This window comes from Ahaetulla prasina, chromosome 7 (assembly GCF_028640845.1).
Source record: "Ahaetulla prasina isolate Xishuangbanna chromosome 7, ASM2864084v1, whole genome shotgun sequence".
Classification (NCBI taxonomy): domain Eukaryota; kingdom Metazoa; phylum Chordata; class Lepidosauria; order Squamata; family Colubridae; genus Ahaetulla; species Ahaetulla prasina.
In genome coordinates, this window is record NC_080545.1 from 92,924,891 (window position 1) to 92,991,946 (window position 67,056).

At 44.3% G+C, this 67,056-nt stretch overlaps 1 protein-coding gene across 2 annotated transcripts; it reads right to left on the bottom strand.

The window, feature by feature from the left end:
* Window positions 1–5,753: 5,753 nt before the first annotated feature.
* On the bottom strand, window positions 5,754–60,679 carry PROSER2 (proline and serine rich 2). Of its 2 annotated transcripts, none has more exons than XM_058191107.1 (4): window positions 60,448–60,679; window positions 23,536–23,783; window positions 11,192–11,420; window positions 5,754–10,297 (listed from the first exon to the last, which is right to left on the bottom strand). In XM_058191107.1, the coding sequence occupies exons 2-4, from the start codon at window positions 23,668–23,670 to the stop codon at window positions 9,291–9,293; spliced, it is 1,371 nt and encodes a 456-aa protein (XP_058047090.1). In that variant the 5' UTR covers window positions 23,671–23,783; window positions 60,448–60,679; the 3' UTR covers window positions 5,754–9,290. The 2 variants fall into 2 exon arrangements, with proteins under 2 accessions (XP_058047090.1, XP_058047089.1); XM_058191106.1 differs by lacking the exon at window positions 60,448–60,679 and adding an exon at window positions 51,617–51,831.
* Between the last annotated feature and the right edge of the window lie 6,377 nt (window positions 60,680–67,056).

Below are 67,056 nucleotides of genomic sequence, written 5' to 3' on the forward strand. Positions count from 1 at the left end.
CTCCTTTTCTCTAGACTAGCCAGACCCAAATCCCGCAACCATTCTTCATACGTTTTTGCCTCCAGGCCTTTAATTGCTCTTAACTGCTCTTCTTTGCATTTTTTTCCAAAGTCTCAACATCTTTTTTTGTAATGAGGTGACCAAAACTGGATGCAGGATTCCAGGTCGTTTGGGGAGTTGCATATGATCCATGTTTGTTACCTCCACCCATTGGTGAAATCCAATTTTTTTTACTACCGGTTCTGTGGGCATGGATTGGTGGGCATGGTGTGGCTTGATGGGCATAGCTTGGTGGGCATGGCAGAGGAAGGATACTGCAAAATCTTCACTCCCTCCCCACTCCTGGGGGAAGGCTATTGCAAAATCTCCATTCCCACCCCACTCCTGGGGGGAGGATATTGCAAAATCCCCATACCTTCCCCAGTCCTGGTGGAAGGATATTGCAAAATCTCCATTCCCACCCCACTCCTGGGGCCAGCCAGAGGTGGTATTTGCCGGTTCTCCAAACTACTCAAAATATCCACTACCGGTTCTCCAGAACCTGTCAGAACCTGCTGGATTTCACCCGTGCCTTCACCCGCACCTTTAAACCACTGGGTTTCCAACCCCTGCCAATCTTGGCCACTTTAAGACGTATGGACTTCAACTCCCAGAATTCCCCAGTTTCAAACAGTCACTAAACGAATGGGTTTAAGTCTAGGCAGGGGTGGGCTTCAAAAATTTTAGCAAGGGATTCTCTGCCTGGTTGCTGGCTGGGCATGGCCTAGTTGGCCTCCTGCCCCATGGTGTGGGGGGGGGCATTTTTGCCCTCCCCGGGCTCTGGAGGCTTTCCTTGAGCCTCTGGGAGGGCGAAAAGGTCCTCCCTGGGATCCGGAGGCTCTCCAGAGGCTGGGAACGGGACCTGTTTCCAAACTTCCGGTAGGCCAATTTTTCGCCCTCCCTGAGCCTCCGTACACGCCCTGCACTTACCTGCATCCAAAACGGGCCGTGTGGGGACTCCTGGGAGGGGAGGGGTGGGCAGGGTGAGGGCAGCCAGGAGTGGGATTTGGGGGTTTTCCGAATTGCGCAGAATCTTAGCTAGAGGTTCTCCCGAACCCCTGCGAACCCCTAGCAGCCCACCCCTGAGTCTAGGGCTACCTATAGCTCAGGACAAAACTGTCTTTGCCAAACAACACAAACAATGTCAGGAAAATGATTTAGTAACTTGCACGGCCACATTGTTGTCACTCGGGAGAAGGAACACGGCTCCTTTGTCTCTCGGCCTCAAATTGAGAAGAAGGAATGCTTTGATATGATTCAATCTATCAGCAACCATGAAGTGCCAGGAGAAGGATTCAAGGCCGGAAGGTAGGAGCAGTTCGCTCATGGGGGATAACTGTAGAATTGTTCTTTCTTTTCTAACATACATGATTGCCAAAACAGATTTCCCATTCATAACATCTTTGATTTCTTCAGTTTCTCTCTTGTGGGGGTAGGTTGGGGAATACAATGGCATTTTGCTATCTCACAGGGCAGTGCTTGGTTTCCAAAATGAAAAGCCAGCTCTTTTGCAGTACAGAGTGAACCGTTCCAAACTCATCTTTCGTAAATCTGCACCGTAACCTTAAATGACCTCATATTTTTAGGTTCCTTTTTTCTAAATCCCAGGATTATAAAGATGACCAGTCCCTGGGATATGGGATAAATGACTTCTAGTTAATTCCTCGGTAAGTTCTTACACAAACTTCCTCCCTTTGCATGGGACGTTCCATATGGTTGCAACGTGTGGGTACATGGATAATGTCATTCCATGGTTAAGTCACTAGATGGCACTGCATCTCAGTGCTGTCAGGCATTTCTTATGCAGTCTTATGCCCTTTTTCAAGACTATCAAAAATGTTTCCAATTTCTTTCTTGACCAGTGTGCCCCCTCAAAGCCAATTATGAGGTCTGTACAATTCAGGTTCATCGTGCTAAACACAACACTTTCATTTAGGTATGAAAGTCGGCTGGGTGATATTGGACCAATCACCAGGAGACTGTGAGTTCTAGTCATGATTTAGGCATGAAAGCTGGCTGGGTGTCATTGAACCAGTCACCAGGAGACTGTGAGTTCTAGTCGTGATTTAGACATGAAAGCTGGCTGGGTGTCATTGGACCAATCACCAGGAGTCTGTGAGTTCTAGTCCTGCCTTAGGCATGAAAGCCGGCTGGGTGTCATTGGACCAATGACCAGGAGACTGTGAGTTCTAGTCCTGCCTTAGGCCTGAAAGCCAGCTGAGTGACATTGGACCAATGACCAGGAGACTGTGAGTTCTAGTCGTGATTTAGGCATGAAAGCCGTCTGGGTGTCATTGGACCAATCACCAGGAGACTGTGAGTTCTAGTCCCGTCTTAGGCATGAAAGCCGTCTGGGTGTCATTGGACCAATCACCAGGAGTCTGCAAGTTCTACCCCTAACCCTAACCCTTGAGTTATTTATAAAAATAATATTGGAAGAAAAAAGAAAAGAGGAAGGAGGGAGAAAGGGAGGAAAGGAAGGAAGGAAATATTGAAAGAACGTAGATTTTCTTATTTTTTCATATTGCTGAATAAACTGGAATCTGAATTTCTAGTGGACTGGAGTGGGATAACCAGCCAAATGTGTTGCTAAGGACAATTTGGGGAGTTTGATTTACACCAGGATCCCCACCAAATTTCCCAAAGGCTGTGAGAAAACGCATGTCCCCTCCCAAGCTGTTACTGAATTCACAGCTGAAGCATTTAGGCCAGCAGAAAAACGGGAAGCCATCCGTGTCGGAGGGCCCCATCTTCTCCTAGCTCTCTGCCTTTCTGGACAAATGCAGTTCAGATGAAAGGAAAAATATGCTGCTCAGACAACGCCTTCTTAGGTGATAGGAAATGTTCTTGAATTTAAGGAGCTTAAGGAACAGTCAAGCGGAAGGATTATGTCGGTGGCTCAATTTTCAAGCTCCAAGCTAACATTTTCTGCCGGAAATTGGACCATGTTGTTGTTAAATGTTTCCTCGGGAAAGCTTTAAATATAATCTAATTTCCTTCGGGCTGAAATGGAAGCGTCTCGGTACCCAATCTTTCATCAAGTTAATTCTCCTTTGTTTAAAAGTGCCAATGTTAATATTGGTAGTTTGGAAAGTTCGCACCCACCCCTCTCCTAGAAGAACGAAATATTTTGAGAAATATTTTAAAAAGGCCTCTGCAAACTGGTCACCCAAGTACCAGCGTCACTCAAAATGATCCAATCTTTATTTTTTTTCCAGAGTTCTTCCATCTTTCCCACCCTAGTTTCCCCTACTTTTCATTTCAGTGCCATACTGTTGTGGTCCGCCAGCAGCCTGTGGAATTGGCAACAGAGTCAGATAGCGATGAGGCTGAGGTGAGGCCAGGGCCATCGGGAAGTGAAGTGTGGACTCCAGAGCCTCCAGAGACTGACAGTAGTGAGGCAGAGGAACAGGAGGAGCCTGTTCCTAATGCACGCATGAGAAGAGCTGCTAGAAGGCAAGAGCAGCTCAAGCAAAGAGGACAACTCGGGAGTAGGGCGAAGAGATGATTGGCCACTCCCAGAAGGCTTAAAAGACCAGCAACAGCCTTTGGGCTTTGCCAGAAAACAACGTTGGTAGCTTCGACTTCTTGCATTCATTTTTGTATCAGTGACGTCTGAATGTTTGCCAAGAAAGGCCTTTGGCAGTTTGCCTAATTGGACCAAGGTTTGTGATAGGACTGAGGAATTTGTGTTGGGAGGAATTTGCTTTAATTTTGTTTGTTTGTTTGCATTTATATCCCGCCCTTCTCTGAAGACTCAGGGTGGCTTACACTATGTCAAGCAATAGTCTTCATCCATTTGTATATTATATACAAAGTCAACTTATTGCCCCCAACAATCTGGGTCCTCATTTTACCTATCTTATAAAGGATGGAAGGCTGAGTCAACCTTGGGCCTGGTGGGGCTTGAACCTGCAGTAATTGCAAGCAGCTGCTGTTAATAACAGACTGTCTTACCAGTCTGAGCCATAGAGGCCCTTAATAATAATTTAGTTGAACTACGCTGGGAATGAAGTAATTCTCAGCTGTTCGAATAAAGTTTGTTTGTCTTTTCACGGACTGAGTTTCCTACTACCTACTTGGGCCTGGGTCACAACACATTCTTTGTAGCATGGATCTTAACTTTTAAAAGATATATTGGTGGCCACCCACTTGGGAGAACTTTGTGAGAAAGACCTTGATGAGGAAAAGGTCTATGGAGATTCTCAATCCATCCAGATCATGGTTGTCCCAAAAGTGCTTTGCCAAACAACGTTGGTAGCTTCGACTTCTTGCATTCATTTTTGTATCAGTGACGTCTGAATGTTTGCCAAGAAAGGCCTTTGGCAGTTTGCCTAATTGGACCAAGGTTTGTGATAGGACTGAGGAATTTGTGTTGGGAGGAATTTGCTTTAATTTTGTTTGTTTGTTTGCATTTATATCCCGCCCTTCTCTGAAGACTCAGGGTGGCTTACACTATGTCAAGCAATAGTCTTCATCCATTTGTATATTATATACAAAGTCAACTTATTGCCCCCAACAATCTGGGTCCTCATTTTACCTATCTTATAAAGGATGGAAGGCTGAGTCAACCTTGGGCCTGGTGGGGCTTGAACCTGCAGTAATTGCAAGCAGCTGCTGTTAATAACAGACTGTCTTACCAGTCTGAGCCATAGAGGCCCTTAATAATAATTTAGTTGAACTACGCTGGGAATGAAGTAATTCTCAGCTGTTCGAATAAAGTTTGTTTGTCTTTTCACGGACTGAGTTTCCTACTACCTACTTGGGCCTGGGTCACAACACATTCTTTGTAGCATGGATCTTAACTTTTAAAAGATATATTGGTGGCCACCCACTTGGGAGAACTTTGTGAGAAAGACCTTGATGAGGAAAAGGTCTATGGAGATTCTCAATCCATCCAGATCATGGTTGTCCCAAAAGTGCTTTGCCAAAAGGCCACCGGACTGTCTTTGAAACATTTCACTTTTTATTCTTCTTGGATGAGAAGCGAAACGTTTTCAAGGAAAAAAAAAACCAAGAAACTCTAGCGGCTTTTTGGAAAGGCACCTTTGGGAATTGGTCAGACAAGCGGTAGTTGGGTCCACAAAAGGAATGGAGACATGGCCAACATCTTAAATACTGTACAGGTAGATCTCAGCTTGCAACTTCATAATTTTTCTAAAATAAATAAATAAAATTTTTAGTGACTTGTCCAAGTTACAATGGCCCTGAAAAAAGTGCCTTTTTTTTCCACACAAAATGGTTGTGTGATCATTTTTCACATAACCCTTTCAGCTTCCCTGTGGTCACGTGATCAAAATTCAGACGCTGGGCAAGTGACTCATATTTACGACGGTGGCGGTGTCCCAGGGTCATGTCTTCTGACAAGCGAAGTCTATGGAAGAAGCCAGAGTCGGTTAACAACCGTGTTATTCCCATTTAACACCTGCAGTCAATCGCTTTAACAAGAAAGGTCATACAAATGGGGTAACCCTCTCTTATCAAATGTCTTACTTAACGGTCGTAAGACGAGGACTACCGGTACAGGCAAAGGAGGAGGGAAGAGACATACTTTCGGACTTGCAACCAACGTAACCTTACAGTACAGTTGAGTCCTTCTGGATGTGCTTCTTGTTCTGAATTATCTCGCGAGGCTGAGGAAACCCTAGGAGAAATTTCATAAAGGCAATTTTCCAAGCATCCGGACAAAATGATCACAAGACGGTTCTGGCAACAGAAAGATATTTATTCTATTGAAATCACAGGCAATGCTATTGCTTCAGTATGAGGTCAACATGACTAGCTTACTCTGGATCCGCAAGCCGTCGTCAAACCGCGTCGACTAGAGGGCTTGAGATGAAATGAGAATTCACAGCATTGTCGCTACAATACGCCTTAGCTGAAAGGATCCGACAGGTAAGGAGGGCATTGGGTCCCAGAAAGGGCTCTGTTTCCTATCACTCCAGGGCAATTTCTTACCTTCCAGGGCTACTCACTGGAGTAAGAGAGCTGTGGCCGCATCCCCAAGATCCATAATGTCAGAGCTGTCACTTCACATCTTCCATTCGGTACTAGGCTGCCATGAACCCGTGTGTGCAAGGGTGATTCAGCCGGTTCGGATCGGTTCGGGCGAACCGGATGTTAATTTTAATTTGGTTTGCCAAACCGGTTGTTCCGAGGACTGGATCACCCCGCTCACTCCTCCCAGGAGTCTCCACGTGGCCCGTTTTGGATGCCAGATAAGTGCAGGGCATGCACGGAGACTCGGGGAGGATGAAAAACGGACCTACCAGAAGAATCGGAAGTTTCGGAAACGGGCTCATTTCCAGCCTCCGGAGGGCCTCTGGTGCCCCTGGGGAGGCTGTTTTCACCCTGCTGGAGGCTCCAGGAAAGCCTTCAGAGCCTGGGGAGGGCAAAAACGCCCCCCCGCCATGGTGCAGGAGGCTGAGTAGGCCATGCCCCCATGGCCACACCCACTCAGCAACTGGGCAGCGAACCAGTTGCTGAAATTTTTTAATCCTACCCCTGCAAGTGTGTATGTGTGTGTGAGAGAGAGAGAGGAAGTGCTTCGGGGTGGGGGGGAAGTTAAAGTTACATAGTGAAGGCACTACTCCAAGACACCGTTTCAAGGTCGCCTCGGGATGAGAAGAACGCAACTGTGAGCCAGCCTCAGAGTGGCTATTAAATATATTGTTCTGTCCTCCTTCGCCTCCGTCTGAGTGATGGCTTAATTAGCCGGCACTATCAGCTCTGGCAGCAAAATAGCGAGCGCCTGCCAAGTGTCTCTGTTATCTCCCTCGACGCCAATGAGTCACCCAGGAACAAACTTCAGCTCTTAGTTAATCAGTTGATTTGCCTGCTACGAAGAGGCACAGCAGCTCTGGCTGCCGTTATATCCTGTGGGGTGTGGCTCCATGACTCAGCACTTCCTAGGCCTGCCCCACCCCTGTTTCTGTTGTTCCCTCCTCTCCTGTCTATGAAACCTAGGGTCCAACCAAGCCTGATTGCCATCAGCTGAGTCTGAAGGCGTGGCCTGGGCGTGGGAAAGTCAGGAGATGGAGGCCTCCTTATCTCTTCCACCTGGCCTGCCTCTGGCTCCTGGAGCTGAGCCAGGGAAGCCGGTGCTCCTGACGTAAGTCCTGATGGCCCTTTCCCCTCACTTTCCAAGTCACTTTCTGGCAGGAGGCCCGGCTCAGTTCATTGGGTGAACATTCGAAGTTATGCATCATCCCCATGATCATGTGATTAAGAGGCTTTAGGACAGTTGCAGTGTTCCGTGGTCCTTTGCGATCTTTTGACGAAAGTCAATGGGAAATCAAGATGCACTTAACAACCGGGTTACTATCTTATCAACTGCGGTGACTCACTTAACAGCTGCGGCCGGGAAGGTCGTAAAATGGAGCAAAACTCACTTAACAAACCTCACACTTAACAACAGAAATTTTTGGGCTTTAGTGAACTTCAGTCACTAAACGAACCGTCGTAAGTGGAAGGCTACCTATATCAGTTATTTGTTTCACTGGTTCCTTCGCTCTTTGGTAGGCTCCATGGACAGCTGGGTACCTAGTTCTAAGAGCTTATGTGAGCCTATATCTGGGCAATCTCCAGATGTGTGGACTTCAACACCAGGCACATCTGGAAAGTGTTCAGGTTGGGCTGTGTTACCTTAATACAGGTAGCTTATCCTGTATTAGACATGGGAGAGGAAACAGCAGGTCAGGAAACTGGGGTGTTCAAGATTGCAACCCAGAATTGTGACATATTGGGTTGCGGGGGGTCCCCCCCATCATTTTTACACAATTGATTTTCAGCAGCACAGAGACCGGGAAGCTACAGGAAACAATACTGGGTGCAATGGGGCCTTTTGTCAAATCCAGCAGGCCCGATATTTTTCAAGCGATCAACCAAACTGAATAAGTTGGCTAGTCTCGCCAGCTATTCTGCCAGAAGCAATGATCTGCAGTCGGTGTGCGGCGTTAAATAGTTGCGACGATCGGAGATAGCAGGTTTATTACAAATTTGAACTGTCCGATATGTGGGGGGGGGATATATACATTTATCCTGATAGAATTCCTTAATAGTCTTCTTGGGGTCTTCTAGGTTTTATCCAAGGGATTTTGACGTACGTGGCCAGTGATGCACACATGGCTTACACACAGACTGCCCACTGGCCTTCGTTTAGCTTGACACTCTCATTTTTACACGGGCTTTCAGGAACTGCCTTTGAGAGCACAGTGAGTTCACATCAAGGACATCCATCCTAAATGCCAGCAGAGAACAGTGGCGCTCCAAACACTTAATATTTCCTTTGCCTGCATGATAAACAGAATGGATTTCATTGGAATCTGTCTTCAGCAGGGGTGAAATGCTCCCGGTTCGGACTGGCTCACGCGATCTGGTAGCGATGGTGGCTGCTGGTTCGGAGGACTGGTAGCAAAAATCCCTGGCCTCACCCCTCCTGCCTCTGCTGAGCCGCACCATCAGCAGAGGTTTTTTTTTTTACTTTTAAAAGCCGGTTTTTCTTCAGCCGAAACATGCCTTTAAAAGTAAAAAAAAGCCTTTGAGGAACCCGCCCCTCAGCTGAGATCGGCAGAGCCTTTAAACTTAAAAAAAAATTTAAAGTCTCCTCTGGCGATCTCACCTGAGTTCCTCATCAGAGAACCTTACTTGTACTCTTACTTGTAGAAAACATGTTTTCTACAAGTAAGAGTAGAGATTCTAAGGCACTTACCTGATTACTGATGAACGCATGGCTTTTTTTCCAGCCCGAAAGCCCCAGTTTCACTTTCAGCCAGACAGAATCAATTGCTTAGCTAATCTATTTCTTCAGTGATCAACTAATGCTGGCTGGCTTTGCTGGCTGAGGAACTCTGGGAATTGAAGTCCACAATAAAATAAAATAAAATAATAAAATAAAATATTTGTGCAGCTTTCTGAGATTTGATGTGTTTCTGTAGTGTTTCCCTCTAACTACACAAACACACAAAATCTCAGAAAGCTGTATGTGGCATTTTGTGTGTGTGTGTGTGTGTGTGTCAGTTGTGTTGTGTGTGTGTAAAGTGTGAAAGTTGGTTTTTGGTACCTCTTATTGTTTTTTATACTTTGTTTATTATTTTTATTATTTATTGTTATTGGCCACGCCCACCCAGTCATCTGACCACCAAGCCACGCTCACCAATTAAGCCACGCCCACAGAACCGGTAGGGAAAATTTTTAGATTTCACCCCTGGTCTTCGGGCACCTAATGTTCTTTAGATGTTCTTCTCACGCCACTATTCTTTCAGAAGTCCCAGTTTTTGTAGAGCCTCCCTCCGGGCTTTTTCTGTTGATCCACGGCCGGAAAATTGTACCGTGATACCTTTGGATTGGAGTCCTCCAGATTTGGGTAATGAGCTCAACTTTCTCTGCATGTCAAGGATGAGGTCTTGTTGGGGTTGTCCAGAAATACTTGGCCAGGCAGACTTGCCATCCACAAAGTCAGCATCTGGCTTGAGAGTCATTGTTTTGTTCAGGTTGGGTAACAAATTTGGATCCCTTTTCATGATTTCGTGGATGTTTTGATAGCCATTTGGTGCGCCGCATCCTTGTTCGGACCTCTCGTCCTTTACGGAAAGGACGTGGAGAGGGTGGACGAGGTGGGCCCGAGCAAGAGTTTTCTCAACCAGGCTTAAACTACTCAAGGGTTCGTGGCCCATGGACTCCGAAGGTAAATCTCGTAAAGGCAAGCTTTGGCTGGGACCCAGAAGTCCACGCTTCTGCAATCTCTCTTCCAACTCATTCATCAGCAAGGCTGAAGCGTTGACGTTGGCCAACACTTGAGCCTTGCGCTCTTGAACGTTGACGGCTGCCTTGGAGATGGTTTTGTTGAATTCCCGCTCGCTGGCATTAGTGAAGCTGATGTTACTCGGGAATCTCTGGGGTTTGGGAGCAGTTGGAGGTGGGGCACAAGGCTTGACCTGCTCCCAACTGCACAGGGTGGAGGAAGTGGAGAGGGCCCTCCTCGTGTTGGGGCTCCTTTCCTTTGGAGCGGGAAGCAAGGAAGAACTGCCTTCTGCCTTCCGCTCAGACAATTTCTCGGCAATCAAAAGTGGCGTGGGGATGGAGTGAAGGAGCTTTGGATGCAGTACAGTAGGCTGAAAAGGATACACCTCACAGACCGGCAATGGAGGTGGTGGAGGCGGTGTTGGCTGAAGAGACACTGGATTAACATGGACATCTTCCTCTGATGGTTCAACGTCTTCCAGTTTTGGCTCATCCGGCTTCCAAGTTTCCTCCGATGCTAGGAAGAAAAAGGAAAGGACCTATTAGTGTTGTGACCTAGGCCCAAGTAGTTATTACCAGACACAATCAGTCCTAAACAAACGTATTTTATTAGAACAGCTGAGAATTACTTCATTCTCAGCTTAGTCCAAATTAAGTCCAAAACAAAGTCCTTCAGAAAAAGTCCTTCGGCCTTATCACAAACCTTTATTTTCTTTGGCACCCTGCCAAAGGCTTTTCTTGGCAAAGCCCCATGAAGTTCAGGAACAAGAGACGCCAGCAAGGAACAAATGTAGCAATGTTGCTTTCCTACAAAGAGCCCAAGAGCCGTTGCTGCCCTTTTAAGCCTTCTGGGAGGGGCCAAACATCTCCTGGCCTTACTCCTGAGTCGTCCTTTTTGCTTTAGCTGCTCTTGCCTTCTGGCAGCTCTTCGCATGCGTGCACTAGGAACAGGCTCTCTACTATCTGCCTCTGGCCCCATCTCTGCCTCCGATGCAAAGCCCTCGTCCGGGCCTTCCCCAGACTCCAGGACTGGCCCATTGTCCTCCCCAGACTCCTCACTGTCTGACCAGCAACGGCTCTTGGGCTCTTTGTAGGAAAGCAACATTGCTACATTTGCTTCTTGTCAGTGTCTCTTGCTTCTGAACTTTTGCCAAGAAAAGCCTTCGGCAGGGTGCCAAAGCAGACAAAGGTTGGTGATAAGACCGAAGGACTGTTTATGAAGAAATTGCTTTGGACTTAATTTGGACTAAACTGAGAGTGAAGTAATTTTCATCTGTTCTAATAAAATATGTTTGTTTAGGACTGATTGTGTCTGGTAATAACTACTTGGGCCTAGGTCACAACACTTGGAAGACAACCTCTTTAGTTCACAGGACACAAATTCACACCTGTGCAAATAATATCACTTTACCTGGTTCTGTGCTGTTCTCGGGTGCTGACGGGACCAATTCTATGAGCTCTTCAGACTCTGGATGGTCAGGTGTGTTTTCTTCTACCAACTTTGGAGAACTGCAGAAGACCCCGCTGTCATGCAAGCCTTCTTCCTCCATATCATCATCCAAAGAGTCAATCGTTTCTTCGAAAAACAGTAGGACATCCTTTTCTTCGTGAGTTAGCTCTTTCAACCGTTCATCTTCATCCTAAGATTTAACCACAAAGGCAAACTCAGGTTTTTGTACATGAGAAGGTACAGGGAGTCCTTGACTTACAACAGTTCATTTAGTGACCTTTCAAAGTTACAACAGCACCGGGCAGTAGGTTTCACATTACGTTAGTACTGGTTCGCCGTGCGCGTGTCTGCCCGGTTCGCACGCACACCTACCTTCTGTGCACGCACCTGGCCTTCTGTACACGTGCTTTGCTTGCATGCGTGACTTCTGCGCGTATGCCTGGCCTCAAAAATGTGGCATAGAGCCGGGGCAAGTGGGCGGGCCCACCTGCAATTTCCGCTACCGGTTCGGGTGAACCAGCTGAAAATCACCTCTGAACAGTACTGAAAAAAATGTAATTTATGCCTGTTTTTCACAATTCAGATGCCTGCCAATTGGTTCGTATTTACGACAGCTGCAGTGTCTCTGGGTCATGTGATCCCCTTTGGCAAACCTTCTGCCCAGCAAAGTCACTGGGGAAGCCAGATTCATTTAACCACCGTGCTACTGACTTAAGAACTGCAGTGATTCACTTTAAACAAACCGCGGCAAGGAAGGTGGAAAAGCGGGGCGACATTCACTTAACGCATGTTTCACTTCGCAACAGAAATTTTGGGCTCAGTTGTGGTCGTAAGACAAGGACCCCCTGTATACTTTTCCAATGAACTTTATAGATGACAAGGTATACGTTTCCAATGATTTTTAAATCATCATTAAAGAAAGCAACAGTTTTTAACCAAAAAGGCAGAAGTCAAAGGTGACCAGAATAATAAAATAAAGTAAACTACACTGGTAAGGATAAGAACAGAAATACATGCTAATGTTAAGCACCCATAGCAGTGGTGGTATTCAGCCAGTTCTATCCAGTTCAAGCGAACCTGTAGCGGCGGCTGCAGGAGGCTCCGCCGGTGGTGGGTTTCAAATTTTTTTACTACTGGTTCTGTGGGCATGGCTTGGTGGGCGTGGCATTGGAAGGATACTGTAAAATCTCCATTCCCTCCCCACCCCAGGAGAAGGTTATTGCAAAATCCCCATTTCTTCCCGATCAGCTGGGATTTGGGAGGCAGAGAATAGATGGGGGCAGGGCCAGTCAGATTTTTTTCTACCGGTTCTCTGAACTACTCAAAATTTCGGCTACCGGTTCTCCAGAACTGGTCAGAACCTGCTGAAATCGGTAGTAAAAATTTTTGAAACCCACCACTTTATCAAACCATTAACTGGGTTTTGTTCTTGAGTGTTGTGTCTTATGCAAAGTCAAGTCAAGTGAAATGGCATGAAAGGGATGAGGGAATGTTAGTGATGCATATTTCTGTTAGGGTCAGGCTCCATAAACCAAGGAAGACATTGTTGTGATTCTTCCAAACTTTCGTTGTTCCTCACCCACAGACAGAATCTTGTCAAACTAAAGCATGCGAACACCCCTCCGAAAAGCATATCCTCTGGGAACTGTTCGAGAGGGGCTCTCTTCTTCACCCTCATTCTCTCACACAAACTGCCTGAATTGAGTTGTCTCTTCCTCCTTTGTGTTCTGACCTAGGCTCCCCAAGAGCATGAAGCAGACTTCTTGTCCTGACAAAAACCCCTTTTTATTAAGTTACTGTGAATTTTTCTCATTCACATCCAGCAAAGTCTTTCAAGGGTGAATTTACAGTCACGGACCTTATCTGGCTTGGGGAGCTGCCAGGCCGATATCATCAAAACTTATCAAGGAGTCATGGAGAGTCAAGAACCAATTAAGCGAACTAATTGTCTCCTGCAAACTCCCCTCCTCTCTCGCTCCTCTTTTATTCCCTCTGGGAGAGGCCATTCATCGTCCATCTGTGGTCTTACTCCCAAGTCGACCCTTCTTCTTTAGCTGTTCCCTTCGTCTGGTAACTGCACATTTGTACACTGGGAACAGGCTCCAGCTGTTCTTCTGTCCCACTGAGATCAGACTCCGAAGGCAGCTGACAACTGTCAGACGGCCCTGGCCCCCTCTCTGCCTCCGATGCAGAGCCCTCATCAGAGCCTTCCCCAGACTCCAGGACTGGCCCCTGTTCCTCCCCAACCTCCTCACTGTCTGAATCTGCTGCCGTCTCCGCTGGCAGCTGGCAGGCCACAACACTCTGGCATGCAGCCCCTCCCCCTTGGGAATCCAGACTACATTCCATCACAGCTTCTGGGCTTCTCAGAAGGATTTGCTTAGTGATCGTGAGAGTAGAAAGATCGATTAAGGAAGCCTCTGATTTGATTTTACAGAACTTTTCTTAACGTAACTTAAATAATGATCTCCTGCTAGCTTTCCCTTGTATGCTGCAAGTTTTTCCCCATAAGTCCATTAGATCATTCTAATTTTTCCCAAAGTAGCTATTCTCCAAAAACTTCAATTTCCAGCAATTCTCCCCCTTCATGGCCATTCCAAACATCTTGAAATCAGAAGATTGATGTATTGGGAAGGTATTGAGGGAGCTCCACGTTGCTCCCGGGTAACACCACTCCTGCGCAGTCTGCACTGGCTACCTGTGGTCTTTCGGGTGCGCTTCAAGGTTCTGGTTACCACCTTTAAAGCGCTCCATGGCTTAGGGCCCGGGTACTTACGGGACCGCCTGCTGTTACCTTATGCCTCCCACCGACCCGTACGCTCTCACAGAGAGGGTCTTCTCAGGGTGCCGTCCGCCAAGCAATGCCGGCTGGCGGCCCCCAGGGGAAGGGCCTTCTCTGTTGGAGCACCTACCCTCTGGAACGAACTTCCCCCCGGTTTGCGCCAATTATCTGACCTTCGGACCTTTCGCCGGGAATTAAAAACTTATTTATTTATCCAAGCGGGACTGGCTTGATTTTTAAATTTCCAAATTTTAATTTTTTTAATTTTATATGGGGTATTTTAGGTTGGGTCAATTGACGGTTTTAATTTGGCCATTATTGAATATGTATTTTAAATTGATATTTTAGTTGTGTATATTTAAATTGTTTTAACTTTGGCTGTACACCGCCCTGAGTCCTTCGGGAGAAGGGCGGTATAAAAATTTAAATAAATAAATAAATAAATAATCCAAACTGGGAAAGATTGATTTGACCTCATAGTAGAGATATTCCATTGGCTGCTACTGAAAGGAAACTGCAGTACATTTGAATTTGTACTGTAATGTTATTTTATTTTTATTTTTTTTGAGATGGGACGGGAGACTGCAACTTCTCTCACCTGTCTCAGTCAAATTACTGGGACAATTTATCACCAGAAATCGCTTAATTGCTGCTGAAACAGTATACCGCAGCAACTTGCTAAGTGCTGCTCACAATTATATTATTTCCACCCTCCCTTAAAACTCATACAAATAAAGCCCTTCATGCAATTTATCCAAGCACGACATCCAAAAGAGCAACTTAATTATAGAATTACAAGACTGGATAAACCAGCTTTTTCGTCTTGGCAGGAGACAGCTTTTTTTTTTTTGGGCAGTAGCGATTTGAGCCAAAGCACCCAGAAATAACCAACGCGTCCCAAGCCAAAGGCTTAAAAGCAATTTTAAAGAAGACTGCAAGAAGAAGGAGGGACCGATGAAGGCAGCTTAGAACCACCTCCTGTTTTGCAGAAGAATAAGGATGTTGAAAATCTAGAACCACCCAATTTCGAGAGTGGCAGCCCCGAACCACTCCTATTTTGGACGAAGGGGTAGATCTATACCCATGATATAGAGGTAAGGCAAAACAATAGATGCAATCTACATAAACTTCTGCAAAGCTTTTGACTCAGTAGTACATGATAAACTTCTCCTAAAACTAAAATCCTATGGCATTTCAGGACCCCTTCACAAATGGATATCTGCTTTTCTGTCTAACAGACAACAAGTGGTCAAAATTGGCAACGCTCTATCAAATCCTTTTCCTGTCAAGAGTGGCGTTCCACAAGGCAGCGTCCATGGACCAACACTCTTCATACTATACATAAATGATCTTTGTGACCATATCTCAAGTAATTGTGTTCTCTTTGCTGACGATGTCAAACTATTAAACACCACAGACAATACATGTACCATTCAAAAAGACCTTGATCAACTAACCGCTTGGTCTAAAACTTGGCAACTCCAAATCTCAACCAGCAAATGCTCAGTCTTACATATTGGAAAAAAGAACCCAAACACTAAGTACATACTTGATGGACATTACCTTACAGACGACCCCCATCCTGTTAAAGACCTTGGAGTTTTCATGTCAAATGATCTAAGTGCCAAAGCCCACTGCAACTACATAGCAAAAAAGGCTCTAAGAGTTGTAAACCTAATCTTGCGTAGCTTCTTTTCCAAAAACACTACACTACTAACCAGAGCATATAAAACACTTGCTAGACCAATTCTAGAATACAGCTCATCTGTCTGGAACCCTCACCACATTTCTGACATCAATACAATTGAACATGTCCAGAAATATTTTACAAGAAGAGTTCTTCACTCCTCTGAAAACAACAAAATACCTTACCCCACCAGACTTGAAATCCTAGGCTTAGAAAACTTGGAACTCCGTCGCCTTCGACAAGACCTAAGTTTAACTCATAGAATCATATATTGTAATGTCCTTCCTGTTAAAGACTACTTCAGTTTTAATTGCAATAATACAAGAGCAACCAATAGATTTAAACTTAATGTTAACCGCTTCACTCTTGATTGCAGAAAATATGATTTTTGTAACAGAGTTGTTAACGCTTGGAACACACTACCTGACTCTGTGGTATCTTTCTATAATCCCAAAAGCTTTAACTAAAAACTTTCTACTATTGACCTCACCCCATTCCTAAGAGGACCATAAGGGGCGTGCATAAGAGCACAAACGTGCCTACCGTTCCTGTCCTATTGTTTTTCTTTTTTTCTTCATATATATATATATATATATATATATATATATATATATATATATATATATATATATATATATATATATATATGTCAGGGTTTTCTCGCGAAAAAGTGTCTTGGCGGCGTTGACAAAGTCTCATTCGTCATCTTCAGGCTTCAGCTTCGTGCTTCAGCACGAAGCTGAAGTCTGAAGATGACGAATGAGACTTCGTCGAAATGTCGCCAAGACATTTCCAATTTTACACGGGAGAAAACCCGAATAACCAAAGACCTACATACAAACACCCGCGAAAACCTCAGAAAACAAATATATATATATGCTTATACCTCCTCATATTTCTTCATATATACGTTTATATACTATATAATCTTTCTTGTGTGATGCTTATGTATATTGTTATGACAAAATAAATAAATAAATAAATAAATAAATAAATAAATAAATAAAATGATGGCGAACCTATGGCATGCATGCTACAGGTGGCACGCGGAGCCATATCTGTGGGCACGCGAGTGTTGCCCTATCTCAGCTCCAGCGCGCATGATTTTCAGGCCTTCTGAGCCCACCGGAAGTCGGGAAACGGGCCCTTTCCGGCCTCCAGAGGGTCTTGGTGGGTGGGAGAGGCCATTTTTGCCCTCCCCAGGCTCCAAGAAAGTCTCTGGAACCTGGGGAGAGTGAAAAACGGACCTACTGGGCCTACCGGTAATCTTTTTGCCATCGCATACCAAAAGCGGGAGGAGCACGGGTGTGTGTGTGTTGCACGCACATGCATGGGGGGGGGGCGGGACACAGGGGGCATTGAATTATGGGTGTGGGCGTGCACATGCGCAACCCCCCCGCACTCGCCCCACTTTTGGCACACAACGGCAAAAAGGCTAGCCACCACAGATCTATACAATCTAAATGATATTTGTTTATTTGAAGAATGCAGATAATGCCCACAGCCCAGAACCACCAATTTTATAGAGAAATGGGCCCATCTTTAACCTAGAATCACCCCTATTTTGGATGAGAGGGCAGGAAGGGACTGCCCAGAACCACACCTGCTTATAAGATGGAAGGAGCAGATCCAGAACATCTAAATGACACTTGTTTTACAGAAGAATGCAAATGATGCTCACAGCCTAGAACCACTGGTTTTATAGAGGAACGGTGACCTCATCCTCAGCCTAGAACCATCCTTATTTTGGATGAGGAGGCAGGAACGGACTGTCTAGAGCCACACCTGTTTATGAGATGCAAGGGGCAGATCCAAAAAGTCTAAAGGACACTTGTTTTAGAGAAGGAAGCCTCTGGTGGTGCAACAGGCTAATGCAGCCTATTATTAACAGCAACTGCTTGCAATATTGCAGGTTCAAGTCCCACCAGGCCCAAGGTTGACTCAGCCTTCCATCCTTTATAAGGTAGGTAAAATGAGGACCCAGATTGTTGGGGGGCAATAAGTTGACTTTGTATATAGTATACAAATGGATGAAGACTATTGCTTGACATAGTGTAAGCCGCCCTGAGTCTTCGGAGAAGGGCGGGATATAAATGCAAAAAAATAAATAAATAAATAAAAAATAATAATAATGCTCACAGCCCTAGAACCACCTGTTTTATGGAGGAATGGGGACAATACCCTTATTTTATTTTATTTATTTATTTGTCAAGCATGTATAAGATAACAGATATAAATGTAAACATGATTATGAATACAGGAAATGGATACAAATAAATGGGGACAGTAGGACAGGGACGGTAGGCACGTTGGTGCACTCATGGAGACCCCTTACAGACCAGTTAGGAATGGGGTGAGGTCAACAGTAGACAGTCTAAGGTTAAAGTTTTTGGAGTTTGGGGATGAAATCACAGAGTCAGGGAGTGCATTCCAGGCATTGACCACTCTGTTGCTGAAGTCATATTTTCTGCAATCAAGTTTGGAGTGGTTGACCTTGAGTTTGTATCTATTATTTGCTTGTGTATTGTTGTGGTTGAAGCTGAAGTAGTCATTGACAGGTAAGGACATTGTAGCAGATAATTTTATGTACTACGCTTAGGTCAGACCGAAAGCGGCGTAGTTCTAAGTTGTCTAGGCCCAAAATTTCAAGCCTGGCGGCATAAGGGATTCTGTTGCGAGCAGAGGAGTGGAGGACTCTTCTCGTGAAATACCTCTGGACTCGCTCGATTGTATTAATGTCTGATACCCAGTGCAGGTTCCAGACAGATGAGCTGTATTTGAGAATTGGTCTAGCAAAGGTTCTAGAGTCTAGACCCTTAGTCTAGAACCACCCATTTCCCAGATGAACAGGCAAGCAACTGCACTCTATTTACTCTCTCCAGACAAAAGGTTGAAGAAAAATAATCTAGAGAAAATAACTAGGGGCCAAGAGCAGAGGGCGGGGGGATGGGGACACTGGACAGTGACATATCAGACTGTTCCAACTTTGAAATCTAGTTTGTAGCACGGCAGAGGAAACGACGTGCTTGCTTTTGGTCGCCGCGTCTGTCCAGAGCCTCAAGCAACCCCATTCAGCTTGGATGCTCAGTGCTCACATGCTTATTAGGCAGGTTGAAGCATCACCCAGCCCTCCTTATGTCAATTAATGAAGTCATCCGAAAACACCAAAAGCCAAAGAGTAAATTAGGTACCACGGAGTAAGGAAGGAAGCCAGATGATATAAGAGTGGTGCAATTTGTGTAGCTCCAAGCAACATCCTCACCCTTCTGGGCGTACGCTTGAAGATGAAACCGACACGACGATGCGGCCAAGATGATAATTAAATGCACAGAGCGAGAATCAACTCCGCTTTGACGTCAAACGTTTTTTGCTCAAACGCTCCAGGACTTATCGGCCCCCCAACCAAGAATGACATATAGAGATTCTTCCAAGCTGTAGCCTTTAGTGTTTCATACCTACAGACAGACTCTTGCCAAACTGAAGCAGCCTATTATCTACACTGAGCATATACAGGTAGGCCTCGACTTACAACCGTTCCTTTGGGTCTTTTTGAAATTACAACAGCGCCGAAAAAAGTGACTGATGACCGTTTTCCACTCTTACAACTGCTGCAGCATCCCCACGATTAAAATTCAGACATCTGGTAACTGACTCATATTTATGACGGGCGCGGTGTCCTGGAGACACGCGGGATCCCCTTTTGCACAAAGTTCTGACAAGTAAAGTCAATGGGGAAGCCGGATTTCACTTACCAACCGTGTTAATAACTTAACGACGGCAAGGATTTGCTAACAACGGTGGCAATAGAAGTCGTAAAATGGGGTGGGGAAAACTCACTGAACAACTGTCCCGCTTAGCAACAGAAATTTTGGACTCAGTTGTAGTTATAATAAGCCGAGGATCACCTATGCTTTGGGAACTATTAGGGAGGAGTTGTCTTTACCTTCTTTCTCTCACATATGATATCTAGGCTTAGTTCAAGGGTAAAATGCTCCTGGTTCAGACCGGATCGCCCAATGCGGTAGCGATGGCGGCGAGTGGTTTGGAGAACCGGTAGCAAAAATCCCTGCCTCCACCATGCCCAGCTGAGCCGTGCTCATCAGAGAGTTTTTAAAAAACTTTTAAAAGCATTTTTTCTTTGGCCGAAAAAATGCTTTTAAAAGTAGGAAAAAAAAGCCTGTGATGATCGCGCGGCTCAGCTGGGATCATCAGAGCCTTTTAAAAGCATTTTTTCTACAACCTCTTCAGCTGAGGTTTTAAAATGCTTTTAAAAGGCTCTCACGATCCCAGCTGAGTTACTTGATTGTCAGAGGCTTTTTTTTTCTTTTAAAGGCAAAAAAAATGCTTTTAAAAGAAAACAAAAGCCTCCTGACGATCAGGTAACTCAGCTGGGATCGTCAGAGCCTTTTAAAAGCATTTTTTACAACCTCTTCGGCCGAAGAGGTTGCAGAAAAAATGCTTTTAAAAGTAAAACAAAAAAAACTTGGCCACGCCCACTCAGTCACATAAACCCCCACCAAGCCACGCCCACAGAAGCCACACCCTCTTACTCCTCTGGAATGCAGCCCCTCCCTCCTGGGAATCCACCTCCTCCCCTACGTTGCATCACAAGGATGGCTTGTCTGCATCCAGAATTCCTCTCTGGTAGAGGCCCCTTTTCACCTCTCTGGTAGAGGCCCCTTTTCACCTTATGAAATCTCACATTACGTCAAAAGATACTCCAGCCAGGTCACCTTTTACTAGAGACAGGTTGTGCTATTTTGTCATTATTCCTCATGTTGCAACGGTTTGATCATGAAGTAACCCATGAGTAAACTGAAGTTCCAGTGCCAACAGTTGGAAGGGCTTTGAGAATCCATCCAAAGCTTTTTGGGGAGGGGGGAAGGGAGGGCAGAAGGAGGAGAGAAAATATGGTTCTGGGGCTGTTGCACACCCTTTCTGTAGTTCAAGAAGTTGAGTGTTCTTGTTGTGTCTGCCCCCCCCCCCCGAGCCAGCCCCCTGCCAGAAAGTGACTTGGAAAGTGAGGGGGAAGGACCATCAGGACTTACCTCGGGAGCACCGGCTTCCCTGGCTCAGCTCCAGGAGCCAGAGGCAGGCCAGGTGGAGGAGATAATGAGGCCTCCATCCCCTGACTCTTCCACCCCCAGGCCACGCCTCCAGACCCGGCTGATGGCAATCAGGCCTGGCTGGACCCTAGGTTTCGTAGACAGGAGAGGCGGGAACAACAGAAGCAGGGGTGGGGCAGGCCTAGGAAGTGCTGAGTAATGAGCCACACCCCACAGGATATAAAGGCAGCAAGAGCTGCTGTGCCTCTTCGTAGCAGGCAAATTAACTGCTTAATTAAGAGCTGAAGTACTGTTTGACTCATCGACGTCGAGGGAGAAAACAGGGACACTTGGAGATGCTCGCTATTTTGCTGCCAGAGCTGATAGTGCTGGCTAATTAAGCCATCGATCGGACGGAGGCGAAGGGGGACAGAACAGCTCTCTTCTTTTGAGCTATCCTGTTGCTCCTAAGAAGCAGCATTTTCCCCATCGTCTTGAAAACTTGACCAGGTGACTATTAGATTGGGAGAAGATTCGTTCATTCATTCATTCATTCATTCATATCCCATCTTTATTGTTTTTATAAATAACTCAAGGCAGAAAACGTACAGAATACCGCTTCCTCCTCCTATTTTTCCTACAACAACAACCCTATGAGGTGGGTTGGGCTGAGGGAGAGGGACTGGCCCAAAGTCACCCAGCTGGCTCTCATGCCTTAAGGTGGCACTAGAACTCCCAGTGTCCTGGTGACTGGCTCAAGATCTCCCAGCCAGCATCCGCGGTTAAGGTGGGAACAGAATTCATTGTCTCCTGGCAATTGGTCCAAGTCACCAAGCCTTCTCTGGGCCAATCACGATGGGACTGTGAGTTCTTAGTCCCACCTTAACCGCGAAAGTTGGCTGGGAGATCTTGACTTTGGATCAGTCACTCTCTCTCAGCCAACTCATCTCCCAGGATTGCTATTGTGGGAAAACAGGGGAAGGAAGGAGTATTAGGTATGTGTGCTGCCTTGAGCTACTTAAAAAGCATTAAAGGTGGATAGAAAACTAATAAATCATAAAAAAAAATTCAAAACAAGCCAAGCAACCATCGTTCCTTTGTCCAAAAACTTCAACCCAAACCTACACATTCTATGCTAGGGGTCTCCAACTTTGGCAACTTTAAAACTTGTGGACTTCAACTCCCAGAGTTCCTGGGAGCTGGCTGAAGAATTCTGGGAGTTGAAGTCCACAAGTCTTAAAGTTGCCAAGGTTGGAGACCCCTGTTCTAAGCCATACAACAGGGATCCTCAAACTATGGATACGGCCCGCTGAAGCCATTAATCTGGCCCACACAGGACCATGTGGCTGCCTCGCTCACATCGCCTCACCTAGCTGTCAGCCCCCATCTGCCTTCTGGAGGTCGAGGGAGCCCCGGGAGGCCAAAAACGGGCCCATTTTTGGCCTCCCCAGCTGAGAGAGAGATGGGGGGGATACACACATAAACAGAAGATCCTCACCCCCTGCAAAGCAGCTTCATTAACCTGCTTTCCATCCCCGGGAGCATAACAAATTGAAATTTAAGTGTATGTTTTTTTTAATCTTCTCTTTTCCCCTCCGTTTTTCATTTTGTTTTATTATTATTATTATTATTATTATTATTATTATTATTATTATTATTATTATTATTATTATTATTATTATTATTATTATTATTATTATGTTTTTGGTTTTAAAATGTAAACCATTCAATAAAAACTATTTTAAAAAAAACAAATTAAAGTTTAATTTGTGCGTATTGTTTAATAGACTGCTAAATTGGCCACGCCCGCCCCGTCACATGACCACCTAGCCCCACCCACCCCATCACATGACCACCTAGCCATGCCCACCCAGCAGGTTCCGGGGCCCCCGACAGTCTGAGGGACTGTGAATTGCCCCCCCCCGTTTAAAAAGTCCTGCCGTACAATATGTAACAATAACAATAACAACAACAGAGTTGGAAGGGACCTTGGAGGCCTTCTAGTCCAACCCCCTGCCCAGGCAGGAAACCCTACACAATTTCAGACAAATGGTTATCTAACATTTTCTTAAATTTTTCCAGTGTTGGAGCATTTACAACTTCTGCAGGCAAGTTGTTCCACTTATTAATTGTTCTAACTGTCAGGAAATTTCTCCTTAGTTCTAAGTTGCTTATTTCCTTGATCAGTTTCCACTCATTGCTTCTTGTTCTACCCTCAGGTGCTTTGGAGAACAGCCCGACTCCCACTTCTCTGTGGCAGCCCCTGAGATATTGGAACGCTGCTATCATGTCTCCCCTAGTCCTTCTTTTCATTAAACTAGACATACCCAGTTCCTGCAATCGTTCTTCATATGTTTTATCCTCCAGTCCCCTAATCATCTTTGTTGCTCTTCTCTGTACTCTTTCTAGAGTTTCAGCATCTTTTTTACATCGTGGCGACCAAAACTGGATGCAATATTCCAAGTGTGGCCTTACCAAGGCATTATAAAGTGGTACTAACACTTCACGTGATCTTGATTCTATCCCTCTGTTTATGCAGCCCAGAACTGTGTTGGCTTTTTTAGCAGCTGCTGCACACTGCTGGCTCATATCTAAATGGTTATCCACTAGGACTCCAAGATCCCTCTCACAGGTACTACTATTGAGCAAGGTACCACATATACGGTACCTGTGCATTTTGGTTTTTTTGCCTAAATGTAGAACCTTACTTTTTTCGCTGTTGAATTTCATTTTGTTATATATAAAAGTTACATATAAAAGTTAAAAGATTCTTCTCTCTCCAGACACTTACCAAAATCGAGTGTTTTCGATCGGGGCAACTTTTCCCACTCTCCAGATGATGCGTTTTTTCCAAGTTCCCAAACTGGACCTCCGAAGGAATTTCGTATCCCATTCCCGAGTAGTCTGACACCATGTTCCTTGGCATCCCTCCCTAGAAATTGTGTCCGTTTTTGTAAGGTCGCCTCTTTCTCATACGATGTGAAACACTCACGAATCTCGAGCAGAGGTGTTCAAGCGTTTATCCCCTCCCCAGCCGTTCTGCAAAAAAAAAAAAAAAAGAGAGAGAGAGAGAGAGAGAGAGAAGGAAGAGGAGAGAAAGTTCATCAAATTGAAAACAAAACTCCCGACATGTATTATTCTGAAATGAAATTATGAATGACTTTAATAGAGTACTGTGAGTCACCCAGATCAACAAACTGTATTTCCTTCCTCTCTGGATGTTTCTCCATCTGATTTAACTCACATTAACATATACATCAAACAACAGACGGCGATATCTCTGAAGGGTTTTTTTTTTTTTTTGGGTAAAATAATTGTGCTCTGCAGGCATTCCGAGTCAATCAGCAATCCTGTTTTTATTAGCGATGCTCTATTTACCTCAATAGACGCGCCGAAGCATTCAACGAATATTATAAACTTATCAATTTAATCCCTTGCTCGGAAGGCAGGGATGGAGTAAAATATAGAATGGGAGATATTGGTTTAAACTTCCCAACGGCAGAGCAGAATGATGGAAACGAATGACCAAGTTTCGATCATTTGTAAAGATTGGAGAACGATGGCATGTTACAACCAAGATATAGGTGGAAGGCGTTAAACCCCAAAGTGTCTTTTCCAGGGATGGGATTAAAACTGTTCTGTCCTCCCTCGCCTCCGTCCGAATGATGGCTTAATTAGCTGTCACTATCAGCTCTGGCCAGTGATGGGATTCAAGTAATTTAACAACCTGTTCTCTGCCCTAATGATTTCTTCCAACAACCAGTTCACCAAACTGTTCAGAAAGTTAACAACCGGTTCTCTCGAAGTGGTGCGAACTGGCTGAATCCCACCACTGGCTCTGGCAGCAGAATAGCCAGCGTCTGCCAAGAGCCTCCGTTATCTTCCACGATGCTGGTGAGTCACCTAGAAACAAACTTCAGCTCTTAATCAGTGGATTTGCCTGTTACAAAGAGACACAGCAGCTCTGGCTGCCTTTTATATCCTGTGGGGTGTGGCTCCATGACTCAGCACTTCCTAGGCCTGCCCCACCCTTGCTTCTGTTGTTCCCTCCTCTCCTGCCTACGAAACCTAGGGTCCAGCCAGGCCTGATTGCCATCAGCCGGGTCTGGAGGCGTGGCCTGGGGGTGAAAGAGTCAGGGGACGGAGGCCTCATTATCTCCTCCACCTGGCCTGCCTCTGGCTCCTGGAGCTGAGCCAGGGAAGCCGGTGCTCCCAAGGTAAGTCCTGACAGCCCTTCCCCCTCACTTTCCAAGTCACTTTCTGGCAGCGGGCCCAGCTCAGGGGGACGCAGACACAACAAAAACAGCCAAAATGTTGACAACAATCACAATGATCATCTTCAATTGTGTGACCCTCTTCTTGACTTTAGGAACTGTTCTTCTGTGGACGGTGTTGGTTAGCCCACATTTGTGGGTTTGTAACGTAAGAATTGACTAACACCGTGATGGTGAATCTATGGCACGCATGCCACAGGTAGTATGCAGTGCCCTCTCTGTGAGCACAGGAGCCATTGTGCCAGTTCAGCTTTGCTGCGCATACATGCACCCCTCCTGCTGCCTAGCTGATCATCGGGTCTCTGACGTTCATGTACGAGGGCGGAGCATGTGGGTGTGTGTGCACACATACGCGGAGCCATGGGGTGATGCAGGGGACATGCATGAATGCATGGGGGGGGTGAGGTGCATCTGGGGGGACACACATGGGTGGAGGGTGGGGCACATGTGCGGGGAGCACATGCACATTGCATTTTTGGGGTTCGGGCAAGCACACGTGCATTCGTGCACGCACACACGCGCTTTGGGCACTCGGTCCGGTTAGCCAACCCTGGTCTAGGTAATAAAGCAATTAAAAGCATCAGAAGATCTTTCATTCTTTTTACAAGGAAGTGCCTCTCAAGCCAGCTTATTCTTGTGAAACTGGTTCCTCCCTCTGACCTGGGTTTGGCCATTCCCACATTATGAAACCCAGCCCACTTCCTAGATAGTCTATTTTGCCCTGAAAGCACAAAAGCCGGGATACATCAAAGGGGGAAAGGGCATCTTTCTACGGAGATTCTCAGTCATCCAGGTCATGGTTGTCCCAAAGGTGTTTTTTTTCAAAAGGCAACTGGACTTTTGTTTTTCCTTGAAGACATTTCGCTTCTCGTCCAAGAAGCTTCTTCAGTTCCGGAAGAACAGAACTGAAGAAGCTTCTTGGATGAGAAGCTAAACATCTTCAAGGAAAAGACTTGCTTTTCTTTCCTGATCAACTTGCACATGAACAGCTTGTTATGGTCCACATGCAAAGAACGTCACTCCATCACTGAGACAGGCTGTCGGAAGTTCTCCTCTTGACATTTAATCATATCAATAATTAAACATATTGACACAGGGCTTACACAGTTGGTACCCAGAAAGCGGTTATGGAAGGAGGAGAAACGTCTGCAGGATTCCTCACTGCTCAGGTTAAACGGGGAGAGCTAATCCATGTCACTGGATCCAATTTAGAACTGGACACCAGCCAACATCTCACTTGGAGGGTGGGGTTGACCTCATGTCAACGATTGCTTTTTCCATAATAAAAAGAAGACATTTGTCAAATGTTTCAGCAGTCCCACGCTTAACCTGTCTAGCTGTGTTAGGACTCGGAGAGGAGACTGTCAGGTGATTCCATGGTTGGAAGCTAGCTTGGAAAGTTGAAAGTCACCCCAGGAGATGACCACGGCAAGCCGCTTCTATATCACTGCCAAAAAAAAAAACCCTACATGGATGTGTCCACCAAGTTTTCTCCTTAAAGGAGAAGCTGCCATTCTTGGAACTATAAGAGGCAACAAAAGAAGAGAATATTTGTAGCTCAGGTTAGACGGGGGACTGTCGTGTCCCACTCCTCCGCTGACGGCCGGGTCAGGGAAATCCGAATCAGGTGTGCCTCTGCAGCTCTGCCAAAGTCCTAGCAAAGTCCTCAAGGCAGGCAGGAGACCAGAAAGTGACTTCAGCAAGATATGTTTAGACTTTGCCTGACTCAGAGAATGCCAGAAAGCAGATCCTTTATATAGGCCATGGGGTGTGGCTCCATGACTCAGCACTTATCCAGGCCTGCCCCTCCCTTCCTTCTGACGCCGCCGCCTATCAATTCTTCTGAAGCGAGGGTCACTCCAGTCGGCAGCTGTTGGTAATTGACCTCCCTCAGGCTCACATGCTGTGGGGGAGGGGGAGGGGTCTAGTTGCTCCGTTTGCCTGGGCATGGAGCCAGGGCTGGGGCCGGGAGGTGCTTCCTCCTCCTCAGCCTGTCTGGGCATGGAGCCAGGGCTGGGGCCGGGAGGCATACTAGGACATTCCTCAGCATTCGGAAGCAGATAAGAAGGCCCCGGCTGCGGTGAGAGCGGGAAATACACAACAGGGACCTCTTGATACTCTCTCAGCTTCAGAGGTGGTATTCAGCTATTCGAGCGAACCAGTAGCGGCGACTGTGGGAGGACCCACCCGGACGTAATACCGTTCTATTTAGCCACGTTTTCGAGGCCGGGGCAGGGGTGAAATCCAGCAGGTTCTGACAGGTTCTGGAGAACCGGTAGCGGAGATTTTGAGTAGTTTGGAGAACCGGCAAATTACACCTCTAGCTGGCCCCAGAGTGGGGTGGGAATGGAGATTTTGCAATATCCTTCCCCTGCCATGCCTGCCAAGCCATGCCCACAGAACCGGTAGGGAAAAATTTTAGATTTCACCCCTGGGCTGGGGGGGGGGGATGGATGCGTGGGAGGTATGTGCGCATGCAGTAAATATGAAGAAGGCCGGGCGCATGAGCAAAAGGTACCCGCGCAAAGCAAGCGTGCGCGCGCGGGCCGAACCGGTGGTAGGAATATGTGAAACCCACCGTCGCTTAGCTTGTACGATGAAATAGAGTAAGGAGATGGATTCCTAAGATGGAGAGGCTGAATTGAAGAAAGAGAAGAGACAATTCAGTCCGGACATTACGTATGAGAGAAATAGGGTGAAGACCATCTCTCCCCAATAGTTCACAAAGTATATTGTAGATGCAGAGTCTGGTTAGATTTGTCTAATTTGGGTGTGAAACAATAAAGAACTCAGTGTTGTGACCCAGACCCAAGTAGGTAGCAACAAACTCAGTCCGTGATAAAATAAATTTTATTCGAACAGCTGGGAATTACTTCATTCCCAGCATCGTTCAACTCAAAGTAAAACAAAGGCCTCCCAAACATTCATTCTTCAGTTATCACAAACCTGAGTCCAATTAGGCAAACTGCCAAAGGCCCTTCCTGGTTAATGTCCAGAAGTCACAAAAAACACGAAGCTACAACGTTGTTTTCCGGCAAAGCCCAAACGCCGTTGCTGGTCTGTTTTAAGCCTTATGGGAGGGGCCAATCATCTCTTGGCCTTACTCCTGAGTCGTCCTCGTTGCTTTAGCTGCTCTTGCATTCTGGCAGCTCTTCACATGCGTGCATTAGGAACAGGCTCCTCCTGTTCCTCTGCCTCACTACTATCAGTCTCTGGAGGCTCTTGAGCCCGCATCTCACTTCCTGATGGCCCTGGCCTCACCTCAGCCTCATCGCTGTCCGACTCCGTTGCCAGCTCCGTAGGCTGCTGGTGGACCACAACACTCAGCTTGGAAGAATCACCATGTGTCGTTCTTGGCTTTGGGCCTGACTACTTGGTTTTTTTCTTGTGATGTTTCATAACTTAACTAGGTAACGTGATAATCATCTGAAGAAGATGAAGATGATCTTCAGTGATAGCAAACCCAAAGAAGAGAATATTTGTAGCTTTGAACTTGGAGTTCTTGGCACTCTCCGAGCTTGGTTGTTTTCTTGTAGACATTTCATCACCCAGCTAGATACCTTCAGGTGTTCCAAAGATGCTTCTTCCAAAGGCAACTGGATTTTCTTTGTTTTTCCGTGATTTCGCTTCTCATCCAAGAAGTCCATCCAAAACGAACTTCAGTTCTTCAGAAGCTTCTTGGATGAGAAGCAAAACGTCTTCAAGGAAAAACGAAGGAAGTCCAGTTGCCTTTTGAAAAAACACCTTTGGGACAACCATGACCTGGATGACTGAGAATCGCCGTAGACAGATTTCAGATGTTATCTGGTTGGGTAATGAAACATCTGCAAGAAAACCACGAAGTTCAGAGAGCACCAAGGGCTCCATAGATTACAGGGATATCCCAGAGCTGTAGGCTGGATGAGAAATTGAAGAACTTTCTAGAACCAGGCCACAGTAACCTACTATTGGCTTTCATGCCTAAGGCGGGACTAGAAATTACCATCTCCTAGTGATTGGCCCAAAGTCATTGAGGCAGGTTTGATATCTAACATGGAATTAGAACTCCTGTTCCCCTGGTATCTAACCTGGTGCCTTAACCACTAGACCAAACTGGCTGTCTTTTCTTGAGCAAGATGATGGCTTGTCAAAATCCTACCTTGAAAGGTCAAACCCCAGTTTGAAACAAGTTTAATACACTCACTGGCATGGGAAGGCCCTCCCCCCCGAAAAATGAAATGTTTTGGGTAATGTTGGACCCAGATTGTTGGGGGGGCAATAAGTTGACTTTGTAAAGATATACAAATAGAATGAGACTATTGCCTTATACACTGTAAGCCGCCCTGAGTCTTCGGAGAAGGGCGGGGTATAAATGTAAACAAAACAAAAAAAATGTTAAAAAGGATAAAGTTTTATAAACGTGTTTTTAGAGGCAGAAAGCAGCCTCTAGTCTTTTTAAAAAGCCCACAGCAGATGCCAGCACATAAGGAGATAAAGAGCCTATTGAAAGAAGAGGCCAACTATCTAGATGGCTCCATTCATAAGCAAAAGCAAATACTGCAGGCAGAAGTCCATTCAAGACAGGATATTTCGAAACTCCTTACAGCAAAGTTTGACAGCTAATAAAGCAGAATTAGAACAGGGTTAGAGTAGGGTTAGAACAAACAGTCCCTCAACCAATATCCAACACAGGACAAAAACCATTAGCCACAATAGGAATTGCCCAACAAAAACTTTTAGAAACACAAAGGCCATATTGCACAAATCACAAACTTCAAAGTTACAGAAACTATAAAGTTCCATCTAGGGGTGGGATTCAGCCGGTTCGGACCAGCAAGGACGAACCGGATGTTAATTTTAATCTGGTTCGCCGAAGTGGTTAGTTGCACGGACTGGCTGACCTTGCCTCTCCCACCCCGCCTGTCCCAGGAGTCTCCATGAAGCCCATTTTGGATGCCAGGTAACTGCAGGGCCCACATGGAGCCTCTGGGAGGGCAAAAACGGGCCTACCGGAGGTTCTGGAGGTCTGGAAATGGGGGATTTTTGCCTTCCCAAAGGCTCGAGAAAAGCCTCCAGAGCCTGGGGAAGGCAAAAACGCCCCACCGCCCCCGTGGTGCAGAAGGCTGAGTAGGCCACGCCCACCATGGCCACGCCCACCCGGCAACCGGGTAAAGAACCGGTTGCTAAAATTTCTGAATCTCACCCTGGATCCATCCATCCATTTATTCAGCCAGTTGTTCAGCTGACCCAGAACTGCACGCTGTCTTTCTGTGGTTGGTTCTGTTCATCCTAGTGGAGTCCTAGTGGACAACCATTTAGATATGAGCCAGCCGTGTGCAGCAGCTGCCAAAAAAGCCAACACAGTTCTGGGCTGCATAAACAGAGGGATAGAATCAAGATCACGTGAAGTGTTAGTACCACTTTATAATGCCTTGGTAAGGCCACACTTGGAATATTGCATCCAGTTTTGGTCGCCACGATGTAAAAAAGATGTTGAGACTCTAGAAAGAGTGCAGAGAAGAGCAACAAAGATGATTGGGGGAATGGAGGCTAAAACATACGAAGAACGGTTGCAGGAACTGGGTATGTCTAGTTTAATGAAAAGAAAGACTAGGGGAGACATGATAGCAGTGTTCCAATATCTCAGGGGTTGGCACAAAGAAGAGGGAGTCGGGCCATTCTCCAAAGCACCTGAGGGTAGAACAAGAAGCAATGGGTGGAAACTGATCAAGGAGAGAAGCAACTTAGAACTAAGGAGAAATTTCCTGACAGTTAGAACAATCAATAAGTGGAACAACTTGCCTGCAGAAGTTGTGAATGCTCCAACACTGGAAATTTTTAAGAAAATGTTGGATAACCATCTGACTGAGATGGTGTAGGGTTTCCTGCCTGGCCAGGGGGTTGGACTAGAAGGCCTTCAAGGTCCCTTCCAACTCTGTTGTTGTTGTTGTTGTTGTTGTTGTTGTTGTTGTTGTTATTATTATTATTATTATTATTATTATTATTATTATTATTATTATTATTATTATTATTATTATTATTACACTTTTTTGTCCAATCAGCCCCCATGTTGTTTCCAGCATCTTTCTCCCAGCTTGGAACCAAACCAGATGGATTTTCCTTCAAACACTGGGATGATGGGAAATAGTACACTTAAAGCTTCAAGAATAAAAGCTATCAGACTGAAACACCATCCAAAGCCAGAACAATTTGTACTAAGCACTTTTTGCAATAAAGAGCAATTGGGCAAAGCCAAAACTCTAACCGGCCACATCATAGCATTGCACAACGAGGAAACTCAACCTATATGGAAGTGGATAATCAAAACAAAAATCTGCTTTATCTGTAGTTTAATTAATGGCTTCCAACCAGAGACATTACAATAGATGAAATATATGCCCAAGAGATAAGACGAGTTGATCGTTAAGGGGTTGATTTCCGTATGTTTATTTTCCCCCCCCGCTGTTTGATTGCAACAGTTTGGTTATGACTTGCAGGTTTGAAATAGGCCCTCGCAAATCTTAAGTCACCAATAAAACCTGCATTTCTAGGGCAGTCAGCTAAAATTAAACATTTCTCAAGGTTTTTAGGTGCTGTTAAAACCGGGGGAATATAAATCAAGTACAGGAGAAGGAGCTCATTAAAAAAAAAAGATAAATGTGTACACCTGAACCAGAAGTAGGTAAGGAAAAGACATTTTCTACCAAAGGATTCATTTATTAAAAAATAGATTTCTAGGGCAAGATGCTTTCGATGTTTTGGGGGTTTTCGGCTGCCATTTAGATATTTTATTATGTTCCAATTGCTTATGATGATTTTAACTCTTGTTAACTGCCCGGAGTCAAGATTTGGAGATGAGCAGTCATAGAAACTGAAAGAAATTGAGAAAAATAAAGCCTGTGTCCAGGGGTGAAATCCAAATTTTTTTTACTACCGGTTCTATGGGTGTGGTTTGGTGGGTGTGGCAGGGGAAGGATACTGCAAAATCTCCATTCCCTCCCCATTCCTGGGGGAAGGATACTACAAAATCTCCATTCCCACCCCACTCCAGGGGAAGGATACTGCGAAATCCTCATTCCCTCCCCACTCCAGGGGAAGGATACTGCAAAATCCCCATTCCCTCCCCACTCCTGGGGGAATGATACTGCAAAATCCCCATTCCCACCCCACTCCTGGGGGAAGGATACTGCAAAATCCCCATTCCCACCCCACTCCTGGGGAAGGATACTGCAAAATCCCTATTCCCACCCCACTCCTGGGGGAAGGATAATGCAAAATCCCCATTCCCACCCCACTCCTGGGGAAGGATACTACAAAATCCCCATTCCCACCCCTCTCTGGGGCCAGCCAGAGGTGGTATTTGCCGGTTCTCCGAACTACTCAAAATTTCCGCTACCGGTTCTCCAGAACCTGTCAGAACCTGCGGGATTTCACCCCTGACTGTGTCCTTTTAAAATAGTTAGACAGTATTCTGAGCAATAGAAACATATACCTTAAGCCAAAAACAGAAGATATATTTGCTGTCTGGTAAACCCAGGGCAGAATAGGGCTGGGGTGCAAATCACACATTGGACCCCAGAAAAGCAAGAGAGAGAAAAAAAACATAAGCAAAGAGAATTTTATCTTTCCAATGTTCCTTCTGCCACCTGCTTCCCCAACCTGGGCTAGGTGCTCCCTGTTTGGAAGGAAAAGGTGTAATCGGGCATTCTTTTTCCCCTGACTTCAGCTGTCTGTCCCATCCCTGCTGTCTTGCTAAAAGAGTTATCAAGAGTAAACAAGCGACTTGCAAGAGACCTTGGTGTACCAGAGTTCAGAAATAACATGATTGATCGCCCTGATAGTTTTTGCATGAAACGTAAGGGGGGAAGGGGAGAGAGGAAGGATTCTAGTCTATTCCACCTAACCAAAATTTCAATTATTACAGGGAAGAGGAAGGAAGGAAGGAAGGAAGGAAGGAAAGAGGATTGAAGAAAAAAGGAGGGAGGGAGGGAGGGAGGGAAGGAAGGAAGGAAGGAAGGAAGGAAGGAAGGAAGGAAGGAAGGAAGGAAGGAAGGAAAGACCAGAGAAAAAGGAAGGGAGAAAGGGAGGGAAGGAAAGGAAGGAAGGAAGGAGAGACCAGAGAAAAGGAAGGAGGACTGGAGAAAAGGAAGGAAGAAGGAAGGAAGGAAGGAAGGAAGGAAGGAAGAAAGAACAGGAGAGGAGAAAGAAGGAAAGGAGGGGGGGGGGGGAGGGAGGGAGGAAGGAAGGAAGGAAGGAAGAAAAAGGGAGGGAGGGAGGGAAGGAAGGAAGGAAAGAAGGAAGAACAGGAGACAGGAAAGAAGGAAGGAAAGAAGGAAGGAAGGTTGAGAAAAAGGGAGGGAGGGAGGGAGGGAAGAAAGAAAGAAAGAAAGGAAGGAAGGAAGGAAGGAAGGAAGGAAGGAAGGAAGGAAGGAAGGAAGGAAGGAAGGAAGGAAGGAAGGAAGGAAGGAGAATTTCCAAACACCCATGTTTAGCTCATATAGTAAGTGAATTCTCATAAGGCACATAGCAAATTCCTGACTTCAATCTGGAATAATCAGCATGATACTCAAGGGCGTGTATAGGCCTTGGGAAACATTCCCTGGGGGTGGGGAGGGGCTGCGCGTGGCTGATCCGGCCCTCAAAGAAATCCAGTTTGAGACCCCTGATCTAGATGACCAACCTCTCTTTCTACTTTGAGTTTGGAAGTTTGCCTGGTCAAGGCCCATCTCTTCATCACTAGGAATGACAGCTACCACTATTCTTCTACTCATTTAACATGGATCTGCTGACTGGGATGGCCATTAGTGTACTGCTATTTAGTTTTGAGTTCCAAACTTACTTTGTCTGGTTTTCAAACCATGTTCTCTGCGGACCTAACTGAGAAGACCACGACAAAGCCACGAAACGACGGTCTTTGCGGTTTGAGAGATGACTCCAAAATTACATTTTAAAGCCACAAGGTAGCCCCCACCTCAAGGCTTAACGACTGTCATGCCCGAGGCATTGAACAGTTTATGTTAATTAAAAAGCGAACCACAACATTTTTGGAAGCCGGTAATTGTAATTTTAACTGGCCGTCATATGTTGAGTTGAGACCAAGCAGTGTGACAGGAAACCAGGAGTAACCTGCAATTTTAGCACTTCCTGGTGGCTTTGAAATGAGCTGGAATGACATTCTGCAGAATTCCCAGGGAGTTTTTGGAATTCTGGGAGTTGTTCTTTCAGAATTCTTTGGCGTTCCGGGAGTTGTGAGTACCCAACACATCTGAAGAAGTAGTTGTTTGGGAAAGGCTGAACCGCCTTATGAGTTGCATGGTATCTTCCACCTGCTCTCCATAGTTAAAATAGGTTTCTTTCTCCATGGAAATACATTTCAAGAATGTCTTTGCAGCCAGATATGCAAATATATATCTATGCAAAGGAATTTCTAAAATGCATTCCTGCGAAGGATAGGCACGTAGATAACAAAACACCCTTAGCAAAAAAAAAAGGTCTATCAAGTCTCTTCAAATGATGCTGACTTTTAATTCCTAGCATTCTTTCCCTGCTTAACTTACTGGTTGAAGGTTCCACCTTGCTATCATCTCCTAGATGCAGGTCAATACCTGAAACCGCCTTCCTACCGAGGCTCCAGAAATACAGAATTAAAGACCTTCTTGGTTGGATCGTTGGTCAGAAGAACTGATTCCAGGAGAGGACGGCTGTCCAAAATTCCCCTGTATTTTGAAGTTGAATAGCAGATGGTTCAAAGCAGGGGTGGGATTCAAAAATTTTAGCAACCAGTTCTCTGCCCGGTTGCTGGGTGGATGTGGCCATGGTGGGCATGGCCCACTCGACCTCCTGTACCAAAGCCGGGGGGGGGGCATTTTCGCCCTCCCCAAGCTCCAGAGGCTTTCCTCGAGTCTCCGGGAGGGCAAAAATGGTTTCCCCTAGGCTCTGGAGGCTCTCCAGAGGATGGAGGCTCTCAAGAGGATGGAAACGTGCCTGTTTCCAGATTTCTGGAACTTCTGGAAGGCCCATTTTTCATCCTCCCAGGCTTTCTTCGAACCTCTGGAAGGGCAAAAACGGCTTCCCCTGGGCTCCAGAGGCCCTCTGGAGGTCGGAAACGGGCTCATTTCCAGATTTCCGGAATTTCCAGGTCTGTTTTTCGCCCTCCTAGAGCCTCCACGCGGGTGCTGCACTTACCTGGCATCCAAAACAGGCTGTGTGGAGACTCCTGGGAGGGGTGGGGTGGGATGGACGGGGCCAGCCAGTCCTTGCAACTATCGGTTCGGCGAACCAGATGTAAAATTAGCATCTGGTTCACCCGAACCACTCCGAACCGGCTAAATCCCACCCCTGGTTCAAAGGACTCTTGAAATTCTTTGATACACAATGCAGATGACAATGGACAGCTCTCTGCCTCAGAGCCTATTGTTTTTTTAAGGGATTATATTCTGAGCCTATCTCAGCTGGACTAGCCAAGCTGAGTTTGGAAGTTAAGCAAGGTCGGCCTTGGCTAATAAACGGATGGGAGACCACCACGAACTGCAGGCTTGGCAAGGTAACCGAGAAAAGCATCGTCGAAGAAAGACTTGGCAAACAATTACTAATTTGCGGCCAAGAAAACCGCAGGGATGTGCCTACCGAATGACCAGGAGTCAAAATAAAGCTTACTGTTTCACTATTACCAGGAAATCTGCAAAATTGGCAACTTTGTGACTTGTGGACTTCAACTCCCAGAATTCCTCAGCCAGCTTTTCCCACGACATGACATGGCTGGCTGAAGAATTCCAGGAGTTGAAACGCACAAGGCTTAAAGTTGGCAACTTTGAAGACTCCGGAACTATACAATGCCAAATTTATCGTTTATCAATCGATAAATAGGGCTGAAGGGGAAAGTTTGGCTCAAGGTCACCCACCTGTGCCTTAAACAGGATGAAAAACTAGGTCTCCTTGCACCTAGTTTAGCACCTTACTCCCTATACCATCCTGGTTTATGGGCTGAGACAGAAGCAATGCCTAAAATCTCTCCAGGGAACTTCTAGTCCCATGTTTTTCAAATTTTGCAACTTGAATACGTGTGGTGTTCAACTCCCAGGATTCTGGGAGTTTTATTTTACTTAATTCACTTGACAACTGTCTCACTAAGCAACAGAAATTTTGGGGTCAATTGTGCTCGTAAGTCGAGCCACTGAACAAATTGCATAAATCCAACATACCGGTATTTTAATCAATGCAAGACCCAAGAGGAAGCTCCTAGGAATCCCATTGTCAGGGTTCCAATTATGGATGGATCCCATCCACAATAAACTGATTTTCATCGGACAGAAGCTCAGGAAAGTGTTCCCAATGGAATGAAATTTTAGTGTTTGAATCCTGAACAAAAACACACCCTAAAGAAAATTCTTTCCCCCCAAGATGTTGCACAACAGGCAGCAATCCAAAACACCATTATTCAGTCTTGCTTTCCAGAACATAGAAAACATATTTGATTGCCTCCTTTAACTATTAGAGAGGAAAAATAAAACTGTTCAAAGAAAGAAAATAGGGGAGAATTACAAATGGAAGGGATTGCTATCAGGGGACAATCCTCCCCTCCCATTTTGCAAACAGAAGGTTATCTCTGAGTAGGATACTTGCACGATAAAAGCATCTGGAAGCACCTAACTTCTGGATGATGGTGTACCTACCCGACACACAATTCTGCAGCTCAAGTTCAAACTTCAAGTGCCCTTTCCCATATTTTTAGGGTAGGGTTAAAATGGATTGCACACAATTTAAATACTGCCTTGTAATGTGTTTCACCACGAAGAGGTTCATGAATGAAAGACACCGTACCTAGATTGATTCAGAGTGAGATAACATCTGATGGTCCCTCCTTAAGTCAAATATTATTGTCTGGAATGGTGCAGAAACTGGGCAGGAGAAGAGACAGCTTCCTTCAGGAGTTGCTGATGGAGGAAATGCAACCTCCCTGCTTGATTCTGAATCTTATCGTACATTACAAAAGGATTTTGCAGTCAGCAATTCCGAGACAAATATATATATATATATAAAAAATGGGCTGACACATTTTAAGTAACCTACTTTTTAAAAACGACTTGCTGAATAAGTCACAATGGACTGAGTTCATGCATTGGGCTAAATTATAAGCAATGTGACTAGACTTATATAAAATTTTAGGATTAATTTGAACAAGTTAAAGGGAAGGTTCAACTCGCGACCGTAATGGAGCCTGGCCACGATGGTCATAAGTCATGAAAGTCATAAAGCAAGTCACTCATGTGACTGACCTGATTTTATAACCTTTTTTGGGGGGAAGCAGTTGTTAAATGAATGCTGCAGTTAAGCCAGGGGTCAGCAACCTGCAGCTCTGGAGCCGCATGTGGCTCTTTCATCCCTCTGCTGCGGCTCCCTGTCACCAATCAGCTCCACAATTTATAGGCCTTTCCGTTAGAATAGGTAGATGAAAAAGGATGTCGCGCTAGAAGGAGACACTATGGTGGGGGGAAGCAGACTTCCAGTTGGCTCCAGAATTCAACAGGGGGGCTTCTGGTTAGGGCCTTTGTGGTTCTGTGAGTGTTTAAGGTTGCTGACCCCTGAGTTAAGGAAATCCATTGTTTACTATGGGGCATTTTTGCTGAAAACTAGAAATAAACTCTGGTTTTCATCAAAAACATACATCGCAGGCACAACATTGCTGTGGGCCACTCACGAAGCATCCAAAATATGGTCAGGTGGTCAGAGGATGACCAAGGTCCAGAGGTGGTATTCAGCTGGTTCAGACCGGTTCAGGCGAACCGGTAGCGCGACAATCAATAGGCCCCGCCCTCCCGTCCTCCCACCCTCCTGCCCTTGCTCTATCCTGGCCTTTATTTCCTGTTTTGTAGCTCATCTCAATTGTGCGGCACAGCTGATTCCCCCTCCCCTCACTGTTCTACTTACCGTTGCTGACTTGGAAGGTAAGCAGCTGAGCTTCTAAATGCTCCATTTTCACCACTGCGCGCAAGCACCTTAAGCGCACTCACCGAACCGGTTGTTAAACCGGCAGCATTCAACCACTTCCAAGGTCATAGGTACATTTTGGGGAGGTCGGTCCTAACTTCAAACGGTCACTAAACAGCCAGTTGTATATCGTGGGGTACCTTATGTTACAAGGTTAAGCGTGTGATGGGCATAGTTAAGAAAGCTTTTCCCATAGGGTCATGGCAACTTTTAAGTTTTCTGGACTTCAACTCCCAGAATTCCTCAGCCAGTAAAATAAAATAAAATAAATAAAATAAAATAAAATAAAATATCTGAATTTGAATTGACAATCATTTATTTATGACAGGAGCATTGGAGTTCTCTTCACAGATGGGGGCCAGCATGGTTTGGGATTAAGAGAAGCAAGCGCCCACTGTAAATGGCGTCTAGAGAATCAAAATTGGATATTTTCATTTTACCCCTTAATTTGGAGAAGGCGTTCAGAGATTTCTGCCACAGAGATCAAAAAATTGGTATAATGCAAAGGGAGGAAAATTTAATAAAGCAAATTAGAAATCAGACCCAGGAGCATATAAAGAGATTGTATAATGTGTTGCTTGAAATAGATTCGGAAAAGGATTTGGTAAAGGACTGTATGATAAAATGGGCACAGAATATTCAGGAACCAATAATGTTGGAAACATGGGAGAAAATCTGGGTTAGAAATGTTAAGTTTACACAAGCACAGAATTTAAGGGAAAATTTTTATAAGATGTTTTATAGATGGCACTTAGATCCCAAAAAATTATCATGTATGTATCCTAATATCCAAGCGAAATGTTGGAGGTGTGATTGTGATGATGCTACATATTTTCATATTTGGTGGACTTGCAAGAAAATTAAGGCCTTTTGGATAAGAATTTGGTGGATTATTCAAAATGTACTGAAGAAGAAGATAAAGTTCCTGCCACAATTTTTCCTTTTGGGAATTATAACGGATTGTACAGGGATTGAGACTAAATTGATTCTGAATTTAATAACAGCAGCAAGACTGTTGATTGGACAATACTGGAAGAAAGAAGAGGTACCTACAATAGAAGAATGGATATTGAAAGTCATTAATTTGGCTGAGATGGCTAAAATCTCAGCTTTTTTAAAAGACAATACGCAGGAAAGATATTTAATTGAATGGAAAAAATGGATTGATTATCTACAAAACACATATCAGATTAAGAAATATCAGATTGCCTTTGAATAATTAGGAAGTATTATTTTATGTAATGCGGAGGGGGTTGGGAGATGAAAAGATTTGGATGAGGTTAATTGGATTAGAAGGGAAAATTTTACTCTATGTTTGGTTTATGTATAACAATACCTTGTGATTGACCCGGGGAAGCCGGGGGGGGGGGGGAAGGGGGAAATGTTTTTGTTTTTTAAAACTTTTTCAATTAAAAAAAAAAAAGATTTCTGCCACAGCTATCTGCCATGGCTTAGGACCGGGTTATTTACGGGACCGCCTACTGCCATCTTGTACCCGTGTGCTCTCACATCAACCCGTACGCTCTCACAGAGAGGGACTCCTTAGGGTGCCATCAGCCAAGCAATGTCGGCTGGCGGCCCCCAGGGGAAGGGCCTTCCCTGTGGGGGCTCCCATCCTGTAGAACGAACTTCCCCCTGGACTTCGACAGCTACCTGACCTTCGGACCTTTCGCCGCGAATTTAAGACATATCTATTCTCTCACTCAGGACTGGCTTGAATTTTAATTTTTTAGATGATTTTATGGGTTTTAAATTTTAATTAGTTTTATAGGGTTTGAAAGTATTTTAAAATTTGGGCCAAATTTAATAAGTTCTTTAATTATTGTTTTTAGTAATATTGTATGTGTCTTGACTGTTATTTTATTTGGCTGTTAACCGCCCTGAGTCCTTCGGGAGAAGGGCGGTATACAAATTAAATTATTATTATTATTATTATTATTATTATTATTATTATTATTATTATTATTATTATTATTATTATTATTATTATTATTATTATTATCTCATCTCTGAATTCAACAACAATTTTTTAAAAAGCTTGAGAAAGGTTTCAACCTTATCTCAGCACAAGCCTTGCCTATTTATTTATTTGTTTGTATTTTTGTTTGCTTAATATTCCATCCATCTCACTGATAAGGCAATTCTGCCTGAATGTACCAGGCCTTGAAGCACTCCATCGTACAATTCAGGAACAAAAATTAATCAGCCAATGACAGGTTTTCTTCTACATGTAGTCCTTGACTTATGAACATAATTGAAGTTGCAATTATAGTCCTAAATCATGGCAGTCTTTAAGCAGGTTACCTCTTTGACCATGCTCAGTTTTATGATCTTTTCTGTGGCCGTCGTTAAGCAAACACCGTGGGGGTTAAGAGAATCTATTATCCCCAATTTGGGGCATGCTTTTGCTAAAAACTGGAAGTAAACACCAGAAACCAACAAAAAAGGCCAAAAATTGTGGTCATATGAGTGCAGGACACCGCAAACGGCCGTAAATGCAAGCCAGTTGCCAAATGCCCAAAATGCAATCACATGACCATGGAGAAAATTCATTGTAAGACCCGTGGTGGCGCAGTGGTTAGAATGCAGTACTGCAGGTTATTTCTGCTGACTGCTGGCTGCCTGCAATTTGGCAGTTCGAATCTCACCAGGCTCAAGGTTGGACTCAGCCTTTCATCCTTCCAAGGTGGGTAAAAATGAGGACCCAGATTGTTGGGGGCAAGTTGCTGACTCTGTAAACTGCTTAGAGAGGGGCTGTAAAGCACTGTGAAGCGGTATATCTCTAAGGGCTATTGCTTATCAGAACTTCAAAAATGGGTCATAAATAACTCTAGAGAGATCCACTGTAACTCTGAATTGTTGCTAAGTAACTGGTTATTAAGAGGGGACTACTCGTATATCTGACTGTAATCACTCAGTGTATTTTTCTAAAAAAATAATAGTTCCAAATTGTTTGAATGCCAAATATTACGGGCCGTAATAGCTCAGGCTGGTAAGAAGCCTGTTATTAGAACACAGCGGCCTGCAATTACTGCAGGTTCAAGCCCGGCCCAAGGTTGACTCAGCCTTCCATCCTTTATAAGGTAGGTAAAATGAGGACCCAGATTGTTGGGGGGGCAATAAGTTGACTTTGTAAATATACAAATAGAATGAGACTATTGCCTTATACACTGTAAGCGGCCTTGAGTCTTCGGAGAAGGGCGGGATATAAATGTAAATAAAAAAAAAATAGGAATCCAAAAGGAATCAAAGAAAATGCCAACAGATTTGGAAGAGGCCTTGAAGGTCTTCTAGTCCTACACCCTAAACAGGCAGGAGACCCTATAGTATACCATTTCGGACAAATGGCGGTCCTGTCTCTTCTTAAAAAACCTCCAGTGATTGAGGAGCAGGGGTGAAATCTATCTACCTTCCCTATCGGTTCGGAAGTATGGGCACCATCGTCACATCAGGTTATTGACCCTCTGCGCATGCGCAGAGAGTCAAAAATGGGTTACTTCCTGGTTAAAACCAGGAAGTAACAATGTCCAGGCAGGTGGGCGGAACCTTGTATTGCCGCCGCTACTAGTTTGCCAAACCACGCACCACCGCTGCTACCGGTTCGCATGGGCCGTACAGAACTGGCAGGAGCACCCACAAGTTCTGGAGTCAAACTGTTCTCACTGACAGGAAATTTCTCCTTAATTCCAAGTTGCTTCTCTCTTTGATTAGTTTCTATCCATTGCTTCTTGTCCTGCCCTCTGGTGCTTTGGAGAATAGTTTGACTCCCTCTTCTTTGTGGCAATCCCTGAAATATTGGAACACTGCTATCATGTCCCCCCTAGTCCTTCTTTTCATAAAAATAGACATGCCCAATTTCTGCAACTGTTCTTTGTATGTTTGAGCTACCAGTCCCCTAATCATCTTTGCTGCTCTTCTCTGGACTCTACTTTTAGAATAGAATAGAATAGAATGTTTATTGGCCAAGTGTGATTGGACACACAAGGAATTTGTCTTGGTGCTTATGCTCTCAGTGTACATAAAAGAAAAGATACGTTCATCAAGGTACATTTACAACACAATTGATGGTCAATATATCAATATAAATCATAAGGATTGCCAGCAACAAAGTTACAGTCATACAGTCATAAGTGGAAGGAAATGGGTGATGGGAATGATGAGAAGATTAATAGTAGTGCAGATTTAGTAAATAGTTTGACAGTGTTGAGGGAATTATTTGTTTAGCAGAATGATGGCCTTCGGGAAAAAACTGTTCTTGTGTCTAGTTGTTTTGTTGTGCAGTGCTCTATAGCGTCGTTTTGAGGGTAGGAGTTGAAACAGTTTATGTCCTGGATGTGAGGGATCTGTAAATATTTTCAAGGCCCTCTTCTTGATTCGTGCAGTATACACGAGTATACTTAAGAGTCTCGACATCTTTTTTATATCGTATCAACCAAAACTGGATGCAATAATCCAGGTGTAGTCTTACCAAGGCATTATAAAGTGCTACTAACACTTCACGTAATCTTGATTCTATCCCTCTATTAATGCAGCCTAGGACAATGTTGGCTTTTTTTTTTTTTTTTGACCGTTGCAGCACATCACTGGCTCATATTTAAGTGATTGTTCACTGCTGTTTTTTGTAAAAAAATAAAATAAAAAAAATAACGCATGGGTTTGTTTGTTTATTTATCCACCAGGTGTCAATCTGAGGTTGTATTTAGTTTTTTTAAGGCCACCTCTTCCGTTTTGCAGAAAGTGTTGGTGGCTCTTTTCAATCAGGTTAGAATTGGCAAGGCTGGGAAAAAAATAATTCCTGGATATTTAACCTCCCTTTTAGGAGGGGGAAAAAGCAAAGGAAAAAAAAAAAGGGTTTAAATTCTTGGCTTCTCAATTTTTCCTAGCCCTACCTTACAACTCTTTCCTGAATCAGCACAGTGGCTTACTGTTACATCCTCTCTTATAAAGCTAGCACTGTAAAAGCAAAACTGAAAATTATATATCAGATTGGGAGTTGCCAGAAATTTTTTTTATATATATAATGTCTGCCAACTTACACCAACCCAGTAGCAAAGGCCAGAAAGCAAACATATTTCTGGAAACAGACAAGAAAGAAGGGTTGTACCCTGGCTTTGAATTCATGCAACTCCCTTCATACATAGTTAGAAAATAATAGGTGTGGTAATCCGACATACTTCGAAAACCAAAAAGAACTCTCTATCAAATGATAATGAAGAAATGAAGAATGGGCCCCAAAACCTGAAACGGAATTGCTGAGGAATGAAATGAGCATTTTTTTTTAAAAAAAAAAGAAGGAGCAGAGAAAGTGAATGAGAGGAAAAAAAACAGAAGATAAGAAAGGAGGAACAGGAAAAAAAAAACCCCAGAGAAAATAGTTTCCTGCAAGCAGCTGATAAAATAATGTATGGCTCACACGAAGCTCAGAGGATAATAAATCGATTAACATCCTAATGGATAAATGTGTTAGTATTTACATATAATTTTTTTCAATACCTGTACAGTATAAGTATAAAAAAATAAGAAAAAAGTAAAAAAAAAAGGAAAGTAAAAGATTGAATTTTGATTTCTGACCTTTTTATCAAGTAACTTCCATCTTACTTTTTGTGTTCCTTCTTACACCCTTTTAATCCTCAAATTCATTCATTCATTCATTCATTCATTCATTCATTCATTCATTCATTCTCTGTCTTATAGCTCAAGGTGGCCAACTTCTCTAAGAGGCCTTCCTACTCTCATAATTCTAAAATAATCAATTCAGCCTTTTTTTTTCTTTCAGCAAAAAATCCATATAACTATCCAGTCTTTTTAAAACTTCTTTTATCTTTTTTTCCCTGACCAAACCAATAATCTTCACCATCTCCATGAGTTCCATCAATGCTATAATCCATTCTTTCTGACTGTTTCTTCATTCTTCTATCTTTATGAATGCAACAATTTTTACTATCATTCCCATAATAATAATTCTGTCATTATCTCAATGACTGTTGCTAGTATTTCCAATAATTTCCATGGCCTTTACCAGAATTAAGTTTCAAAAACACCAGCCCAGAAAACCCCCCAAAAACCAGACGTTTATGGACAGAAAAGAAATTGGCTCTATTTTGGCAAAGCCAAAAGTATTTTAAGGATAGAAATTGGATTTGATTTCCAATGGAAAAAGAAAACTGCACTCTTACTCGCTGGGGTTAGAACATCTTTACACCCAGTTGAGTTAGTAAGAGAGGTAACCAGCCAGGAAAAAATTGTAACCCTTCTCTTTACTAAGTGCCCCACAGTGGGTTAAATTCGATAGCCATGGTTTTAAGGGTGGTAGCTTTTTCTCTAAATACGGTTACAGATAATCCTTGAGTTACAACGATAAGATAAAGGTAAAGATTCCCCTCGCACATATGTGCTAGTCGTTCCCAACTCTAGAGGGCGGTGCTCATCTCCGTTTCAAAGCCGAAGAGCCAGCGCTGTCCGAAGACGTCTCCGTGGTCATGTGGCTGGCATGACTCAACACCAAAGGCGCACGGAACGCCGTTACCTTCCCACCACAGGTGGTCCCTATTTTTTCTACTTGCATTTTTTTAAAAAACAAGTTGTTTTTTTTTTTTTAAAAAAGAACAAACCACATACAAATCTTTGTTGAACAAGATATCCGTCGGGTACATAATTAAACATATTTCAAATTTCACCCCCTCATTGTATCATTTATCCAATGTTTTCCCCTCTTTGAATTTTATAATAGCCCATTTCTTTCAAAAGTTTTATTCCATCCCTTTATCCTGAAAAGTATTTAATCAAATCTAGTTCCCACATTTTTTATCCCCTTTCTTACCCCAACCTTAAAAAGAAAAAAGTACAACTCAAGACTGAGATGGTGTAGGGTTTCCTGCCTGGGCAGGGGGTTGGACTAGAAGGCCTCCAAGGTCCCTTCCAACTCTGATGTTATGTTATGTTATGTTAATTATCTCAAATACTTATCACAGACCAGTAACCAAGAAATAAAATAAAAGCAAGGTCAAACTCTCTCCTATCTTAAATCTCATCTTAATTAAAAAATCGCCCATCACTTATTTGTTGCAAAATCCCATTCCAAGTAAAAGACAAAATAATACGAACAAAGTAAAAATCTCTCCTATCTTATATCTCATCTTAATTAAAAGGTCTCCCATCACTTATTTATTTCAAAAACCCATTCCAAGTAAAAAAACCTTTAAAATATTATCAATTATCTCAAATATTTATCAAAGACCAATAACCAAAAATTACAATAAAAGCGTCTACTTGCATTTTTTACATGCTTTCGAACTGCTAGGTTGGCAGAAGCTGGGAGAAGTCACGGGAGCTCACCCTGTTCTGCGGCACTAGGGATTCGAACCGCTGAACTGCCGACCTTTCGATCGACAAGTCAGCTTCTTAGCCACTGAGCCACCGCATCCCATAGTTAAGACCATAAAGGAGCCCATAAGTCATAACAGTCCTAAAACAGGTCAGTCACATGACCGAGCTGATTTTAGGGGCTTTTGTGGCAGTCATTAAGCAAATACCACAGTTGTAAAGGCAACACAATGGTGGGCCTCTGGTGGCTCAACAGACTAAGTCTGTCTGTTATTAACACAGCTGCTTGCAATTACTCCAAGTTCAAGTCCCACCAGGCCCAAGGTTGACTCAGCCTTCCATCCTTTATAAGGTAGGTAAAATGAGGACCCAGATTGTTGGGGGCAATAAAAGTTGACTTTGTATATAATATACAAATGGATGAAGACTTTTGTTTAACACAATGTAAGCCGCCCTGAGTCTTCGGAGAAGGGCGGGATATAAATTTAAAAAAAAACAAAAACACGCTGCAGTCACTAATCAAATCCATTGATAGTGATGGCACAGTTGTCGGTTTTTGGCAAAGCCAGCATAAACGTGGTCAGGTGATCGCAGGACAACCGCAAACGGCCGTAAATATACACACAGTGCAGAGAGGAATAAAATCTTGTCCTGCGAGTTACACAAAGGAGCAATTGCCTCAGAGAACTGCCGTTTTACTTCTGAGTCAAAAAAAAATAAAAATAAAATTCCTCGCTTGTGCAAATTTGTAACTACACCCTAGAGTTTCAGTTAGTAAAAACAGGCAGAGGTTGTATTTTTTTACAAGGACTGGATTGCCTGCTTTCAAACAACCCTGCTATCCAAAAGGGCAAATATTTCTCATCACAGTCATGTGATGAATTCTGCAATTCTCAAAAACTTGTGGGTTTGCTTCTCTACAAACTGTAATTTGAATATTGTGGTCTAATATTGTGGTTCTGCAACCCAACAAGAAAGACACAGACTTCAGAGGATAATTAGAACTGCAGAAAAAATAATTGCTACCAACCTGCCTTCCATTGAGGACCTGTATAGTGCACGAATCAAGAAGAGGGCCGTGAAAATATTTACAGACCCCTCGCATCCAGGACATAAACTGTTTCAACTCCTACCCTCAAAATGACGCTATAGATCACTGCACACCAGAACAGCTAGACACAAGAACAGTATTTTCCCGAAGGCCATCACTCTGCTAAACAATTAATTCCCTCAACACTGTCAAACTATTTACTAAATCTGCACTACTATTAATCTTCTCATAGTTCCCATCACCAATCTCTTTCCACTTATGACTGTATGACTGTAACTTTGTTGCTGGCAATCCTTATGATTTATATTGATATATTAACCATCATTTGTGTTGTAAATGTTGTACCTTGATGAAGGTATCTTTTCTTTTATGTACACTGAGAGCATATGCACCAAGACAAATTCCTTGTGTGTCCAATCACATTTGGCCAATAAAAAAAATTCTATTCTATTCTATTCTATTCTAATATATATTTTTTCAACAACAGAGGATATACACATAGAATGGAACGGAATGGAACAGAATAGAATTCTTTATTGGCCAAGTGTGATTGGACACACAAGGAATTTGCCTTTGGTGAATATGCTCTCAATGTACATAAAACGACAAGATACATTTGTCAAGAATCATAAGGTACAACACTTAATGATAGTCATAAGGAGACAATCAATATAATACATTCCCCCAAAGCATCCTCCGTTTAGAACGAGTAAACATTAAGCCACACATCAAATATCACATACCAAGAGGTACTGTGGACTAAATTGACGGATCAGGACTAGAGTCATTTTAGTGTAGTATCTACTAATTCAGTCTTTCTCAACCACGACAACTTTCAGATGTGTGGACTTCAACTCCCAGAATTCCCCAGCCAGTCATGCTTTGCCAAGATTGAGAAACCATGGTTTACTTAATCATAAAGGTCAACCAATTGCCTGCAGGGTGTCCAGAAACAGAAAACGTAGCCCTTCCTCATTCTTGTTCCCGCACAATCTAGGGCAGGGGTCTCCAACCTTGGCAACTTTAAGACTTGTGGACTTTAACTCCCAGAATTCCTCAGCCAGCAAAGCTGGCTGAGGGACTTTGGGAGTTGAAGTCCACAAGTCTTAAAGTTGCCAAGGTTGGAGATCCCTGATCTAGAGTGATAGCCGGGGGGTGGGGTCCAAGTTTGGAACTATTTAGGGTGATAGCCTTGGGGTGTCCAAGTTTGGAACTTTTAAGATTGTGGACTTCAACTCCCAGAAATCAAGGAGAGAAGCAACTTAGAACTAAGGAGAAATTTCCTGACAGTTGGAACAATCAATAAGTGGAACAACTTGCCTACAGAAGTTGTGAATGCTCCAACACTGGAAAAATTTAAGAAAATGTTGGATAGCCATTTGTCTGAAATGGTGTAGGGTTTCCTGCCTGGGCAGGGGGGTTGGACTAGAAGACCTCCAAGGTCCCTTCCAACTCTGTTATTATGTTAAATCCCCCAGCCAGCATGTGCACAGGTCTACAGTTCACAGGTCTTTAAATTGCCAAGGTTGGACACCCCTTGAGAGTGATAGCTCTACACAGATGTATAATAAAAATCTCAGCAACAAAAAAAATAAAATAAAAATACATGACAACATTGTGATACAACCCTAGCTCTTCCTATTTGCCTCCTGACATCGGATGTGAGCCTCTAAGCCTTATGGTTTGTCACCGTCTTCCCATCCCTCCTACCCATGATCTAATCCGATCTCTTTTAAGCTTTCTGAGCCAGTAGTTATTATGGTGTATTGGTGGCAATGAATTCCACAGGGGAACAATGAGCAGCACTCTGAGGGACATTTCTTCAAGTTGAGGTTTGTTTTTTTGTTTTTTGCTAACCCTGAAGGCTGAATCTGCACCTTGAACTTCTGAAAGGCAAGTCATACATATTCGTTTGCTCACCCCGGGAACTCACCCCAGCACCAAGGATCATCTTCCTTCAATCCCATCAGATCTTAAACAGAAGCCATACAGCTAGGATTACTAAAAAGATTGTAAAAATCGATGGGTGAGAACCAGCTCATCTGGAATCATTATGCTACAGGCAGTTCTCGACTTACAACCATTTGTCCAGCAACTGTTCAACGTTACATAGACATTGAAAAAAGTGACGTATACCCCAGTCCTTCACTTATGATCTTTGCAGCATATCCAGTCCTTCACTTATGACCTTTGCAGCGTTTGCCATGGTCACAGGGTCAAAATTTGGGCAATTGTATTTACAAGGATGGTAGAGTCCCAGGGTTACAGGACTGCCAATTTGTGGCCTTCGCAACGACAGCAGTGGCCAAAGTTGTGGAAACCTTTTGGGAAGAGTGCATTTTCTAAAACTAGCTAATAACACCACTTTTTGGGGGGAGTAGTGCCATAAAATTACGTATCAATGGAAAGATAATTTAATCAAGCATGTAATGCAATAACTTTTATGAAGGATTTGCTATTAGAATAGCAGTTACAGGATAAAGAAGAAAAGTCAAACACGTAGAAAAAACGAGATATACAAAAATTATCACCACAGAAAAAACGAGGTATGCAAAAATGATCCCCATGTCAGTTAATACTTAGTTGGGTAACCTTTAGCATGAATTACGGCCTTACAACGTCTTCCCATGGAGTGAACCAAGTCTTTTAGTTCTGCAGCTGTTATAATGGGAAACCAAGATTGAATGATGGCTTCTATTAACTAGGTTTTATTGCTGGATCGCTTCTGACTAACAAGTTTCTTTAGTCGGCTCCATAGATTTTCAATTGGGTTAAGGTCTGGGCTATTCCCAGGCCATTCCAGCAGTGGAATAGGATTATCTTAAAACTCTCCCCCCCCTAAAAAAGTGGTGTTATTAGCCATCAAACCTCAAAAATAAACTTTTCCCCAAAAGGTTTCCACAATTTTGGCCACTACTGTAGCTTCCAACCAGCAGTAATTGGCTTAAGTGCCATGGTGTGTAAAATCAGGCATGGCTCATTTAACAACTGCCTTGCTTTGCAACGGAAATTTTGATCCTAATTGCAGTTGGGCTGAGGACAACCTGTAACATACCGGAAAGGCAGAATCGAACAATATGTGATTGAAAATTTCATTTAATTCCTTTGGTTGGTAAAAAAATAACTGTGGGTTCGTGAGCACGATCTATCCAGAGAAGACAAGGATATCCCCTTGGCCCTCGAATAACCAAGTTTGCCAAAACACACCAAGAACAAAAACACAAAGAAGTGTCATTTTTAAGTAGCTCTCTTTCCTATGTGGTCAGCCTTCGACTTTGCTGTTTGAGCCACCAGTAAAATCAATAAAGAAAATGCTCGTTTTGACGAACAGAGGGAAAAATTGAAGAAATCTAGTTTCTTTGTCTAGGAATCCAAATTTCCCTGCTGGAAGGAACCCGTGGAGGACTGGTGAACGAAATTTCTAAAAAAGGAATTATTAGTTGTTGTTTTTTAATGTTATTATATAAATAGCAATGTGAATCCCAGCTGCCAAATCTTTAGCCGGTGCTGGCCTTCATATGAATTGAGTTCTTCTGAAGAACTACTGCTATTATTATTACTAATCATCATCATCTAGGACTAAATTCACATCTAATACTGGTGGGAGTTTGGTAATCCAAAAGTCCTAACCAAAGGTTAAGAATGGTTCAGATAATATCTGAGAATATAGGAAGTTCCTAGCAAGGTGTGGTGTTTTTGGTGTTTGTTTGTTTTTTGTAAAATTAGATTATTCAAATTCTGTTAATCCAACATTTCCAAATATTGAAAAAGTCCTTTAAGTATTGCTAAGAGGGCTCCAATCACAACTGAATTATTATCATTATTATTTTGAATTTATAAATTGTCCAACCACTGCCTCTATTGTCAATACCAGTTCAGTTTGAAGACTTTATCTCCCCAAAAGAATTTTGCACATTTTAAACAGGGGTTATTAAATTATGATTTTCACTGTGGTTCGATTATTACTAAGAGGGCTCCAATCACACAACTGAATTACTATTATTATTTTGAATTTATCAGCTGTCCAAATCCAGTGGATTTCTCATTCCTCAATACCAATTCAGTTTTTTTGTTTTATTTTATTTATTTATTTGTCAAACACAACAGTATATATAAGCATGAAATAACCATACGAATTGAATACAACCAGAGGGCACATTAGTACAGGAACGGTAGGCATGCTGGTGCTCTTATGCATGCCCCTTACAGACCTCTTAGGAATGGGATGAGGTCAATAGTAGACAGTCTTTGGTTAAAGTTTTGGGGATTTTGGGAAGAGACCACAGAGTCACGTAGTGCATTCCAGGCATTAACAACTCTGCTACTGAAGTTTGGAGACTTTAATTTCCACCATAATCTTTATGCCCCAAGAGGATTCCACGCATTTTAAATGTGTCATCAAAATTACTATCGTCATTGCTGTCATATTATTCCTAAATTTAAACGGTGCGCTGTTGGAACATACCGCTGAGTTTCCCAAACTAACACTCTGTGTGTGTGTGTGTGTGTGTGTGTGTGTGTGTGTGTGTGTATGTACACACACACACACACACACCCCGTGTTAATCTATCTATCTATCTATCTATCTATCTATCTATCTATCTATCTATCTATCTATCTATCTATCTATCTATCTATCATAAGAAAAGAGAGCCAGAGAACGGAGCGAAAAAGGAGGGTTAAAATAATGAATTCACTGCCTTCATCAAATCCATCCTCATGTCTAGATTATGTCTAATAACCGAAGGACGGAATAAACACCACGCAGTCAAGAACCGGATGGTGAAAAGCAAGAGATCCATGGGGATCATCTACCCTTTCCCCAAAACTCAGAACCAGCTCTTTCGACATCCACGCGGGAGAAGGAAGAGAGAAAATGTAAAAAAAACCACCAGCAAACGGAAGAAAAAAGAGCAACGGGGCAAAGCGTTCCGCCGGGAAGGTAACTTTGTATCTCAAGCCACTAGTCCTCAAGGGGAGCAGCACCCATCCCGTCCTGTCCCTAAAACCCACCACGAAAAGCCACTCGGATGCGCTCCCTCTCTCAACCGTTAGAAAACCCCAAACTCCCCACTCCAAAAAAAAACCAAAAACAAATGCCTTTGATCCCGAGGATCGCGGATTCAAAGAAGCTGGGGATCGCGTGGTGATCCACCAGATCCACCAGCGCAAGGATCAGGATAGTAATAATCGAGGAAGCGCCCGCGGGAAGAAGCGCTGCTGCCTTTGCAATTTCACCCGCTCGCTCGGTCGCTTACCTGGTTGGGGGGAAAAAATCTGACTCGCCGCGCAGGTGAGGAGGAAGAGTTGACACGCGTGGGGGAAAAAACCCTCACGTGGAAAAAAAAAACCCCTCCCGGGGCAACGGGGAGGTGGGGATGCCGGACAGGATCGCGGCTCCCTGGGCGAAAAACAGGTGCGAAGCAGCCAGCAGGCGAAGCAGGACTAGAAGCCGCGCGTCCTTCTCTCTCTCTTTCTTCCTTTCTTTCTCCGCCTGGTGTGGCCGGGACGGGGCGGGATTCCTGCGGAGGCTCTCTCGCTCTTCTCCGCCTCCTCCCCGCGGTCCATCCCGCCCACTGGGCAGCTCTCTCTCTCTCTCTCTCTCTGGCCTCGCCGACTCCCTCGGGCTGGTCAAGAGTCCGGAGCGGAGGTAGATAGGTAGTCCTCGACTTACGGCCATTCGCTGAGAGACCGTTCCAGGTTAGACCCCCCCCCCACTCCCAACCCATGTAGACATCTGAACTAGACTGTGTTGTTCGCCTGTGTCATATGGTATATGTGGGTATGGTGGGTATATTTATAATTTTATTTATTTTGTCAGGTAGTGTATAAGGTGACCCTCTGAGAGCTGTGGTGGTGACCCTCTGAGAGCTGTGTGCGAGGAAATTTCATTTTAATCTATGCCGATTAATGTACATTTAAAGTGACAAAATAATTCTATTCTATTCCTATTCTATTCTTATTGCTATTCTATTTTATTATTCTATTCTATTATTATTATTCTATTCTATTCTATTCTTATTGCTATTCTATTCTATTCTTATTGCTATTCTATTTTATTGTTTTATTCTATTATTATTATTCTATTATTCTATTCTATTCTTATTGCTATTCTATTTTATTATTCTATTCTATTCTATTCTATTCTATTCTATTCTATTCTATTCTATTCTTATTGCTATTCTATTTTATTGTTTTATTCTATTATTATTATTCTATTATTCTATTCTATTCTATTCTATTCTATTCTATTCTTATTGCTATTCTATTTTATTATTCTATTTTATTATTATTCTATTCTTATTGCTAGTCTATTCTTATTGCTATTCTTATTGCTATTCTATTCTATTCTATTCCTATTCCTATTCCTACTTTACTCTACACTCTACTCTACCCTACCCTATCATTTCTGTTTTTATTCTATTCTATTCTTATTTGTTTCTGTTTTTATTCTATTCTATTCTGGCACTGAAAAAAAATTACTCATAACCTTTTTTCGCACTGGAGATCCTTGCAGCATCCCCACTGCATGATCAAAATTTGGAGGCTTGGTAACTGGCATGTCACTTTAGTGACGGTCTGCAGCATCCCCCGGGGTCAGGTCATTGCCTTTTGTGACCTTCTGACCAGCAAAGTCAATGGGAGGTGGGGGTCAGATTTACTTAACCACGGTGTTACTCACTCGACAACTTGCAGTGATTCACTTAACAACTGTGGCAGAGAAGGCCGTAAAATGGGGCAAAATTCACTTAACAACTCCCTCGCTTCGCAATGGAAGTTCTGGGTTCAATGATGGTCATAAGTCGAGGACTACCTGTAGTTTCATTCCCACTGGTCAAAGTGCTAGATTTGCACCAACGTCTCCTGCTTTTGGGGGCTGTGCTTTTCATCTTGCTCGTAGTCAGTATGTGGGACATTTGCACACCAACCACGCCGCTGTGGTTCCTGCGATGTGCTTTCCGGTGGGGAATTGGACCTGGGTTGGAGGATTCACACCACACGCTTAGCAAAGGCAGTTTAAAGCAGGGGTCTCCAACCTTGACTAATTTTAAGCCTTGGCGGACTTCAACACCCAGAATTCCCCAGCCAGCTTTGCTGAATAGGTTGTTAAAAAAATGCTTTTAAAAGTAAAAAAAAAAAAAGATCGCGCGCCACAGCTGATCACCCCCTCCCTTGCACGCTGTTCTACCTACCCCATTACTCCTTTTGGCGTGCATTGCGCACGCGCATGCCTCACATTTGGTGCGAGGTGCGCACTGTGCATGTGCGCCAGCGAACCGGTAGTAAACCGGTTCAGATTTCGCCACTGGGTACACGGCGGGAAAAACGAATCTTGCGAGTTTACCAGATGGATGGCATAGGCCATTACAGAACCCGGAAGTCCTGCTAGAAATACTTTGAAACCCCCTCCCAGAGGGGAGCAAGAGAAACAGACCGTGAAGTGGGTATGTGGGGTCTCTAACAATGCTTTGAGTTCTAAGCACATGGTGCTTATAAGCAGTATCCAGATGGAAGCTTCTCAAGGAAAGAGTCAATCTAGAACTAAGGAGAAATTTTCTGTCGGAACAATTAAACAGTGGAATAGCTTGCCTTCGGAAATTGTGGGTGCTCCATTATTGGAAGTTTCTAAGACAGGACTTGACACTCAAGAATGGTCTCCTGTTTGAGCAACAGATTGGTCTAGAATAGGGGTGTCCAAACTTGGCAACTTTAAGACTTGTGGACTTCAACTCCACCTTTGGGGCAACCATGTTCTAGATCAGGGGTCTCCAACCTTGGCAACTTTAAGACTTGTGGACTTCAACTCCCAGAACTCTGGGGGGTGAAGTCCACAAGTCTTAAAGGGACCAAGGTTGGAGACCCCTGATCTAGATTGTCTCAACCTTGGCAACTTTAAGACTTGTGGACTTCAACTCCCAGAATTCCTCAACCAGCAAAGCAAAGCAAAGCTGGCTGAGGAATTCTGGGAGTTGAAGTCCACAAGTCTTAAAGTTGCCAAGGTTGGAGACCCCTGATCTAGATGACTGAGAATCTCAATAGTCACAAAAAGGGATGACGTGACTCCAGGACACTGCAACCGTCATAAATATGAGTCAGTTGCCAAGCCTCTGAATTTTGATCACCTGACTATGGGGAATGGTGCAACAATTGTGTGAAAAATGGTCGTTACTCACTTTTTTCACTACTGTTGTAACTTCGGTCACTAAGCGAACTGTTGTAAGTGGAGGACTACTTGCACTGTATCTGAACACCTGCATGTATTTGCAAGAAATAATATTTTTTATTATTTTTCTCTTGTCCTTCGAGCCCAAGTTCGAATCCGAGTAAGGGTATGGCTAGCTGATGAGAGCTCAATAGCTTGAAATAGATCTATACTAGTCTCCCTTTATTTCTTTATCAGCAAATATAAATTTGGAGATTATATATATAGCGGTGGCTCAGGGGCTAAGACGCTGAGCTTGTCGATCGAAAGGTCAGCAGTTCAATGATTCGAATCCCTAGCGCTGCGGAACAGGGTGAGCTCCCGTTATTTCTCCCAGCTTCTGCCAACCTAGCAGTTCGAAAGCACGTAAGAAAGTGCAAGTAGAAAAATAGGGACCACCTTTAATGGGAAGGGAACAGCATTCAGTGTGCCTTTGGCATTTAGTCATGCCGGCCACGTGACCACGGAGACGTCTTCGGACAGCGCTGGCTCTTCGGCTTTGAAGCAGAGATGACCACCGCCCCCTAGAGTCGGGAACGACTAGCACATATGTGCGAGGGGAACTTTTACCTTTACCTAAAACAGGAAAAACTCCTCACCTGCCTGATATTAAGGCTTAAGACCAAGAGTCACTTCTCATGAGACAAATGGCTACCCGGTATAAATTTGATTCATTAATTAATGAAATGTCCCATGACATTTCCAGCATAAATAGAATGCCAGTCCCTGTGTGTCCATGCATGAAAAATTGAATGCGGGAGAACAGAAAAAGCACCATGCGGTCATGAGCTGAGAATGTATTCAACACCTGATTGTGGTGTGTGTAAACCTTCCAGTCTGTATCGCCACCTCCCTTTTTTTGCAAGAATGACTCACCCCATTTATACCATCGTGGGCAAGAATCATTGTCACATGCTGCTCGCTCAAAATGCGGGATTGACAATCTAGAGATCATTTCTGATAACATACCAAGGAGCTGCTGTGTTCACAAGACCTGCTTATTACGGTTAATGATGGTTCGCTGAAGCCAGTTTTGGGGCTGTGTGTAAGTAATGTATTGTGTCATGGGTTATTTTTATTTTTATTTTTTTTGTAAACATACATAAAAACATCTTCAATCAAAATACAAACAGTGTGTCGGTTGGTTGGTTACAAAGCTTTTGTGCAATTTCACCGTATTCGTGAAATGTAATTTATCTTATTTTACATTTTACCAACCTATTATACATCCGGATATTTTAATCAATGAACCTTTTGTTTATCTATGAATGTTTCTTCCCTAGCCTCATATAAAATGTACTAGATTTTACATTAATGATTTTTGTATCATTCATTTCCTTTTCTTAATTCAAACCAATGATATCAGGCTATATTTCGTATATTTCAACAATTCTTACATTATAAATATCTCTATCAAACTTCATTAGCCTATTTTTTTTAATCTAGCCATTGATAAAATAAATCCCATATCTTATAATATTGTTTATCTTCCTGTTCTCTAATTTCAAATGTCAGTTTACTCATTTCTGCACATTCCATTATTTTCTTGATAATTTCACCTTGCGTTGGTATTTTCTCATTTTTCCAGTTTCTAGCAAACACAATTCTAGCCGCTGTTAATACATTCACAATCAAATATTTCATTTCTCTATCATAAGTTTCAGGTATGATTCCCCAATCAAAAAACCTCTGGTTTAAAGTCTATATGGTTTTTTTAAATCATTTTTTCCAACCACGTGTGGATTTTAGTCCAATATCTTTTAGCTGTCATGGGTTATTTTTAAAGTCAAACATACGCAGCCTACTTGGGCTAAATTGGACTTTTTTAAATTTATAATTCAGAGGGTTGTGTGAACGTAGCCACTAGTTCAGTGATGGCTAACCTTTTCCAGAATGAGTGCCCAAAGCGTGCGCGCATGCCCGAACCCCCAAAATGCAATGGGTGTGCAGCCCCTGCGCATGCGCCCCACCCCCTGCATGCGCGCACACCTCCCGCACGTCCCACGCCGCCCACAATGCGCGGCAGAGATCCAAAGAGAAGCTGGCCGGCGGGAGGCAACGGCTCGCATGCTATCAGAGAGGGTGGTGCGTGCCACCTTTGGCATCGCAGCGTCATAGTTTCGCCATCACGTCACTAGTTTATTTACTACTGAAAATAAGCTGGAATTAACTTGCCATCTTGTATGAAACCAAGCACATTAAGTTTTCTATTTTCCTTCTCTCTGTGGTGATGTTTATTCATTCTGCTAAGCCATGGTTTGTTTCAACCCATAACTTGTTGGTAGGGTTTGTACAACCACTGAGCCCGAACCAAATAAATCACATTACTATAAGATTTAGCATAGCATGCTAAAGTTTAGGGGAAGGTTACGCTAGAAAGGCTTCTCGGGTCATACAGAAATTTGTACAAGATCTTGAAATGTACCACACAGTGTCAAAGAGACATTACGAGATTGTAGCATTCTTGCACAATGTCTCGTAAACCTTCTGCTCTGGTGCAATATCGGTGAGATTTCAGGAATTTGCAAGAATTTGTTTTTTTTTTTTAAGAAATAATATCACGGTGAAGCACTGAAGAGCAAGCAGCTCAGCTACGAAAGGCCGATTATCTGTGTACTCGGCCTTTGTAACGATTTGAAAGCTACAGTAAGACAAAATGTGGCTTAAGGGAAAGTAGGAACCCATCAGTAACAGAATAACAGAGTTGAAAGGGACCTTGGAGGTCTTCTAGTCCAACCCCCTGCTCAAGCAGGAGACCCTAAGCTTTTGGGCACCAGAGACCAGTTTTGTAGAGAGAGTTAATACGTGGACTGGAGGTGGCATGGTTTAGTGTGCTGCCTGCATCCCGTGGATGGGGTTTTGCTTATTTACATCTCCCAGTTTCTGGCATGCCGTGGCCCAGTGCCGGTCCACTGACCGGGGTTGGGGACCCCTGCCCTATATCATTTCAGACAATTGGTTCTCCAATCTCTTCTTAAAAATAGTGTTGGAGCATCCACAACTTCCAGCAAGTTGTTCCACTGATTAATTGTTCTCATTGGAGATTTCTCCATATTTCTTAGGTTGCTTCTCTTGTTAGATAAAGGAAAAGGGAAAGGTTCCCCTCGCACACATGTGCTAATCATTCCTGACTCTAAGGGGCGGTGCTCATCTCTGTTTCAAAACCGAAGAGCCAGTGCTGTCCGAAGACGTCTTTGCGGTCATGTGGCCGGCATGACTCAACGCCAAAGATGCACGTAACGCTGTTCCCTTCCCACAAAGGTGGTCCCTACTTTTTCTACTTGCATTTTTTATGTGCTTTCGAACTGCTAGGTTTGCAGAAGCTGGGACAGCAATGGGAGCTCACCCCGTTCCATGGCACTAGGGATTCGAGCTGCTGAACTGCCGACCTTTCGATCGACAAGCTCAGCGTTTTAGCCCCTGAGCCACTGTGTCCCTTCTAATCATCATCATCATCATCATCCCTGTGGCTGGGCCTGGACGGCTATCAGGTACGGTCCCTATGATTATGGGAATGCCGGTCTTTGGATTGGTAGCGGCTTAGCCATCATGAACCAGCCCAGGCACCTACCATCACCAATGATGAGAAGAAATCAACAAAATTCCATACTGGATCGGTTGTCGCCCAGGTCAACAAAGACCGCGTCAGATGCTATGGACATCTGCCAAAAAATGGGCTACAGGACTCCGTTGCTACTGCTGAAGAACCAGGGCGTGCAACTGCAAAGTAACTGGGACAAAACATCATGTATTTTAACAAGATACTTGGTTGATACCTAGGAGGCTGGCAGCAACCCGTATCAACCATTAGCACCAGACAATCGTATTTGTGACACATTTTTAAATGTTCGGTTGACTGAGTTTCATGTTTAATGAATAAAAGATGATGATGATAGTAGTGTTCCAATATCTCAGGGGTTGCCACAAAGAAGAGGGAGTCGGGCTGTTCTCCAAAGCACCTGTTGTGTCTTGCCCGCTCTCACCGCAGCCGGGGTCTGCTTCCGAACGCTGAAGAATGTCCTCCCGGCCCCAGCCCTGGCTCCATGCCCAGACAGGCTGAGGAGGGGGCATCTGATCTTCGGACCTTTCGGCGTGAGCTGAAAACGCACCTATTTATTCAAGCGGGACTGGATTGAAATTTTATTGGGGTATTTATGTTTTAAGATTTTAAATGGTTGTAAAATTTCGGCCACATTATAATATTTCTTTTTAACTTCTTTTTAATGTTTATATATTGAATTTTTACTTGGCTGTACACTGCCCTGAGTCCTCCGGGAGAAGGGCGGTATAAAAATCGAAATAAATAAATAAATAAATCTCCCGGCCCCAGCCCTGGCTCCATGCCCAAGCAGGCTGCAGAGGAGGGAGCACCCCCCGGCCCCAGCCCTGGCTCCATGCCCAGGCAAACGGAGCAGCTAGACCCCTCCCCCTCCTCCACAGCATGTGAGCCTGAGGAAAGTTTATTTCCAACAGCTGCTGATTGGAGTGACCCTCGCATCAGAAGACTGGATAGGCGGAGGCAACAGAAGGAAGGGAGGGGCAGGCCTTAATGAGTGCTGAGTCATGGAGCCACACCCCATGGCCTATATAAAGGATCTGCTTTCTGGCAGTCTCTGAGTCAGGCAAAGTCGAACTTATCTTGCTGAAGTCACTTTCTGGTCTCCTGCCTGCTCTGAGGACTTTGCTAGGACTTTGGGCAGAGCTGCAGAGGCAAGCCTGATTCGGATTTCCCTGATCCGGCCGTCAGCAGAGGAGTGGGACACGACAGCACCTGAGGGCAGGACAAGAAGCAATGAGTGGATACTAATCAAGGAGAGAAGCAACTTAGAACTAAGGAGACATTTCCTGACAGTTAGAACAATTAATAAGTGGAACGACTTGCCTCCAGAAGTTGTGAATGCTTCAACACTGGAAATTTTTAAGAAGATGTTGGATAACCCTTTGTCTGAAATGGTGTAGGGTTTCCTGCCTGGGCAGGGGGTTGGACTAGAAGGCCTCCAAGGTCCCTTCCAACTCTGTTGTTATATTATATGACATCGCAGTACCAGGAGATGCCAGAGTCGAAGAAAAAGAACTGGAAAAAATCATGACATATTGTGACCTGGCCATCGAAACTACACGGCTATGGATGAAACATGTAACAGTGATACCCATTGTCATGGGGGTACTTGGTACCATGTCCAAGAATTTTATAAGATACATTAACAAATTGCAGATTCCTGCAATAACACCAGCGGAACTGCAAAAAACTGCACTACTTGGAACATCGTACATCTTAAGAAGGTACTTGGTTGATATTTTTCTGCCCTCTGGTGCTTTGGAACAAGGGTCTCCAACCATGGTGACATTACAACTTGTGGACTTCAATTCCCAGAATTCCTCTAGCTGAGAAATTCTGGGAGTTGAAGTCCACAAGTCCAAAAGCTGTCAAGCTGCAGACCTCTGCTTTGGAGAATAGAGTGAAACACCTGCCCCCCCCGGCCCTCTTCTTTGTGGCAGCCCCTTAAATATTGGAAGACTACTATCATGGTACTTCTGATGGTTGATCCTCCACCAGGCTTTTCCTGGCAAGCAGCTACATTCATCCGGTCCCCAAAACAGCGGATGTGCTGTAATTGTATATCGAGGAGGGGTGGGGGGATTAGCCCAGGTTCGCATTTTGTATGGGTTTGCTAAAGTAATTTTTCTCCCCGTGCAAAAAATTACAAGAGCTGTATTAAATGACTGAACCTACTGACCGTCCGTTGCGCGAACTAATCCCCTTCCTGATAATTGCAGCGCCAGGAAGAAGATTATTTCTCTCGTTCCCTATTTTTTCTCTACACGTTTCACAGCTCTCCAACCCTTGATCATACGTGGGTTAAAAAACAAAACAAAAATGCTTACATTACGAGGGAAGCAATTCCAGGGCCAAGTTTCTTTCAGGCCCTCCTCAATCCTTTCTCGTCGGCCTCAAGTGTTCTTTTGCAATAGAGAAACCACGCTGGCAGAGCAGCTCTTCATTTTTGGAACGGTTCCACCTGCTTATAAATCCACTCCAAAGCTCATAATGAGGAGTTCAAGAACAACTAGATGGTGCCCCCAGGCTTACAAGCAATCTCCCGGACAGGAAGAACGCGCATTCCATGCATGGTTTTAAAAAACCAGTTGGACAAGTCCTTATGGTTGTGAGTTGGTTGATTCCTTTTTTCTTTCCTTTTTCTGTTTTCTCTCTTTTCCTTTCCTTTCTCCCTTTCCTTCTTCCTCCTTTCCTTTCCTCCTTCCCTTCCCTATTCTTTCCTTGCCTTGCCTTTCTTGCTTTCCTTGGCTTGCCTCCTCCCCTCCTTCCTTTCCTTTCCTTTCCTTTCCCTCTCCTCTCCTCCCCTTCTTTTCCTTTCCTTTCCCTCTCCTCTCCTTTCCTCCTTCCCTATTCTTTCCTTTCCTTTCCTTTCATTCCTTTCCTCTCCTCTCCTCTCCTCTCCTCTCCTCTCCTCTCCTCTCCTCTCCTCTCCTCCCATTCTTTTCCTTTCCTTTCCTTTCCCTCTCATCTCCTTTCCTCCTTCCCTTCCCTTGCCTTCTCTATTCTTCCCTTCCCTTCCCTCTCCTCTCCTCCCCTTTTCCTTTCCTTTCCCTCACCTCCTTCCTTTCCTTTCCTTTCCTTTCCTTTCCTTTCCCTTCCCTTCCCTTTCCCACCCCTCCTCTCCTCTCCCCTTTCCTTTTCTTTCCTTCTTTGCCTTCTCCCCCTCCTCCTCCTCTTCCGTCTCCTCCCCCCTTTCCAATATAGATACAGATAAAGATTAACAGAGTTAGAAGGGACATTATAGGTCATCTAGTCCAACCCCCCCCTCCAAGCAGTAGACCCCACACCATTTCTGACAGATGGCAATCCAGTCTCTTCATGAAATCTTCCAGTGATGAAGCTCCCACAACTTCTGAAGGCAACTTCTGTTCCATGGGTTGATCCAGTTCAGCGGTGAGACAAATAAGATCCTTCACTTAGGCAGGAAAAAACAAATGCATACCTGCCAGAGATAAACAACAGGTGGTACCTGGCTCAGCAGTAAAAACTGTTCAGAACTTCTTCAGTTCACTTAAGGGGCTGTCACAGAGAAGAAGAGGTCCACCTATTCTCCAAAGCACGGGTGGGCAGGACAAGAAGTAACGGGTGGAAGAGCATTAAAGAGAGATCCAACTTACAGCTAAGGAGAAATTTCCTTAGAGGGAGAACAATCAATCAGTGGAACAATTTGCCTTCAGAAATTACAGAAAAAAACATCACTGGATGTTTTTAAGAGGAGATTGAACACTCATTTGTCTGGAATGATATAGAGCCATGACGGCGAACCTACAGCACGCGTGTCCGAAGTGGCACATGGAGCCATGTTGCCTGGCGCATGTGATGTCGCACATTCTTCTTCCAGGTTTATGGCGCGCATGCACAAGCGACGATCCCCCGGCCTTTTTGCATGCAGCAGTGCGGGAAACTGAAAGAGCTGGCCTTCCATTTTTCTGCGTGACCATGCGCGCCAGCCAGCTGATTGTCGCGCATGCGTGCACACCAAAAACCTGGAAGACTAGCTGGCCAGCGTGCGTGCGTGCGTGGGAAACCGGAAGTTGGTTTTCGGGCACGTGCATGCACCCTGAGCGGCTCCTCTTCCGGGTTGCAGCCCTGATGAGCTCAGTTGTCGTGTCCCACTCCTCCTATGACGGCCGGGTTGGGGAAATCCGTATCAAGCGTGGCTGCAAAGCCTCTGCAGCTTTGCCAAAGTTCTGTCAGAGTTCTCAGGGCAGGCAAGAGACCAGGATGTGACTTCAGCAATCCAAGTTAGACTTTGCCTGACTCAGAGAATGCCAGAAAGCAGATCCTTTATATAGGCCATGGAGTGTGGCTCCATGACTCAGCACTTATCCAGGCCTGCCCCTCCCTTCCTTTTGCTGACGTCGCCTCTCCACTCTCCGGAAGCGTGGGTCCCTCCAGCCTCCAGCTGCCGGCAATTCCAGCTCGTGACTGGCTTCACACTCCCCAGGCTCACATGCTGTGGGGGAGGGGCCCAGCTGCTCCGTTTGTCCGGGCATGGTGCCAGGACTGGGGGCTGGAAGCATGTCAGGCCATTCTTCTGCACTATCAGCATCCGGCAGGAGACGAGAGGGGCCCGGCTGCGGAGAGGGGGGCGAGCGAGGCACAACATCAGTGCCAAAAAGGTTCAACATCCCTGGTATAGGGTTTCCTGCTTAACAGAGGGTTGGACTAGAAGACCTCCAGGGTCCCTTCCAGCCTTACGAGTCTGTACTCTGTGTTCTAAACTCAGTAAGCCAAACTTTGCTTGGTTAGTGTAAGTTTGTAATCCCAATAGAACGGTTGCTTATCATCCTGAGGAAAAAAATAACCCAGGTCTCAACTTAAGAGGCCAATTTCTAATAAGAGACATGTAACATGGCCAGAGTTAGCACCAAGAATATCTAAAGCAGGAATACCCAACCTTAACCATTTTAAGACTTGTGGACTTCAATTCCCAGAATTCCTCAGTGTTGTATCTTGCCCGCTCTCACAGCAGCCGGGGCCTTCTTATCTGCTCCCGAACACGGAGGAATGTATGCCTCCCGGCCCCAGTCCTGGCTCCATGCCCAGACAAGCTGAAGAGGAGGGGGCACCTCCCAGTCCCAGCCCTGGCTCCATGCCCAAGCAGGCTGCAGAGGAGGGAGCACCCCCCGGCCCCAGCCCTGGCTCCATGCCCAGGCAAACAGAGCAGCTAGACCCTTCCCCCTCCTCCACAGCATGTGAGCCTGAGGAAAGTTTATTTCCAACAGCTGCTGATTGGAGTGACCCTCGCATCAGAAGACTGGATAGGCGGAGGCAACAGAAGGAAGGGAGGGGCAGGCCTTAATGAGTGCTGAGTCATGGAGCCACACCCCATGGCCTATATAAAGGATCTGCTTTCTGGCAGTCTCTGAGTCAGGCAAAGTCGAACTTATCTTGCTGAAGTCACTTTCTGGTCTCCTGTCTGCTCTGAGGACTTTGCTAGGACTTTGGGCAGAGCTGCAGAGGCAAGCCTGATTCGGATTTCCCTGACCCGGCCGTCAGCGGAGGAATGGGACATGACACTCAGCCATGCTGGCTGCGGAATTCTGGGAGTTGAAGTCCACGAGCCTTAAAGTGGCTGAGGTTGGACACCCTGATCTAAAGAAAAAGACTTGACAAGGTGGCTCAGTGGCTAAGGCACTGAGCTTGTCGATCAGAAAGGTCGGCAGTTCGGCGGTTCAAATCCCTAATGCGTGAGCCACCCTAATGCATGAGCAGGGGGTTGGACTAGATGACCTTCAAGGTGCCTTCCAACTCTGTTGCTGTTAAAGACACTTCACTTGCAGTTTTCATCTGGGTTCCTGAGCCCATCGTCCGCGTCTCCAATTCTGGAAACGATGAACGCTTGGACAGAGTTTGCTTTTCAAAAAGTGCTTGGTTCGCCTGTTAAATATAAATTGCTGAACTGAGCTGTGATTTTTCTTTTTGTCCCAGGCAAGAGAAGAAATGAGAATAATAGTGATGTGCTACATTTTTACTCCCGGCTGAAAAATGAAGGCTAGACATTTCCCAGAGCTAAACCTAAATATAGATCAATGAAGAGCCAAGTGGCCTGATTATTAGATTTAGCACCTCTATCAATCGCTGTCAATTTTTTCCTCAAGAGGATTTTAGTGAAGTTCAGTGAGGCTAAAGTTGTTCAAGAAATGGCCGATTTAAAATTTCTGTTCTATTATATTGAGTGTTGCTGAAATGTTAGGTTTGAGAGACACAATTACTGGAGAAGTTAACGGAACGTGGATTTTTTTTGCAGTGAAATTATGGTTTATTTATGGTTGACTGACATATTTGACCCCAGAAACCGTATCTTTTAAGGTTTTTCATTTGACATTTTTCCTCCCCTTTCTGGATTGTTCATTTTGATTAAAACAGCCTGGTTGATCTAATCAAGCTGAAAAGGGAAAAGGATTACAGTGAGCGCACCAAGAAAAGCTTTCTATTTGAAACCAGGAATTAGCAACCAGGAATTATTTGAAGAAGTAGAAAAACTTTTCAACTATCCTTGGGCACATTCTGACAAAGAAGAACACAAGTGGATGTGTTTTCAATTAATGTGGGTTTTTTCTTCTTCTTTCTTTCTTGAAAGCAAGAAGATGGATTCTAAATGGCACTTATGCAGCAAAGTTTCTCAAGCAACAAAATGATTAGAAGAGCAACAAAGATGATTAGGGGACTGGAGGCTAAAACATATGAAGAACAGTTGCAGGAACTGGGTCTGTCTAGTTTAATGAAAAGAACAACTCGGGTGATATGATTGCAGTCTTCCAATATTTGAGGGGCTGCCACAGGGGTGAAATGCTCCTGGTTCGGACCGGATCACCCAATCCGGTAGCAATGGCGACAGGACAGGTTCAGAGAACCGGTAGCAAAAATCCCTCCCCCCACACCGCCCATGCCCAGCTGAGCCACGCAATCGTCAGAGGCTTTTTTTTTTACTTTTAAAAGCATTTTTTACAACCTATTCAGCCAAATAGGTTGTAAAAAAATGCTTTTAAAAGTTAAAAAAAAGCCTCTGACGATCAGGCAATTAGCTGAGATTGTCAGAGCCTTTTCTTTACCTTTTAAAAGCATTTTTTTAAAGGTAAAAAAGTTGAAGCCTGCTAGGCAAAAAAATGGGGGGGTTCGTTTTTGAGAGAGAGAGAGAAAGAAAGAAAAGGAAGGAAGGAAGGAAGGAAGGAAGGAAGAGGGAGGGAGGGAGGGAGGGAGGGAGGGAAGGAAGGAAGAAAGGAAGGAAGGAAAAAGGAGGGGAAGGAAGGACTACAAATCTGGCACTAGATGCAGCTTCAGAGGATAATCCAGGGCTGGAAGGGACCTGGAGGTCATCTAGTCCAACCCTGCTCCAGCAGGACATTGTTAGTGAGTTTCTGCCTTTTGATCCCCCAGTCACATGACCCCACCAAGCCACGCCCACCCAGTCACATGATCCCACCAAGCCACGCCCACAGAACCGGTAGGGGAAAAAAATTAGATTTCCCCACTGGACTACCACAAAGAAGAGGCGGTCAACTTATTCTCCAAAGCCCTTGAAGGCAGAATAAGAAGCAATGGATGGAAACTAATCCAGGAGAGAACCAACTTAGAAAATAAGGAGAAATTTCCTGACAGTTAGAACAATTAATCAGAAGGAATGACTTGCCTCCAGAAGTTCTGGGTATTCTAACACTGGAGATTTTTAAGAAGAGATTGGACAACGATTTGTCTGAAATGGTATAGGGTGTCCTGCTTGAACAGGGGGTTGTACCGGCGGAGGATTTCAGAAAACCTCTAAGGTCCCTTCCAACTCTGTTATTCCATTAAGCTTGGCCACTTGAAAATGTGTTGACTTCAGCTCCCAGAATCCCTCTGCTAGCATGCCTGGCTGGGGGATTCTGGGAATTTAAGACCACGCATTTTCCAGTGGCCAAGCTTGAGAAACACCGCTATAAAATAAAACACAATAACCCAGCTTCTATTTCAGTTGGATTTGCTAAAAGGAAGTTGTTATACTTGTAGTTTCCTGCTGTAACATGAATCTAACAGCACTGATCAGGAATCCAAGATAAATATGCTTTTAGGTGGTGACTCTCAAGTACAATAATAGTTTTAAACTCAGGAAATAGTGGAGCAGTGAGCATCCTGGTATTAAGAGATCTGCTATTATAATTCCAGATGTATATACTGGACAAAGTTTCTTAACAACTTTAAGCAGTGTGGACTTCAACTCCTGGCTGAGGAATTCTGGGAGTTGAAGTCCACAAGCCTTAAAAGTTGCCAAGGTTGGACACTCTCTTGGTTTAAATGTGGAATACAGTGCTCCAGCTTTGGTCAACCCAAATCAAGAACACTGAAGAACTCAAAGGACTGTGGAGAAGAGTTCAGAAGATGTTGTGTCTGCGTCCCCCGAGCCGGGCCTCCTGCCAGAAAGGGACTTGGAAAGTGAGGGGGAAGGGCCGTCAGGATTTACCTCTGGAGCACCGGCTTCCCTGGCTCAGCTCCAGGAGCCAGAGGCAGGCCAGGTGGAGGAGATAATGAGGCCTTCGTCCCCTGACTCTTTCCCCACCCAGGCCACGCCTTCAGACCCAGCTGATGGTAAACAGGCTTGGTTGGACCCTAGGTTTCATAGGCAGGAGAGGAGGGAACAACAGAAGCAGAGGTGGGGCAGGCCTAGGAAGTGCTGAGTCATGGAGCCACACCCCGCAGGAAATAAAGGCATCCAGAGCTGCTGTGCCTCTTCGTAGCAGGCAAATCAACTGCTTAACGAAGAGCTGAAGTTTGTTCCTGGGTGACTCATCGGCGTCGAGGGAGATAACAGAGACACTTGGCAGACGCTCATTATTTTGCTGCCAGAGCTGATAGTGCCGGCTAATTAAGCTAATTAAGACGGAGGCGAAGGAGGACAGAACAGAAGATGGTGAGGACCTTACAACACTGTTTCTCAATCTTGGCAACTTGAAGAC

Coding starts and splice junctions, on each gene's coding strand:
- PROSER2 (XM_058191107.1), bottom strand. CDS start 23,670: ATGCCAAGGAACATGGTGTCAGACTACTCGGGAATGGGATACGAAATT. Junction 11,421..23,535: donor ATCGAAAACACTCGATTTTG/GTAAGTGTCTGG, acceptor GTTAAATCTTAG/GATGAAGATGAACGGTTGAA. Junction 10,298..11,191: donor CGAGAACAGCACAGAACCAG/GTAAAGTGATAT, acceptor TTTTCTTCCTAG/CATCGGAGGAAACTTGGAAG.